Source organism: Gekko japonicus, unplaced genomic scaffold (genome assembly GCF_001447785.1).
Source record: "Gekko japonicus isolate JY-2015 unplaced genomic scaffold, Gekko_japonicus_V1.1 scaffold2460, whole genome shotgun sequence".
Classification (NCBI taxonomy): Eukaryota; Metazoa; Chordata; class Lepidosauria; order Squamata; family Gekkonidae; genus Gekko; species Gekko japonicus.
The window spans coordinates 4,811-59,662 of NW_015175440.1; the positions used below are offsets into that span (position 1 = coordinate 4,811).

Below are 54,852 nucleotides of genomic sequence, written 5' to 3' on the forward strand. Positions count from 1 at the left end.
TTTCTCCTTAAATAAACTCTTTTTGGGGCATGTGCTATCCAGCCATAAACTATCAAACCCGTCCTCTAAACTATCACTACTGGATGAAGAGGGGGTGACGAGGGGATGACGAGGGGATGACGCTCTCCTGAGGGGTGGTGGCAATATGCAGATCCTACTCCTACATCAAAGGTGCCTTTTGGCAAGGTGTGAATCTTCCGTTCCCATGGACACCCTCTTGATTTGCAGATCTGGTTCCTGCTCCAAAGCCATAAACGCTATTGTCTTTAGATCTCCAAACCAGATTAAGGGAGTAGGGTCACTTGCTCTTTCCATTCCAAGAATGCCGGGGTTCGCTGGGGATTTTCCACAGCTCTCCAAGTGGGTGCAATGGCGCGGTGTCTTCTCCATCCCAAAGAGTCATGGGATACATTCCAGGGACGCACATGGTCCGTATGTGCAACGGCAGGCCCAGGCCAGCCTATTTCTAGGCAAGCATGAGATGCAGAACAAAGCAACACACAACATACAGCAATCCCTGAATACATATTGCATAGGTATTCATGCTAGAGACACACATAAGCAGCATCACCACTATACAGAAATACAAACATAAGCTCATATCGTATTGTGAGAATGTAATATAGTGTTTTCTTTATATTCTGTGCCTGTCCATTTCTGCCAAACTTTCACCACCCAATATGGAACCCAATTCAGTTTACACAGGGATTCCCAGTAGGTCTCCAAACCAGGCACTGACTTGATCAGGGTTCCTCAATGTGGTGTTTCCTGAAGTTGGTGGGGTCTTTGTAAGGCAGGGCTTCTTAGCGACTGACTGCATTCAAATGAAAATATTTTCCATGGATGTAAGAGCAGCATCAGCCACCGCTGGAGGATCAGGAGGACTAGTAACCGTCCAAATGTGTAGTTCTAGTCCCCCTTCAGGCTTTCCTTCTTTTTATTTTATTTTTATCTCATTCTCTCTTCCTCCATGCTTTTCATTTCTTTTATTTGCCTCCTGAAAATCTTTTGCAAATGAGGAGGAAGGTTTTGTGTTTGGCTCCTTCTTCTATAGCAGTCATTGTGGGGTGGCACTCACCATCTCCTATCAAAATTCAAAGGTATCCACAGGCTCAAAAAGATTGGGTACTCTTGGACTAGACCAAGACCTGTTTCACTTTTGAAAGGTGATGTACAAGTGCCTTCCCACCATCATAAATTGGCTTTAACTTGTACTGTATTTTACAACATTTTTACTTCAGCTACTAAGGGAAATGCTACAGAAACTGCATGCAGCTTTATCATTTAACGGGAAAAATGACAGTCCATCCTCCATTAATATAGCACCTTTATCAAGAATAGGGTTGCCAGACCCCCCAGTTTGGCCGGGATTACCCACTTTTGGGGGGGTTCAACTCACTGCTGGCCACCCGGCTGGCGGGGAAAAGCCCAGCTTCCAAGCCCCAGCACCCACAGCCACCCATCTCCTCTCTTGAGAGAGAGGAGGGAGACGGTGGCTGCGAGCCATGCGCCCAATCTCCAAGCGGTGTTGCCGCTTGGAGATCAGGCAGGCAGGTGCATCTGGCTGTGTGCGCTTAAAGGGACCCCCTTTAAGTTCCAGCAGCCAGCATGAAAGGGCCCTGTGTGCCCAATCTCCTCTCGGAGATCATGTGCGTGAGGCCCTACAGCTGCATGCACTTAAAGGGACCCCCTTTAAGTGCAGGCAGCCAGCGAGAAAGGGCCCCACACGCCCGATCTCTGCTCGGAGATTGGATGCATGAGGCCCTCAGGCTGCATGCACTGAAAGGGACCCCCTTTAAGTGCAAGCAGCCAGCGGGAAAGGGTCCTACACACACCTCGGCTCACAGCCAGCAGGACCATCCCCACAGGGGCGGGACTTGGAGTCGGGACATCCCCAATGGGATGTCATCATGCTCCCCCAAAGTCCCCCTGCTGGGGACGAAGATGGACCTGGCAACCATAATCAAGAACAACTAAAATGAAGCCCCATCTCCAAACAGGGACATCGCCAGGTGATGTCCCAGATGCAATAATGTCACCTGGAAGTGACATCATCATGTCAGGGATGACAGGGGTGATGGTCTAGTTTTTGGACAAACTCTATGGTTTTGAAGGCAAAATAACCCCATAGAGTTCTGCCCAAAAACTAGAGTGTCAGCCCCAACACTGCTGACATGATGATGTCACTTCTGGGTGACGTCATTGAGGTGTAACACATGATGTTTACATGTAAGTGGTACAATGAGGTTCGAGATAGATTGATTCAACCTCTTATTGAAGACATGCCTGGGCAGACAGACTCGGATAGTTGTAATAAACTGTTATCTGATGAAAATCACTCTATTACTAAGACTGTGGCTAAATTTTGGGTGGCATGCTGTTGTGTTCGAAAAGTACAGCTTAACTTGTAAAATTGCAAATCTTTCCTTTTTAGTGTTTTTTTAGTGAATCTGTTATGTGTATTCTATATTTGTATATTGTATATTTCATAATATTTTATTTTAGTGCCCCTTGCTGAAGTGTTTGGATTGCTCTGGCTGGATGCTGTAATAAAATTTCATTCATTCATTGTGGTGCGTGTGCACCAGAAGTTCCCTGAGAGGAGCCTGGATTCCCCCCACTGGCAGCCAGGTAGGACCTGGAAACCCTAGTGCAAAGCCTAAATTAAAAAAGAGAGATTGGTTTGCCTTCTTATGTCATTATTCTCACTGTATATTCATTCTGAACTTTCCGCAAGTACATCCTAATGCTGTTACGTTCTTGTTTAAACTAGCTTTGACTTTTGCATGTTATACAGTTTCTCAAATGTAATTCCAAACACACTGCTTCTTTCTTATGCATTGTCTCCCTTGCCATCTAATAAGTAGTAGTAGGTCTTTGAAAAATGGACACAGCCAAGCTCTAAATCACACCAACAGTATTAACAGAATCTAGTTCACAATTGATGACATCTTGCAAGGTGGCGGCACACATTAACTACTCCACTGCAATCACCACATCTTTATACAGAGATTTTATCTGAGTAGTTGCTTAATGGAGATATCTTCCATGTCACAGAAGTCTGGCCTCTTGAATAAAGATATAGGCACTATGCAGAATAAGTTAATCAAACTACAGTACTACTGAAATCAATTTTAAAATGCTACACTCTATCTGGAAAGCATTCTAGATAGTTTTTAGTCAATCCATTAATGGTGGCTAGAAAAAGACTAGTTCTCGGTCCCTCATTGGGGTACAATAACAGATTACCTCACAGGGAGTTAAGGATAAAGAAGAAAGGGGATTTGATCCTACCAATTCTTCTGGTGGTGCTATAGGGAGAAGTGGCCCCTTTTGAGCACCAAAAGGCTATGCTGAGTACTGTGGCACTTCTGAGCAGGAAAAGTCATGCAGAATGGGGGCTACAGAAAGGATGGGAAGTGAGCAAGATCAGCCTCCCTCCCTTGAACCCACAGGAAAGCTGGTTGGATCCAACCCTGAGCCAATAAAATGTTTGACTGCTATATACTCAGATGTGACTTAATATCAATGTTAAAATTCCACTGCTCAAAGCTATAAGTTATTTAACCTATTGCTGAAAAGTGTGTTTCACAATAACAGATTAAAATGATAGAATCTAACATAACCAGTCCATTCCTACTAATTAGCACCAAACAATACTGACTAATAATGGAAAGATAGAAGCCTGTAATACAGTACAAATAAAATATTGGGGCACTGGGGGGGGGGGTGTCAAAGTTGTTCTTCTAAGGTGCAGTGAATTTAGTGACGGACCACCACATTTCTCAACCTGGCCCAACTAAATAATCTAAAAGTAGAAACATGCATCTGAGTAAGAGGTGAGGATGAAACTTCAAAGCAAGTGTAGCAAAACTGGGGAAAGAAGGTCATGATTTTGCTATCTCAATTTTCCTGAATTTAATTCAGAGCAACAAAGGGAAAAGGCATTCAGAAGACCTAGAGAAATCACTCAGAGGGTTATGTCTTTGGTCTGTGTTGTTCCATTGAGGTTATCCCCAATCCCCCACCCCTGCTTTGGGCATACCTCCCAACAATTCCCAAACAGGCTAGTAACAGCCCTACTTGCAAAGGGTCACTTTGTAAGCTGTTTCATGTTACTGAGCCAGTTTAGTGTACTGGTTAAGTGTGCGGTCTCTAATCTGGGAGAACCAGGTTTGATTCCCCACTTCTCCACTTGCAATTGCTGGATGACCTTGGGCAAGCCATAGTTCTGTCAGAGCTGTTCTCTCAAGGACAGTTCTGGAAAGAGCTCTCTCAGCCCCACCTACCTCAGAGGGTGTCTGTTGTGGGGAGGGGAAGGGAAAGGGCTTTGTAAGCCGCTCTGAGATTCCAAGTGAAGGGCAGGGTATAAATCCAATCTCTTCTTCTTCTCCTCCTCCTCCTCTTAGTCTAAGAAGAAGAAGAAGAAGAAAAAGAAGAAGTAAAGTATCAAAGAATGTTAGAGTTGGAAGGGACCTTGCAGGTCATCTAGTCCAATCCGCTGCACTCTGCAGGAGCATAGCCGAAAGATGGTCGTCCAGCCTCCACTTTAAAACGTCCACCAGAGCATCCACCACCTCCTGAGGCAGTCTGTTCCACTGCTCAACCACTCTTACAGTTAGGAAGTTTCTCCTGATATTTAGCTGGTAACGACTCCCTTGTAATTTCCACCCATTAGATCTACTCTTGCAATCCGGAGCAAGAGAGAAGAGATCCACTCGATCTTCTACATGACAGCCCTTCAAATACTTGAAGATTGTAATCATGTCCCCTCTAAGCCTTCTCTTTCCCAGGCTAAATATACCCAACTCTTTCAGCCTTTCCTCATAAGACTTGGATTCCAACCCTCTCACCATCCTGGTTGCCCTCTTCTGGACACACTTGAGCTTGTCAACATCCTTCCTAAAATGTGGTGCCCCAAACTGGACACAGTACTCCAGGTAAGGCCTGACCATAGCAGAAGAGAGGGCGGAACTACCACCTCCCGTGATCTGGACACAATGCTTCTGTTAATGCATCCTAAGATGGCATTAGCTTCTTCGCAGTCACATCACACTGTAGGCTCATGTTTAGCTTGTAATCAACCAGAACACCTAGATCCCTTTCACATGTGCTGCTGTCAAGCCAAGTCCCTCCCATTCTATATCTGTGCCTTTGATTTTTTGTACCTAAGTGTAGGACTTTGCACTTATCTCTATTGAAATTCATTTTGTCTCAGCCCACTGTTCCAGCCTATCTAGATCATTTTGAATCCTGACTCTGTCTTCTTCAGAATTAGCAATCTCACCCAGCTTCGTGTCATCTGCAAATTTGATAAGCATCCCCTCTATGTCTTCCTCCAGGTCATTTATAAAACATTGAACAACACCGGGCCTAGGACTGAGCCCTGTGGTACTCCACTCAAGACTTCCCTCCACGTAGACGCAGAGCCATTTACGAGCACTTGTTGGGTACGATTTTTCAACCAACCATGAATCCATCCAACGGTTGTACCATCCAGCCCACACTTAACCAGCTTATCCTCAAGGATATCATGAGAAACTTTGTCAAATGCTTTACTGAAATCTAGATACACTATATCCACAGCATTGCCAGCCAACCATTTTAGTAACTCTGTCAAAAAAGGAGATAAGGTTGGTCTGACATGACTTATTCTTGATAAACCCATGCTGGCTACTACCAATTAACTCATTCCGTTGAAGGTGCTCACTGACAGAGCGTTTAATAATCTGCTCTAGAATTTTTCCAGGTATTGATTTCCTGGGTCCGTCTTTTTTCCATTCTTGAAGATCAGGGCAACATTCTTTTTTCTCCAGTCTTCTGGTGCAACACCAGTGCTCCAGGACATCTCAAAGATTACAGCCAGAGACTCTGAAGTAACATCTGCAATTTCTTTTAGCACCCTGGGATGCAAGCCAGCTGGCCCTGAAGATTTGAAAGTATCTAAGGCAGTTAGATGCTCTCTAACCATTTCCTTACTTACTCTAGACGGGCAGTTCCTCCTTCCTTCATATGCCCTGCATTTTTCAGTTTGTATACAGCTCGTCTTATGGTTAAAGACCGACGCAAAGTGAGAGTTAATTCCGCTTTGTCTTCATCCCTTGTTAAGGTTTGACCATCTTCCCCTAACAATGGGCTTACCCCATCTTCTTTTTGTTCCGAACATAGGCATAGAAACCTTTCTCATTATTTTTAGCATCCCTCGCAAGTCTCAGCTCCATCTGCGCTTTAGCCTTGCTGACACCATCCCTACAGATTCGATCCTGCTTCTTGTACTCACCCTCAGTAATTTGACCCTGTACATTCCCCTTTTTAGTCTCAGCTCTTTAGAGAGTTCCTTGTTCAGCCACCTCGGCTTCATTACCCGTCTCCCACCTTTCTTTCTTACTGGAACAGTTTGTGATTGTGCCTGAAGCACTTCATTTTTTAGCATCACCCATCCTTCCTGTGCAGATTTCCCCCTCAGTATTTCCAGCCACGGGATCCTACCTAATATTTCTCTGAGTTTTTTGAAATCAGCTTTCCTGAAGTCCAGGATACGAGTCCTACTATGTCAAATTCCAACCTGACATGGTCACTATTCCCGAAGGATCCCGCAACGTTCACTTCATCAACCAGTTCTTCCCTGTTAGTCAGGATTAAATCTAGGATAGTAGATCCTCTGGTTTCCACCTCCACCTTCTGAGAGATGAAGTTGTTCGCAAGACTATTCAAGAATCTGCAGGATGCCCCATGTCTAGCATAGTTAGATTTCCAGCAAATATCTCGATAGTTGAAGTCTTTCATAACCACAACATCCTGTTTCTGTGAAAGAACAGGAGGAGATTGGATTTATACCCCACCCTTCACTACCTAAAGGAGTCTCAGAGTGGTTTACAAACTCCTTTCCTTCCCCTCCCCACAACAGACACCCTGTGAGGTAGGTGGGGCTGAGAGAGCTCTGACAGACACTGCTCTTTTCAAAAACACCTCTGACAGAACTATTGCTTGCCCAAGATCATCCAGCAGCTGTTAGTGGAGGAGTGGGGAATCAAACCCGGTTCTCTCATGGTTAGAGTCCACGCACTTAACTACTACACCAAACTGCAGCAAAACATACAGGAAAAAAACCATAATATCCATCTGTCATATGTTTATCCTGCCTTTGATCTGAGAAGCTTAAAGAAGAATACATGGTACATCCTGCTCCATTGTATTCTCACAACTACTCTACGTGATATGTTAGGCTAAGAGAATGTGACTAGTTCAAGGTCACTTGCAGTGCAATCCTAAAACAAGTTAACCCCTTTACATCCTTTAATGTCGATGGGATTAGAATGGTGTAACACTGTTTAGGACTGCACTAGTGATGAACCTTATGGCCGAGCAGGAATTTGAACCCAGTTCTCCCTGTTTTTAGCCAGCCAGTGGATCCCCTGAAATATGCCATGCTATTATCAGCTGCAGAATGTCAAATGGTTGGCTGTAAATCACTCAGTGCCTTAGCATTTATGCACAAAATTGAGCAACAAGAGATTTGATGCATGCATTCCCCACCTGGTGAGGGAGATGAGTTGTGAAAAATAACAATGCTAGCAACTACCACTAGCAAAAGTGTAACAGGTGTTCATAAAAGGGAAAAACAGGGACCCACCCCCCAAGGACAGTGGTTTGGCAGGAACTGTCTATAATAAATATGTACAGTTGAAGCACTATGAAAAAATACCCATGTAGCCCGTGGGAGTTCCATGAGGATACAACATGCCCCAAATGGACTGGCTTGACTTTAAATTTCATGTATATTATTTTTATGCATTTTACTTTATGTACTATGTATACACCTATTGTACGCTGCCCCGAGTCCCACTTGTCAGAAATGGAGAGGGATAGAAATAATAATAGTAGTAGTAGTAGTAGTAGTAGTAGTAATAATAATAATAATAATAATAATAATAATAATAATAATAATAATAATAATAATAGTTGTTGTTGTTGTTGTTGTTGTTATTTTAAAAACCCAACCCACAAAAGCCACTATGGGGTCTGTTTCTTTGCTGTCTCTGTGTTTACCAAGTCTTTCAGTTCTGCTGAGGACAGTGGATTCTCAGAAGGGAGCAATGGAATGAAATGGACTTTCAGTGTTCAAGAAACAAGAGCTCTATTCTTTCTGGGTGATTTAAATGAAACAATTCCATTTCAGAACCAAGCCCCACAGCACTGGTCTGAGGGAGGCACCATTGGTGAGGTGAACGATGAGGGAGCAGTAACAGCAGTCCTGTGGAAAATCTTGTAAACAGATTTCAGTTGTTAATATGAAATAATCATTCTATAGGCTAACCACTCAACAGAGAAGAGTGAGGACCCTAGGCAAGAGTCACATGAGGAAAGGGTTTATGAGAAGAATCTACACTGTTACCTAAGGGGCCTCCATGCTCATATTCTTTAACGATATGAATGGATTTAAAGCACAAAAAAAGTTTATTAAAACCACGTAAAACTTCATGTGAACATTGATAACAGTTCACAGAGTCATTGATAGGAATAATAGTGTCAAGCGTCTCTCAAACATCTAGAAGACAGAATGATGAGTCAGTATAGAAGAAGTGGGAGGATGACTTACTTATGATTTACTACTATGGAATGCTCACTCCTAACGCTTCAGGGTGAGCTACTGGGATATTTTCCAGAGGACTGCCTCTACAACGTTTAGGAACAATTTTGGAATTGCACAAGTCACTCCAAAGGAATTAATTGATTGCCTCAGATCGACTACATCATATTAGAGAAGTGAAATCCAGTTATGGTTATCATTCTTGCAAAGGTGATACTATATTCTTAAACACCAAACAAAAACAAGGTATGTGTTTGCCAGCAATTCAGCACGCGTAGTAATTAAGTATGTAGTCAAACTGAGTAGTTAAGTTTCTTGATAAATCATTTTCAGAGTTCATTTTAAATCCTCATTCCCTCTAACTAAAGTCTTAGTAATCCAGTGCTAACCAGCAGTGCAGTGATACAGGGCCACTCACAAATAAGGAGTTGTTGAATATTTGGAACACTCCCCAGGCATGCACACACACGGAAAATCCAAGCCAAACTCATTCCCACCCCAACTATGTAGGCTCAAAGAAACCCCATAGGAAGGACACTGGCCCCAGAGCAGCCAATTTCAGCCTCTCTCTTGAATAATAGCAATGATAAAGAATTTTCCGAAGGGGGGTTGGTACCTTCCAAGTACTATTCGCAAGTATACTGTAAAGTGATCCCCATGTCTATGTAAGGAGAAATCCAAAGTATAAAGGTTTTTTAATAGAGAAGAAAAAGCCTCCCACAAAGAAAGACTTACTGTTGTGTATGCATGCTGGTCTAATTCTGTGGGCTCAGTGACATTTGGATAATGCAGACCTGCCGTACAACCTAGACCCTAAAGGGGTGAGAAATGTCCATCACATAGATGTCTACCATCAGACATTCATTCTGGACCAAATTCCCCACCTATTACAGGATTATTTGAGCTGTTGGTTGAGGGGATCTGTACGGGGGTGGGGGGGAATCACCCTGAGCCTAAGTGCTTTAATGTTGTACAGAAGGGCTGTGGTTTCAGAAAGTGGGAAAGAAACAAGGTCCCTGCTTCTTAATCCTAAAGGTTCTGGCCAGGCTGGACAGCTACTCCAGCAAAATGCCCACTTAGATTTTTTTTTTTAAGCTAACCAACAGTTGCTAACAGAGAATTTTTAGGAGGAAATACAAGGGATTAAATGATCTTCTGTATGCCAAGTGTGTGCTTTACTAGAGGGTTAGGGCCTCTCCCCTAGATTTCATGGAGGTACATTTTAATCAATTTTCTCACTTTAATTTCACATTTCATTTAATTTATTTATGGCACAACAGCAAAAACTGACTGATAAAAATATCAGATTGACACCACTACACTAAACCAAACCAATAAGCTCTCATCAACTGTATGAACCTTGAACCCAGAAGAGTAATGACCACACCATTTCTCCAGTGTTTACTTAAAAAAAGTCTCTGTCCACACATATGTTCTAATGCAACCACTGTGTGTTATTAAAGTGTACTGTGTGTTATTAAAGTGTTCTTGCTCTCATCCAAGACAGGGACAGCACAACACAGTTACTGTAGTTTTCAGGACCCACTGAAAATTAAGTTTATAGATAGAACCCACTTCAAAAAGTTTGAGAACCATCACTGTAAAACAAACATACTTACTCCAACCCCTCTCAAAGTTTATTAATTTCTTAACTCCTATAGCCTTTTTCCTCTCCAGTCTTCACTTAAAAAAGGAGTATGTGAACCAATTAAAGCAGGGGTGTCGAACTCATTTGTTATGAAGGCCGAATCTGACATAAATGAGACCTTGTTGGGCCAGGCCATGTGTGTCATAAAATGTAATGCCAGGTAGTAGAGATATAAACTTTATAAAGGACACTGACAAACACAATTAAAGATTTTTTAAACTTTAAATAAAACATACTTAAAACACTAGCACTCTTGTGATATTTTGTCTATTTAACAGTGTCTGATAACTGACACATCTTGCTCTGAATTACTGCATTAAATTGTCTGTGCTGTAGCAATCTCGAGTATGCTGCTCAGGTGTGTATCTGTAAGCTGCAAACCTACTTTTGATGTATTACAGAAATCTCATGCTCAGTGTTCTGAGCCTAGGACCCAGAGGAAAACATGAAATGGCTGGGCATTGTGAGTTTTTCTACATAAATTGCTTCATGTGCTGCTCAAGAACATTAAAAGACATCCTGACACAAACTGAAGGCCATGTGTTTATCTACAAAACTGTAGTCTTCCCTACAAAGGAAATATACTGGGTGAACTTGGTCTGAACAAACGCTCTCAGCCTAATCAATCTCACTGGTTTGTTGTTATTCCTCCTCTAAAATAGTTCACATTGCTTTCTTACTGAGAAAGACTGGATCATGAGGGCATGAATACAGTGAAAAGGGGGAGGGAACCCAACTGCAACCAGGAAAGCCCTGGCATAAAGAGCCCAGCAAAACACACATATACTGTAGCAAGGCACACAAAAGCTCATACCTCGAACAAAACTTTGTTGGTCTTAAAGGTGCTTGGTATTTCTCCTGTGCAATTAAGGCAGCCCAGCAAAGTAAGTTCTCCCTTGTTTCCCTCCCTCCCTTCAGAGAGGAGCCTCAGCCAGTGGAAGGAAAGAAGGGCTTCCCTTTGTCTCCTGTAGCCTGGCCAGGAAGCAAGCTCTGGGAGGAAGAGGAACCTCAGCCAGTTCTTTACCAGACTCTCTCAATCACACAGAAGAGGCTTGCCTATCTATCTCTCCTGTGCAACTGAGAGGGATTGGTAAAGCAAGGTGTGATGTGGTGGCAGCAGCAGAACTGGAAAAGAAAGCAGGACACATCCAGGTCCTTGCGGTCCAGATTGGGGCCCTTCAAGGGCCTGATCCGGCCTGTGGGCCGCATGTTTGACACCTCTGAATTAAATAATGTGTAATCATTATGCAATCAACATTAAATATAAATAATTCCACATGTTACCAAAAAGAAAGAAGTATACAAAGGAAGCATGAAATAGCTGACAAACCAATAAACAAAACCTACCAGTTCTTGGCAGAAGAAAAAACATACAACCCACCAAAAAATTTTTAAAAATGTTTCCTTAGTGCTCAGCTGACTCAAACTGCTTTAGATTAATCAACTGAGGTTTAGTTAACTCATGCTTAGCTGAATAATCTAATAACTGAAGCTTACTGCCATAATTTAATTTTATGTGTTTTAGATCTTTACTTAAATGTGTAAACTATATTTTAAGATTTGTATTTTAGTTGTAAACAAGTGAAATTTTGCACAAGTTAAGTTTCCCTTGTCAACTCCAGGTTGGGAAATTCCTGGAGACTTGGGGTAGAACCTGGGGAAGTCAGGGTTTGGGGACAACCCTCAGCAGGATATAATGCCAGAGTTTACTCTCCAAAGCAGATATTTCCCCCAAAAATGAAATGGCAGTTAAAGTGCTCTAATTAGTTATACTTCACCTACCGCATGCTAACAGGTGTTCTGTGAAAATAAGCATATTAGATAGGGCTTATATTATTATTTTATGTGACCTCAATGCATCAGCAACGATGTAATCCTAAAGAGAGTTACTCCAGTCTAAACACATTCATTTCAATGGGTTTAGACTGGATTAAGTCTGCAAAGAATTGCACTTTTAAATCTTCTATCTGTGCTTTTAGTTCTCATTGGCTCACTTTATTCTATTGCTCAATGTAAAACAAACTTATGGGCATACCCCTTCTCTCTTCTACCACTGAGTTAAATGCAACTGTGTATTAGGATTAATTTATTCCTCTGGGTGATAATTATATACCAGCCTACTCTTAAATTTGTCGTTAAGTATTGTACTGATTAAAAGCTTAACAACATGAATGAACTCAACATTGCACAGAACAAACCTTGGAGATGCATCAGAAATAGAAAATTTACATTTTTAATAATGTTGTATCTACAGTTATAACACCAAAGTGACTTATGTACAGTATAATGTAACATTTCTGGCACTCTCTGCTGCTTGGGAGAGAAGAGGTGAATCCCTTTTATATGATAAAGGATCAACTATAAGGTAACTATTGTTGGACAGCATATTTTTTCCCCATGGCTTGTGCAGCCAAACACTACGCATACCAACTCAGATGTCCTACAGAGTTCAATAGATCTTATTCCCAAGAATGTCTGCATAAAATTACAGTCTTAGATAAAAGAGATCCCCATGCAAGGGTTTTTTTTTTGTGGGGGGGTTGCCATCAAGTCACAGCTGATTTATAGTAACCCCATAGAATTTTCAAGGCAAGATACATTCAGAGATGGTTTGCCACTGCCTGCCTCAGTATCATGACCTTAATATTCCTTGGCGCTCTCCCTTACAAATACTGACCAGGGCTGATCCTGTTAAACTTCCAAGATCTGACAAAGCCTGGGCTATCCAGGTCAGGGTCCTATGCAAGTTGCAGTGAGGGAAAAAAACTGCACGTTAGACAGTGCTCAATGGATCATGTTCACAGAAACTAATTTTTCTTAATCAGTTTACAGAACTCAGAGCATCTACAGCAGAGGTGTCAAACTCATTTGTTATAAAGGCCGGATCTGACATAAATTTCACTTTGTTGGGCCATAAAACATAATGCCAGGTACCAGAGATATAAACTGTATAAAGGACAGCAGCTGGTAAGCTCCGAGTCGGTGTACCCTCACTGCAAGGTCCCATGGTTTGAGAGGGGGGTGCAGAGGAAAACCCACATAGGTGGACTGGAGAGGCAGCAATGCAGTGCTGGGCAGATGCTCCCACGATGCTTGACTGCTCAAGACGAGGTTGTTCTGCTGTGCTGAAGCAACTCACTCACTCCACCCAGCACTTCCTCCCTTACATCAGTTGCTTGTGGGCCACACAAAAGTCCTGGATGGGCTGGATCCGGCCCCCGGGCCTTATGTTTGACACCCCTGATCTACAGCACTGACCAAGAAATTCTTACTAAATAATGCTGCAACAAAAGCAAGTTACACAGGCAGATACATAATCCCTACATTTTTTTCTTACAGATGTGTCCTTAGGTTTGCCATTCTGCAGATTTGAGCAGGGGATCCCTGGTTTTGGGGGCTTCCGTCCATCCATGAGGCACTGACATCACACAAAGTGACATCATCGCATCGGGGATGTTGTATGGCAGCGCTCTGGCTTTGGGGCAAAACTCTATGGTTTGATGCCGATTTTACCATAGAGTTTTGCCCAAAAATGAGAGCATCACTGCACAATGTCCCCAACACAATGACATCACTTCCACATGATGTCAGCATGTTGTGTTGCTCTGCCCCATTCCCAGAAAGTTCCCTCCCACCCCCGCTGACACAGACATTGGACCTGGCAACCCTATATGTCTTGCAAATACAAACAAGTTCTTGCAGCCCTGTGATGCAATCTAGAGAAAGTCCCACAGAAGTCACGTTGATTTAAGAGGTTAAAGCTACAATCTTATACCCTTGAGGAAAAACTTGCTTTTGAGTAAGCCACAGTGGCGCTCCCTGAATCTGCCTTGCCCCTCCACCCTGAGTCCACCCTCACCTTGATCCTCACCTGGGGGAGCTGGGACCTGCCCAAGCCATGCCTGGAGTCCTTGCCCAGCCATGCCTGCAGGTGTGCATACCACGGCAAGAGCTGAGGAGAATGGCCCACCCCAGTGCCTCACTATGTCTGCGTCAGCAGTAAGCTCCTCTCCCACCACCCTCACAGCCTCATGTGACCTGGGGGTGCCTGGCACAGGAGCAGAGAGGTGCCGAGGCAAGCCATTCTCCTTCGGTCTTGCCATGCCAAGCCCAGCAGCCCCGAAGGCCTCAGAACCAGGTCAGTCCAGGAGTTCTCGGCCAGGCCTGGCTGCCTGCTCGACCTTCTGTCCTTTCATCGCTGCTGCTTCCTCCTCCTGCCTGCTGGTGGTGAGGGTGAGAGTGCCCCAGGAGGGAAGATGGGCTTCGTTTTGCGAGCGGGAGGGGGATCTGCTTGGCACTTTGGGTTACCTTCTCACCCCTTATTTTATTTATTTTTATTTTAATATTTTTATGACGTCAGAAGTGACCCCCAATATATATATATATTCATTCTGGCTACAGGCCTGATAAAATGCTTATATTCTTTAAAAAAAAATGCTGCAATCCTACCAGTCTTGGAAGAACACGTGAGGGGGAGGGGCTGGTTTAGGATTAAGGTTGCTTGCTCCCATACAGGCCTAGCTATCAACAAAGATGTTTTAAGAGAGGGGCTGTGGCTCCATGATACAGCATCTGGTCCGCATGAAGAAGGACCCAGGTTCATTTCCCTGCATCTCTAGTTAAAAGGATCAGGTAGCAGGTGATGTGAAAGATCTCTCCTGAGACACTACACTAGAGAGCTGTTGCTGGTCAGAGAAAATGAGAACGTCCTTGATAGAACAAGGCTCTGAGTCAGTAGAAGGCAGCTTCATGTGTTCACACTTGCCTAACAGTAAGCATGACTGCACTGTATGGGACTTGTGGGCAAAGGTTGCTATGGCATGCCTAATTTTCTCTGATTCACGCCTGCTTAAACCTGCTTGCATTTCTGGAAGCCTGTGTCAACAGCTGTGTTTTAAAGTTAGGAACGGTCCACTTGTCCAGCTGTGTTTAAGAGGAAACCTATTAAACTTTAATTTTCACAGCCTTTGAAGCTAGAGGAACCAAAAAGAGACAGTCAAAGAAAAACATGCAGAACAAGAATGGATAGCATGAGGTATTTCATGGAAACAAAACCTCTGCCTCCTAGAATCCAGCAACCATTGGTCCAGACTTTGTTAGTAAAAACAACTCCCGCCCTCAAGTCAAAATAGAACAAAATCTACCACCACCATAAAAATTATAGATGACCTAAATTTAAATAAAACCTCATGAAGGCCAATGAAGTCTAAAAGGGTGTTTCCTAAATGTATTAAAAAGGACTCCTTCTCAGTCTCCAAGCATCAGCCTTCTCCATCTTGGGCAGAATGTCTAACAGATGAAATCCATTTATTTTTGAAATAATGGCCAAAAATTGGAAGAGATTTAATATCAATGCTCCTTCCTATTCCCTGGGGCATCACACATTACAACAAATGTGTATACAAAGAACATTTTATATGTGCATCTGCAACTGCAGTGCCCCCATATGGGAAGTGTACACTGTGACAAGACTTTTCTACCAACTGAGGGGATGCCACACAACTTCTTATGGTTTGGGGGCACCAAGTTTGTTTTAAACTATAAACCTTCCCCTCAGTAACAAGATGTTCTTAGGGCAGCAAGTGTAAAGACTTTGGGTTTGCTGCTGCAAAGTAAGTTTTGTGGCAAACAAGTAGAACATGGAGATCACTGTGGCAAGAGTTGTAAGGAAGTAACAGAATACTTATCTACATACTGGTTTCAAAGAACAGATCAGTGGCACATGTGCCCAGGCAGTCAAAGGAGAAACCTGGATGTGGCACATAAGTTCAAGTTAGTTATGTGTTCAGGGTGTAGTTTTAATTCACTTCGGAGCTTAAAGGTACAAACAGGCTTTCACTGTCTGGCCACTCAGCAGGACCCTTTTGCCCACAAGGGATTCCACTCACACCATACCAGCCTGCCCTTTGACAAGAAACAAGACTAAATGGTACAAGGTCTGCTCATCACCAAAGACAGGCCTAACAATCTATTCTGTCCCAGAGGTAGAATGATACCACTCTGCCATCCTACCAAGAAGAACTACTCTTCTGTTTGCTCTTTTACTGAGACAGACCCAAAACTATCACTGCACTCTCCTTGAGGCAGATCTGAACTCCATCCAGTTGCGCTTCCCTCCCACATTCCGTTCTCCCCTCTGAAAGGTGAGTGGATGCTGGAGCATCACTCCCATAGGCTCAGCTGAGTAGCTGTTTTTCCTCAGGGCAGGACAGCCTCCTGTCCATCACAGTACTTCAACCTTATGCATGAAAGCAGTTCATAATGTTGTGATTAGCTAGAGCATCTTGTCGCTTGTGCAAATGATGGAAATCATACACTTGCTGACATTTAGCAGTGGCTAGTGCTGGACTAGGATCTGGGAAACCAAGGTTTGAGTCCCCACTCTGCCATGAAACATTGCTGGGTGACCTTGGACCAGTCACTCTGTCTCAGCCCAGCCTACTTCACAGAGTTGCTATAACGATAATGGAGCAGCAGAGAACAGTGTACACTGCCCTGGGCTCCCTGGAAGTAAGGCAGGTCAAAAATATACTACAATACATGAAGTAGCCCTCAGTAAACCACCATAGTGTACTAAAGGGTGCAGCAGTTTCACTCATCTAAGCCAAAGCACCACCTTGCAAATGGGTGAGACCAGCTGCTGCCTATACCTGACCATTCTCTGTTGAGGCCCCTACCTTGTGAAATGGCCAGCCTAAAGAGGTCTGGAAGGCTCCAACATTTCTACTACTTCTCCAGGACTTTTTGGGGGGCCATCAAGTCACAGCTGACTTATGGCGACCCCATAGGGTTTTCACAGCCAGAGATGTTCAGCAGGGTTTGCTATTGCCTGCCTTGGATGGGCTTCCATCCAAGTACCTACCAGAGCTGACCCTGCTTAGCATCTGAGAACTGACGAGATAGGGCTAACCTGGGCTATCCAGATCAGGGCACCAGAACATATACCATGGAGAGCATTTCTGTAAAGGGAATAGGGCTGTATTGTAACGTCTATGACATTTAAATTAGTTAACTGTATATTCTGTGCTGCCTGGAATACATTGTTAGCAATGCAATCCAGTTTTATTGCACTGTTTATATTATACTTTTCCAGTATTTTTAGTTATTATGCTGTCCTTATTGCTTTTTTAAAATTCTGTAATTTACCTTGAGACTCAGTGGAAAAGGTGGACTATAAATGAAGCAAATAAGTGGGACAGAGATGAACCTGTTTTGTGTACAGGGTTCTGCTGGGAAGGCTCAGAGGCATACCAGTCACCCTAGTCTTACTCACTTCTCAAACCTTGTTCTTGTGGATGAGCTTTGCTCACACTGAGTGCCTGGCTGATCACTATAGGCCCCAGTCACACAGAGAATTTGCTGTGCGAAAGGCACGAATGTTGGGTGGATTTTTGGAGCACGATCACACCACAACATCTGGGAAGTGTAGCGCACCCATGGCCAACCCATTGCGTCCCGCCAAAGATGCAGAGTTAAAAAGTACCAAAGAAAGTGCACTAGTATCCGGAAAATGCATGGCACAGGCGGGCATCTGATTGCGGGAGTGCTAGTATCCCGTGGCATCCGGCACCCGTCCACGTCCCATTGCAAACCAGATGTTTTTCGTAAGCACATGCACACAAACACGAAACTGAAAGCAGTGCTACTCCGCAGAACTGCGCATGCACACAAACGTGAAACGCTTCTGTGATCACACCACACTGCTTCTTTGCCACGCTGCAGCATCGCCGTGTGATCGCCAGCTAACAGCCGAAGAACGGCGACTTGGGGGACCGTCCGATCGGGCTACCACACTTTATTTTGTTCCGGGGCGAAATGCCACGCCTCCCCCCCGCATTATCTGGCCCGTGTGACCGGGGCCATACAGAGACGGCAAAAGAATCATATCAGGTCAGCAATGCTCCCTCTAAGCTGTGGAGTCTTGTGAGCAAAAATTCTACTTTGTGAGCTACAGGCATTAAAGTGGTGAGCGAGCAATTTGGCTATGGCGTAAATTACTTTGCTCTGGAGCTATCTTTCCTGAGCTAAGACAAAAATGTGGGAGCCGTAGGCTAAAAAACTGTGAGCTAGCTCACACTAACTCAGCTTAGAGGGAACACTGGTTCTGAGCCCAGAGATTCTCAGTCATCTTCAGCAACAGGTGGCTTAGCTGACTGCTGCAAGGCTTCTTGGGCATTCCTCAGCTCACCCACTCTCTTCTCATAAACTGTCTTGTAGAGGGAGGAGGAGGGGAGGCTGTGAGATAATGTCTCATAGCAGAGATTGGTGGGGAATTCTTCCCCCATTTCCACAAGCAGAATCACCCCAACAAATTGTTTTAGGTAATGGGACTTGAGTCAAAGACAATATGTTGTCTTCTGTGCACACTGCTTGACTCTTCTCAGCCTACAGAGAACTTCAATAATTGAAGACACAAAAGGAAAGTAAAACTTAGAACTCATGTTTTACTGCTTGTCCACAAGATGTGCTGGTGGTATGCTTATTGTGTATGCAAAAGTAAAAGATGGATACAAACATATTACAGAAAGAAGCTAACTGCATGCCAAGGAGCCAGCAAAAATTCTTGGCACATATAGAAAAATATTTATCCTGTCAGATTTCACTTTATTCTGTACACACACACACACCTGCATGTAGCCTTAGTAATTCTGGCACTTGGGGAGAGCATTAATATCCATGTCAAATGAGTACTCTTTAAAACTACCAGTGCATAGGCTGTAACTAACAATACTGTGTATAGGTTACATGTAGGGAGCTTTTAATATCTTGATATTTTATACAGGTGGCCAAAATGCTGAACATACACCAGAGCATCCCCATTATAACTACCACAAGGCTCTAAGAGAAACAAGATGCGGTGGTGGTGGCTCCACGTATAGACAATGCATTTGTAAACATATGAACCATATGAATTGGCTCAATTAAAATAGAGAATCTCCTCATGGCACCACATATTTAGATGTATGAAGACTTGGTCTCACCACAATCTCTAAGTGCATTTCTTAGGCTCATCAGTTTCTGTAGATCTCCTATCTTTCAAATGAAGAATGTTCAGAAACAACTAATCCATACTCCCTGATCAGGAAAGCTGTCAGCCACACCGAAGCCTGTTCTCTCAAGAGTCAGTCAAGATACATGAAAGGCTCATATTAGAGAATTTTAGAGAAATTAATTTGTATTTAAACACTTTCCAACAAGCCTGTGCAGCACATAAACTAGCAGATTTGGATCTTCAGAATAAGTACAGTGAAGACCAGAATAAGTGTGTGCTTTTTTAGCCCAATCCTGACAAAACTTTACAGGCATTCCAAGAGCAATCAAAGCTTCAGGCTGCAGCTTTATTTACAGGTATTATAAGACAGCGCTACCTGGTCCAACCATCAAATCAGTGCTTCACTACAGAACATATAGGTTACTTACTGCACAAAAGACCTGTTTACTTATTTCCTCTTAGATTTTAGAAATATCATAGTCCCTGGAACTGCGAAGAGAGAGGTGCCTCCTTCCATCTATTTTGTTACACAGAAATAAAGGTACACTCAAATGAGATTCCCCACCACAACTTACCAACATGATCAGTCACTGAATCAGTTACTATTGCTTACTCTGCCATGATTTATCACAGCCACCTTCTTCCACCTTCAGAATTCTAGAGGAAAAGGCTGAAAAATCTTGCCCTTTGTCTTATTCAAAGAATAAGACATGTGGGCCACCTGACTGCAGTCAAAGATGCTGTGAAAATAATGCCACTGTACATGGCAACTTACTTGCCCCCACCCTTTTGTTATGGTACCATTTGTAGCAAGGCCAGGAATAAGGACTGCACCTGACATAGGCCTACAGCAGCCAGAGGTCAATCAGGCAGTAAAATAAAGCTCTCTCTACAGCTCACCAGCAAGATGGTGCTGCCCCAGCATTTCCAAAGGAAAAAGGAAGCATTCATCACTAGAAGAGACTCTTTCCTCCCTTACTGCTTGGTGCATCCCTTCCATGTAAGGTGACAGTCTACTCTATAAAGCTCCTATGACCAGACTGTACATTGGTAATGATGCCTGAAGGAATGGCATGGTGCCAAGTCACCACATGTGCCTTAAAAATAAAACACCACCAAACCAGTTGCAGACCAGTTTTTTAGTTGGTAATGTAAGCGAATGCTGGTGTTGAACTACCCAGTGCAATCATTAACACAGATGGAAAACTGTAGTTTATTCCAGTGTTTCCAAGTAAATTAGCAGAAGCATCCTGACTGCTGATGAAAAGTACCTTGTTGCTGTTCTAGTGAAACTGGTGCTTTAAAAATACACAGCAAACACTGAATTGACCATATTTTTGACTGGTCACATATTCACTGCTAGGCAAAACAGAGTTACAGAAGGTGACTGATGATTCTTTTTCATTCATAGTAATAAATAATGCAATGGCAGCATTTATTCTGGCCCACTTATGTATGACATATGTAAGTGCCATCAGGTGTCAACCAATTTCTGGTGACTCCAGCAAGGAGCTTTCAAGGCAAGTGAGATGCAGAGATGATTTACCAGTGCCTTCCTCTGCAGAGTCTTCCTTGGGGGTCTCCCATCCAAGTACCGACCTTGCTTAGCTTTGGAGATATGCTATACAGTGCTGCCTTCCCTCCCACAATTCACCTACAGCTTTAATATAAATAATTCCACAGAACAAGCAAGAGAAGTGGACTACTATTTATTTGGCATCGCTGTGCTAGGTTATGTACAAACACAGAAGTAGCATGGTCTCTGCCACTGAGGACTCAGGTAGTCAAGGTTCAGAAAAAGCCTTATAGAAGTTGATCTCAAGGAGGAACCTGAAATAAAAGGAAATAGCTTGGTGAAGCTCTCTGCTGTATGTAAAGAAACATGCTATATGTAAAGAAACATGGCAATAGGAAGGAATGGGAAAAGACAAAGGTCCGGGAGAGTAGATGAGGATGTACAGAAGGAACTAAAGGTGCTAAGAACAGAATCAGAGATTTAAGGCCAGCTGCCACACAGAAGGTACTTTGCTTATTCTTCCTATAAGCAGCTACTTCCATATGGCCAAAGTAGTAGGTAGCTCCATTGCTCCACAGCAAAATCCAACAGTAAAAGCCAATCAACACCATCCATGAATGCCAGCGAAAAACAACACAACACACAATGTGCAAGCTTTTGAGTTTCTCTGAATTCTTCACCAGTCTGGATATATAAAAGAAAAAAGAGGGAGAGGAGCTCTCAGGATTCCACAGCATGCTGCCTAGAGCGCTTTGCTGATTTCAGTGGGCACAGGTGCAACAAATATCAGGTATCACCCTTTCACCCTTAGCCCCCGCTGGAAACAAGCAACAAAAAAGCCACCCAACTGAAAGTAAAATAAAGGATCTCTGAGCCAACTGAAACCAAGCACCTAAAAACATGTAAGACTGTCAACATCAACAGACAGGAGAGGCGAGATCAGAGCACCAGGAGAGGAGAAAAGGATTTAGGTTGTTCTCCAAACAGGATCTACAATGCAATTACATGCTGGGTAGTTTCCAAACCATCATATGGAGCACAGAAGAGATTTGGCTTCTGAGCAGTTTGGCAACCCTTCCTTCAAGATAGTGGTATACCATAAAATACTGGTATAGCTTAAACTTTGCACAATTCCTGATTTCAACTGGCAAAATGATAACCAGCCTCATGTGCAGACATCTAAGGATTCCCTTTGGGTACACACATATAATTTGGTAAGTGGTTGTAGCTGATTACAGATAGCCACTTCAAAGCCATGATTCATACATGCAGCACATTGAGGTGGTAGATTTTACCACAGTAGAACTCTGAGGTGGTACAGTTATGATACAGCACTTCAGACCATAGGTGGAAGATTACATTTATAAATACTGTCCTATGTAAACAACCCCCAGAAAGTAGAAAACTAATGCAAGGAGCAAACTCAGCTCCAACATTTTTCTCTGTTGAGTTATGTGCAGGACAGTTTCATATGCATGAGCGTTCAAAAATAACACAGCATGACTGCAGTGTCTCTTCTACCAGTTCAGGACTTTTCCACCCTATTTTGCTGCATGCCTCACTCTGTTTTATTCAACACCCTGCCATGAGGCAAGGAAAATTTAGATCTCTGAATTTCCAATCAAGTGTAGATGTTCTCCTTACAAGATAGTCAGCTTACAGAATGGTTAAATACACATGCTACAGCAAGTTGCCATGGCAAACAATAGTTCATATTCACCTGCTAACTATCAAAAGCCATTAACAAGTAAGCACTGTGTTACAGCCAAGAACCGAATATCTTTGTGCAACTATTTACTTAAAATATCTATACCCTAGTTTTTTGCTCCAAAGGAAACCAATATGGCTTCTAACAGTACAAAATGGACAAATATTTATACAGCCACACATAAGAGCTTTTTTTTCCTGAATAAGCATTTATAAAGTAACTGGACAACCAGCTGGCACGCTCTGTGAGTTCTGGAACTTTGTCAGCAGGCTAATAAATCAGCCATGTTTATGTCATACAAAACATACTAAGAACTTCCATACTTTCAGTCAGATGAGCTTGGCTGGTTCCTCAGGAGGATCTACTCCATCCATTCACTCCCAAGACATTGCATCTTGTCTCTTCTCTGCTGCAGCCTTTATTCTTTTATCTCCACAATTCCAACACCAGTCTTGTTCACATGTTACAATGAATGTATGAATGTATGCGCAGAGAGAAAGAGCCAATTTAGCATAGTGGTTAGAGTGTCTGACTAAGAGACCCAAGTTCAAACAGAAGCTTGTTGGGCACCCTTGGGCAGTCACACACACTCCGCCTAACCTACCTCACAGGGTTGCTGTGAGGATAAAATGGAGAAGAGGAAAATGATGTAAATTTTGGGTCCCTACTGGGGAGAAAGGCGGGGTATGAATGAAGTAAAAAAATAAAATATGCCTGTTTGTAAGAAAGGGCCAAAGCACATTCACTGTACAAATGACAATAGGGACCGTTACCTAGATAAAGGTCATGTTTAACAGTCATATAATCAGCTGTATGTACATCAAATGTAACATGAGAACTACTCAATGTGTGTATAAAAACAACACATTGTACATAGAATACTGTTTTGTGCATTCACTGTAACTCGTGAACAGGGCTACTAGTGTGCCCTTATCATTAAAATTTTAAATTCTGCTTTTGTACCTAAGTGAATAAAACCTGGAAAGCAGCCTGATAAAGTCGAGCAACATCACTCCACCCAGCATAAAATCAAAGCAATCTTGTGTAAAATCTAGTTTATGGTACAAAGAGCAAAATTCCTGTTATAATGCAAAGTAATGTCACCAATAACAGCAGCACCAAACAGGACCTCAAGCCAGTAACAAACACACACAATTTCTCTGCTGGGTCAAAACTTCGGCAAGGAAACTCACCCCAGCAGTATTTTCTCTTCCAAGGCCACTATGTTTTGTTCTTCCCTCCTCCCCGTAGCTCCCACCTCTGATCACCTGCTACAGATGTTCTGCAGACAACCTGCAATCCATTCCTAATTTTTCCCCAGGATCAGGCCCCCCCCCCCAACTTAACAGCAAGGAAAAGTAGGTTCTGACTGTTCAAGAGGACTGCAACTTATACGATCAACAGAGATAAAAAGGGCCATACAAATTGGGGGGGGGGGGTGTTTACCTTTTAAATGCTTCAGCAGGGTTCCTCTCACATTCTCCAGGCTGCATGAGGCTTTGAACAGCAGGGTCTCTCAGTTTGTCATCATAACCGGGAATCAGCCCGCTGCGCTCGATCTGGGCCACTAACCCTCGGATAAACCCTCCAACGCAGAGTGTGTCCGAATCCTGAGCCCGGCAGAAGTGGAAGGCCAGGGCATGATGATGTAAACCTCTTTGTAGACTGGCAGGTGAGCTTGGCCACAGTAACTCAGTCCAGAGGGCTGTCTTTCCACTTCCAGGCCCTCCTACCAACAACACGCCCCAGGCGGCACCCTTTCCAGGGACAACACAAGCATTGGTACCAGAATTGAGCACAACGGATGGTTTGCTGGCAGCGCTATTGCTGCAGTTTGTCTTCTCCTGGAGGCAATGCTGGAGCTTGTGAAAAACCCACTCTCGACAATAAAACTGTTTTCCCTGCAGCAAACTGGTCTGAGCCATCGTACGGACTTTCTTCTTTGGGACAAGTCAGAAACTGCAAGGAATTTTAAAGCTTCATTTTAAGTGAGATCCTTAAATCCAAGCCAATGCACGTGCTGCATGGAACTCTGTCACAGGACAATGCTCTCCATGAACTCTTCATCCCCACACATAAGACGTCAGTAGCATCACTCAAAGACAAGGGCCACCTTTCCCTCCAAAGGCTTGATAGCACATAACATATCAAAGTCCATCCAATTCAAAAGTAAAGCTACGTCTGACACCAAGGCTCAGTAATACTTTCTATATGGTATAGTAAAAGTTTGCACAATGCCATGACTACATCTGCAGTTCACAGAACTGGAGATAACACAATGGGGAGGGGCGGGGAAGCTGAGATTCTAACATGTGATATTCCCATACATTTTTGTGCTTCACTAGATTCCAGTCATTCCAAAATGTATTTATATGGTTCACACAGAAAAGCTGCCCACATCAAGATGAGACTTGTGACCATGTAATACAAAGGGCTTCTTTTTCCTGATGCGAATGCAGTTTACGTTACAGAGATATGAACCCGCTTCACTTATTGAGAACCGAGTTTGCTGAAGTCCACACAAGCTTCTATGGTTTGAGCAAGTACTTCAGCATCAGTGTTTAGGGGTCACATGAGATGGAACACTGGGGCGCTTTTTACACAGGAGATATTCTTCACGTGCTTTCCTTGAGACCCCTTTTTCCAGTCAACCTCTCCACGTATCTCAGCAGCAGGTATCAGGCCACCCACTCTTGCTCCCAAGCCTGAAATTAAATATCACCACAAAGAAGAGAGAGAAAGAACTTGTTACTGACATGCTCAAGGGAATCCTATTATCCAGCAATTAAAACCACTTGTTGGAAGGTACTCAGACACAATGAAATCAAGCAGTGATACCCCTGAAACCATCCCATTATTCTTTTGCTGTTCTGCTACAAGGCATCAGAGAGCTTAATGATGGCCCTCCCGGGCCCCCTCCCCCAAAGCTTTACGGGAGCAAAGTGGGGAACCCATTTGATCCACATCTAAGGAGGGGATCCGAAGTGACCTTGAAGCCTCGGCGGCTCTTTCCTCACCTCTCACAAAACACACATATCCTCCCCCAACACCCCTCCGATGCCCTCTTGCTTTCCCCGAGGCTGAAACCTCCCTGCACCTCCTGTCCATTATATATGCCAGGGCTTCCCTACAGCTCTCGGCAGGCAGTTCTTTGTTCAGGGATCGTCGGCACTGGGCGATTCGGGAGCCTCCGGAGCCACGTTTTAACTTACCGTCCTCCGCCTCTTTCCACCCCTCCCTGCGTCCTTCCCCCCTCGCATTGTTGCCGCCGCAGCGTGCTGTTTCTGTCATCTGCTCGACTCCTCCCGGTTGGATCCCGGCAGCGGAGCCCTCCTTTCATTCGTCCGGGGCTTTTGTCTCCCGGCCGCCCTCGAGCAGGCTTCGCGTCACGTCGCAGCTGATCAACTGGCCGGAGCCCCTCTCACTCCCCCACCCCCAGCCTCGGCGAGCCCTTTCGGGTTCTGCAAGAGACGACGGAGGGAAGAAGCCGCAGACTCACGGAGGCAAGGGAGAGCTCGGCCCGTCTGCCTCCCAGCGCCGCCGCTCCGAGGAAACACACGCCCTAGCCGCCTCCCACCCACCCCCCCGCGCCAGCACCACAGAGATCACACATCGGGGACACGCACTCCGCGGCCGGCAGCACAAAGATCCGGGCAGCAGAAAGGGCGGCGCGGCTCCGCTTCGGCTCACTCCCCCCCGCCCCCCGCCCCCCGCGGCGCACTTGGTTTTCAGGGCCTGGGAGGGGACAGGGGGAGTCTCGGTCCGCCTCCCCCCTCCCATCACTTCGCCAACTCCAATCGCGCGCCGCCGCCGCCTCCCCTTCCTCGGCAGGCTTCGGATTTCAAACATCCACACTGCACAGCCTGGAATCCCCGCCTCGGGTCCCCGCGCGATCCCCCTGCCCTGTCCCCCTCTTCACCTCTGCCACGGGGGAGGGCGGCGCACAAGCCACGCCAGCGCCTCGCACGAGACAGGGCAGCGGCACTTGCTCTCCGGGCAGCCCGGGCGCCCCGGTCCACGCCAGCCAGCCAGCCACGCGCAGGCGAGACAAAGCCGGGGCGCACTCCGTGCACGCACTCACCAAGCCGCGCAAGTGAGCAGAGGGGAAGATGCGGGACGCTACCCAGAAAAGCCACTGGCGGGCGGGCAGGCACCCGAGGGGCAGGGGCAGGAAGCTGCAATCCTCCTGGGCACAGTGGCTACTTGGAAGGAAGCCTCGTCGCCTGAAGTGCAGTTTAGAGCCGACGAAACACGCACAGGACCGGGCTAGCCCCAAGTCGACCACGCTGCCCAGGCAATCAGAGAAATCTGCACCAAGAACCCGCCCCGCGGCTCCCGACTGGGACGGCACCACCACAAGGGCGGAGGCGGCGGCTTGCATTGCGAGCGTCGCCTCCGCCCAGCCTTCCCGCTCCAGCTGGGCTAGCAAAAAAAGCCTCTCCTTCCCGGCCGCTACTCCTCACAGTTACCTCCCCTGTTTCCTCTTCTTTGGAGAAAGAGGCGGCGACGGCGGTTCTCTTGTCCCCTCCCGCAGTCGCTGGAGCCGCTCCCCCAAAGCGGGCGAGCGGGCGGGCGGAGAGACAGGCGTGCCCGCCGCTTTCCCCTCGTCTTGTTCCTGGCCCTTCCCCGCAGGGCCAGCCTTCCGCTGTCTCCCCTACCCCGGCGCTGCAGAGCCAGGACCGTCGCCAGCAGCCGCCAGAGCCCCCTTCGCCGCCGGTTCCTCTCTTAACCTGTCTGATGAGTCTCCCTTCAGCTTCTCCCTGACGCTTGCCCTGAAGCCCCGCCCCCATTCAAGCCCCGCCCCTCCATCCTCAGTGGAAAGATGTTGGGGGTATCTGTATGCGCGGTGGGCGTGGCCTGGCTGTATAGGCTCTGCTTTGCACCACCTGGAAGGAAAGGGCATTCTGCCCGGAGGAGCACCGGCCGAGCGGATGATGCTCTTGGTTCCTCTAGTTCTCGAGCACTTCCTCGCTTGCTCGTTTTTTCTAATCAGCGCCGTCTTTCCTCCCCAACGCTCCGATGTTTAGGACTTTGTCCTGAATAGGGAGGCCGATCCTAGACATGTTTACTCAGAAGTACATCCCACTCGTGTGCACCGCCCCACCCCCAAATGCACCTAGGATCGTGGCTGTGTCTCCCTTCCTACTTTTCCCGAACTGCAGAACGAGAACCAAAACGCTTTTTAAAAACCGTAAGACTCTAAAATCTCCCTATGCGGAAAGACTTGCACCCCTTGTCCATAATACCACCCTGGTGAAAGACAACCAAACAAAAATGATGAGTTTTGCCGGTCCCCGCTGCTTTCTTCTTGTCTCGGGCAACTTTAAAATTATATATTATATTATAAACTAGGAATCCAGGACTGGAAATTTGGTGCATATCCACATTTATCCACCACTTTTGACCCAAATCCAGCTGATTAAATCCGGGTAAGGGCTACCAGACCCATATTTCAAAGCTACATTGTGGAAATATGCTGTGTATCATTGTATGCCCCACAGAATCAAAAAAGAACTCAAAAGCTCTCTCAACAGAGATCTCTCCTGGGGGGGGGGGGAGAATGCTATTTTTCAATAATAAAAAAGGAAATCTATTCAGTCAAGGGAAATTTCCTCTGTATTCTTTACATCTGGGAACTCTACACGGAAAATGGAGAAAATCCAAATTCAGCCCCTGCACTGGCGAAGTTTGACGGGGACGATACGTGAACGTTTTTGTGCCCTCCTTGTCCCCGTGGGCGTGCAGTCAAAAATCTCACAGAGACTCCTATTTAGCAACCCTACCCGTTGTCCTCGGCTCCAAAGCTGAGAAAGACCCGACTCTCTGTTCCGGGTTCTTTAGCGTTCTAGCTTTCCAGGATGAGGTCGCCATCAGGAATTCTTTCCCATCCAACTTTAGCGCCGAGAAGCAGCGATACACAGTGAGGCTCCGAATTCACACTCTTTTACTGGCAGAGTGTCAAATTCTACAATCTTGTCAGAAACTGAATATGTTCTGACACTGTTTCTGAGCATGCTCAAAAATTTTGGAGCATGCTCAGTTGTAACACTGAAGCACTAATGAAGCCATCCTATTCTTTTCTGAAACCTGGCACAGGGGTGAAAACCATGAGTGAGCTGTGTCATAGAGAAACATTTTTTTAAGTATGTTGTGAAAGAACAGATGAAAATGAAGAAAGGGGGCTGATGAGGAGATTGCCGGCTTCCAGGTAGAGCTTGGAGATCTCCCAGAATGAAAACTGATCTCCAAACCAAAGAGATCATTCCCCCTGGAGACAATTGCTACGGAAGTTGGACTGTATGGCATTATATCCAAATTCTGTCCTCCCCAGGCTCCACCCCCCAAATTTCCAGCTATTTCCTAATTGGGAATTGGCAACCCTACCCGACATCCATCAAGGGGGTTTAGAAAGTGGGTAGGACCAGGTGGGATTTTCTGAGTTTCTGTTGTTTATATTATAATGCTGACAGTAGCTTTATGTAAAGTTGTTATTGTTCAGTCGCACAGTTGAGTCCGACTATTCGCGACCCCATGGACCAGATCATGCCAGGCCTTCCGGTCTTCCGCCGTCCTCTGAAGTTTGCTCAACTTCATGTTTGTTGCATCTATGACACTGTCTAAACATCTCATCCTTTGCCATCCCCGTCTTATTTGACCTTCAATCTTTCCCAGCATCATGGTCTTCTCCAGTGAGTGCTCCCTTCTCATTTGGTGGCCAAAGTATTTGAGCTTCAGTTTCATTATCTGGCCTTCCAGGGAACAGTCAGGGTTGATTTCTTTTAGGATTGACTGATTTGTTCTTCTTGCAGTCCAAGGGACTCTCAAGAGTCTTCTCCAGCACCATAGTTCAAAAGAATCTATTCTTCGGCACTCGGCCTTCCTTATAGTCCAACTCTCACAGCCATACATGACTACTGGGAATACCATTGCTTTGACCATGCGGACTTTTGTTGGCAGGGTGATGTCTCTACTTTTTATCATGCTGTTTAGGTTCGCCATCGCTTTCCTCCCAAGGAGCAGGCGTCTTTTAATTTCATGGCTGCTGTCACAGTCTGTGGTGATCTGGGATCCCAGGAACGTGAAGTCTGTCACTACTTCCACGACTTCTCCTTCTGTTTTCCAAGGAGTGATGGGACCAGATGCCATGATCTTAGTTTTTTTTATGTTGAGCTTCAAGCCCACTTTTGCGCTCTCCTCTTTTACCCTGAGCAAGAGGCTCTTTAGGTCCTCTTCACTTTCTGCCATTAGAGTGGTATCGTCTGCATATCTGAGGTTGTTGATCTTTTCCCCAGCAGTCTTAATTCCCGCTTGTGATTCATCCAGGCCAGCATTTCACATGATGCTGCATATATATTAAATAAGCATGATGCTGCATATATATTAAATAAGCAAGGTGACAATATACATCCTTGTCATACTCCTTTTCCTATGCTAAACCAATCAGTCGTTCCATATCCGGTTCTAACTGTCGCTTCTTGCAAGAGACATGTGAGGTGGTCTGGTACTCCCATCTCTTTAAGGACCTGCCATAGTTTGTTGTGATCCACACAGTTATGTAAAGTACATAAATACAAATAATATTATCTGGAGTCTAGAGCTATAATGGTAGATCTCCAAGTCTAACCTGGAGGTTGGTAAACTTAGTGCCAGGAAAGGTGTTGGCAGATGTCATGACACCCAGATGTGCCATACTGGGGACCCCTGGGTGAGACTGTTGCACTTGGATCTGGGGCCCCTAAGTTGCTTCCTGAGTGATCTATGGCCAGTCACAGCCTAACCTACCTCACAGAATTGTTGTGAGAATAAAATAATCAAGGGGATAGTGATGCTGGGGGTCATTTGGGATGCCTATTTGTGGAGAAAAGCAGGCTCTAAATAGGTAAATAAATTAACTAGATTTATGTGCTGTCCATGGCGGTGCTAGGACTCTCCCAGTTTGTAATGGCTCCCACTCACTGGGCCGGACACATGCTCAATCTAATCTTTGCGGCTGAGATAACAGTGGACCGGATTACTGCCTCAGTACCATGGTCAGATGGACCACCATGCCCTGAAGGCCCATCTGAATGTTCCACCCCGGCCCTGTTTAGGCGGCGAGCGTATTTTAGCTTGCTCGCGGAGCCAAATAGACCCAGTATGGCTTCAGTTGGCTCTGCGAGATCCGATGCCCCCCCCGGCGGCTCACTGGATGAGCTTGTGGAGGACTGGCATAGTCGGCTCTCCACTGCCATTGACAAGATTGCTCCCCAGCGGCTTCTGCACTCTTGCTCTAAACTTGCTCCCTGGTTTACCCAGGAGTTTTGGCTTATGAAGCGAGAGCTGAGACAGCTAGAGAGACAGTGGTGCCATGCTTGAGACAAAGTTACAAGAGCATCTTTTGGATGTTTATGGGATCCTATGAGATGGCATTCAAAGCCACTAAGAGAGAGTTCTATGCAGCCATGATTGCGTCTGCGAGCTCACGCCTAGCCCAATTGTTTAGAATGATTCGGTCTTTAACAACTCTGCCACAGGGCAGACCAAACGCTAGGGAATTGGATATTGGCTGTGAGGCATTTGCGAGCTATTTCGCAGATAAAGTCTTGGCACTTCGCCACAACCTCCCCACCACAGTTGAAACAGTGAGCGAACTCGAGGCCCCTTGCACATCTTTGGGTACAGCTTTGGATCACTTCAACCCGCTCAGCTGGAGGAAGTTGACAGATTGCTCACAACTGTGCACCCAACCACGTGCAGCCTTGACTCGTGCCCTTCCTGGCTTATTAAAGCTGGCCATGAAGTGTTCTGAGGAGCCCTAAGGGAGATTATTAATAAATCCCTCCTTGAGGAGCAGTTCCTGGGGGCATTCAAGGAAGCGATGGTCTGCCCGCTCTTGAAAAAAACCATCTCTGGATCTGGCCGAATTGGCCAACTAACTGATAGTTGGCCAATTCGGCCGGATCCAGAGATGGTTTCGCCCTTTTTGGGCAAATTAATTGAGAGGGCGGTGGCATTACAGTTGCAGGGATTTATGGATGACACTTCCGTACAGAGGCATCTGGATCGGGGCGGTTCAGCAGTACTGTTGTTGTTGGACCTGTCGGCCACGTTCAACACAGTCAACTATCAGTTACTGACCCACCGCCTTGCCGATGCGGGGATTCAGGGGCTTGCCTTGCAATGGCTTCCTTCCTTTCTCCAAGGTCGGGGACAAAGGGTGGCACTTGGGGAACAGCAGACCAGGAGACGCCCACTTGAGTGTGGAGTGCCTCAAGGGGCAGTGCTTTCCCTGATGTTATTTAACATCTACATGCGTCCCCTTGCCCAGATTGCCTGGAGGTATGGGCTGGCCTGTCACCAGTATGCTGATGACACCCAGCTCTATCTGATGTGGGGCGGCCAGTCGAACACCAGACCAGACGATCTGGACCAGGCATTGCAGGCCGTGGCTGGTTGGCTTCGACTGAGCCAGCCGAAGCTAAATCCAGCGAAGATGGAGGTCCTGTGCCTGAGTCGGGGCAGGGATCCCACTCCCGACCTTTGGTGGGGCACCATTAGTGCCAGCACCGGTGGTTAGGAGTTTGGGAATGCTCCTGGAAACCTCCTTAACAATGGAGGCCCAGGTGGCAGCCACTGCCAAGTCAACCTTTTACCATCTCCGGCTGATTCGCCAGTGGTTCCCTTCCTCGACCGCGATGACCTGGCTACAGTGATCAATGCGAGGGTCACCTCTGTACATGGGACTGCCCTTGTTGCAAATCTGGAAGCTGCAGCTAGTGCAGAATGCTACGGCTAGGCTTTTGATGGGTCTTCCTAGATGGGAGCACCTCCGGCTTACTCTGAGGGCACTGCACTGGCTGCCAATAGCTTACCGAGTTCGCTTCAAGGTGCTGGTACTTACCTTTAAAGCCCTATATGGCCAGGGTCTGACATATCTGAGGGACCGCCTTTCCCCATATATACCCCAGAGAGCACTACAGTTGGGGTCACAACATTGACTGACCATCCCAGGCCCTAAGGATGCCAGGCTCACAGTCGCCAGGGCCAGGGCTTTTTCAGTGGTGGCTCCTTACTGGTAAAATGAGCTCCCGGAAGAGATCAGAGCCCTGCGGGATCTTTTACAGTTCTGCAGGGCCTGCAAGATGGAGCTCTTCCACCAGGCTTTCAACTAGGAGCCGCCCATAACTACCACCAACATCTGTGGTGGTGGGCTGGCCGGGTTTGGCGATCAGTTATACCATTGTGTGAGTTTATTGAAGTTTATTGAGCTGGAAATTATGTGCGTTCCATTACATAATATGCCATCTTATCAACGCAGAAGCACTTTGATTATGTGACTTTTAAAAATGTTTTAACTGTTTTTATGTGTTTTATGTGGACTTATGGTACTTGTACCAGATGAATTGTAAGCCACCCTGAGCCTGTTTGCGGGGAGGGCAGGATAAAAATGCAAATAAATAAATAAACAAATAATAAATAAATCTGTGGAAGTAAGAATGCTGCCAGACTTTCAAGATGATGTGTTCAAGATGGCAATATGTGGCTGTGGATTCTTTTTTAGATTTGGTGAAGCAGCAGAAAATAATGTTTAGAGTTATTATTTATGAAGATTTCAGGAGTCAGCCATTAAGACTATACACCAGAATAAGGTGGAGTCCTAAAGAATGCTGCTGTTGTGCTCCACAAAGCTACTGAAACTTGAAAAGCAAGAAGCTAGTTTGGTTAGTAAGTATGCTGCAAAGTACTTCAGTCATACTGTCTGTCTTTTCAACATGCTGAAATACAAACATTAATGCATGTTAATAGAATTTAAAAAAACTAGAATAATCAATTCAAAGCATGTGAAAAAGATGCCAGCCAAGATTTGGCATCTTCTTAACCCTCAAGCTTTAACAGGAATTGGTACTGAATATTACAATGAAAAGACAGCTTCTAGCCAGTGTGGAACAAGAATCTTTCCCCTAGTTGCAGAAGATCAATACTATGCCTGCCCCAGAGATCCAAATGAAATGTAACAAAAGGATAGATTCATTCACCTGTGTTTGTCATGTGGTCATTAAATGATCCCACAATAGCTTGGCTTTGTGAAATGGGCATCACAGATCAATAGCAGGTGAATGGTTGCCATCATTTACAGGCATGATTTTCACACAATGACTGTTTCAATTGGTGCTGTGATGTATACATATTACAGCTTATTAGTACTAAATATTAGAGAACTGGTCCAGATGATTAAAATGTACAATTCTGGCAGATTATCCCTGAAGTACATCAACAACAGAGACTGGGCGATGTTTAGCTGATTAAATTCATTGATTGCTGTTGTGAGGAAGGAAGTACCATACAGTACAAACATGCGGTAGGATTAACAGCTGGGTTTGCTAAAAGATACCCCCCTTAAAAAAAAAACAACAACCCTGGAGTAGTTTTCCTAATATGTAACAAAAATGTCTCAAATGCACCAAAATAATATGTAGCCACATTTAAACACATAGAGTATCATTTATTGATCCACTTGCTATTTGCTGCAACTTAAACACATTTAGCATGGTATAGTTGTTAGACTAGAATCTGGGAGACTTAGGTTCAAATCCCCACTCTGCCATGGAAGCTTACTGAATGACTCTTGGGTCAGCCACTTACTTTCAGCCTAACCTACATCACAGGGTTGTTTTGAGGATAGAGTGGAGGAGAGGAGAACAATGTAAACCACGTTGGGTCACCATTGGGAAGAAAAGCAGGGCATCTCTCCTTATATATAATTGAATAGTGGGTGCCAAAGTTCTAATTCTAAAATGCACTCCCTTAGTGTATGGCTGATGGCACTGCTCCTCAGCATATATCGCCACCAATCAGAAGGCAAAGCCCGGGTCCCGCCCACACCACAACTGCTGCGACAACCTGGTCTTTTGCATATGGAAGCTGATTGGACTTCAGGCCATTCCCCCCCCCAAACCCCCCCCCCCCCCCGCAAGGCAGTTGGGATTTTCAGTTGCATAACATACCTCATAGGGGAGAGGAGAATGGGTAACAATGGTTACCACTCTCCAGGTGAGGGCTACAGATAACTCAAACATACAAATGCTCTTCAGGTAGCAGAGATCAGTCCCTCTGGAGAAAACAGTGGACTCTGTCATTAAACCCTGCTGAGGTCGCCACAGGAAACTGACACTGTTTGCCCAAAGCCAGAGCACTCTCCCAGAGCCTCTTTCAAGATCCCGTTGTATTTATTTCCGCAACGGGCATTATTTCTAGTAGCATATAAATATATAACTGATACTTAGATTTGTGGTATTGGTGGTATTGGTGGTTTATACTTCGGCAGAGTGCACAGAAGCTTCACAAATATGTTAGTTTCCACCTAAGGACCTGAAAAATAGTGCATACATTAACTGAAACAGATGCCATAGAAGTCCTGTTCTGTTCCATTGCTTGCTGTCATGTTTTATCAAAAAGTTGTTTCTTCAACAAAGTACCTTTCACTGTCCTTAATATTAAGGTATTATCCTGCATTAAGACGGCTAGCTGTACAACAAGGCAAAGTGAAATGGTTCCTCAGGCCAGCAGCTTGGAGGGGAGGGCGCAACTTAATTGCCAGTAGCTCACAAAGTAGAATTTTTGCTCACATGATTCCACAGCTTAGAGGGAGCATTGGTTATAAGTCAGGGAAATGGTGCAGGGGGAAGGTTGAAGTCCCTTCCATGTCATGGTCCCAATCTGAATACATTTCCTGTAGTGCCTGGGAACTTAGATCCCAGCAACAGCCATGTGATTTATTATTACAGTATGAGAGTTGGGTTGGGGGACCCCATACCCATCTCATGGGGGGGGGGGGAATCATGTGTAGTTTGATCCCTAGGACTGCAAATGAATTTACTTGGGCATGTGATGACAGGCAACTCCTCCTCCTGAAGAAAACCAGAGAGAGAGAGAGAGAGAGAGGGAGGGAGGGAGGGAGAGAGATGAAGGATCAGTGGCTGTTACTTTGCTTTTCAAATCTGATGCCTTATTTCTTCCGACCCAGGCTTGACCAATTACAGAAGAGATCATAGGATTATATTGTTAGTCTGCTCTTTTCTTAGTATTGCTCTCTGTGGATAGTTGTGTGCCTTCAGACTAAATTGTGCAGTCCAGATGCTTACTCGTATGTTCTATAAGATATAAATATTCTATCCAAAATAGCTCGTCTCTTCTGATCCCCAAAGTCTATAGCTTTAGGGCACTATCTCATGTTGTGCCCATTGTTTTCCCACAATTAAACATCAGAAATGTGCCTTTTCCAAGCTCAGCACATGGACAAACTTCCTTAGTATGCCCTAATAGATGCCAGCTTTTTCTCCAGATTCTTAGTTCCTCATTCAAGACTGTATTTTTCACAAGTGGTTTTTCTGACAATGAGAATGTGCAATAGTCCATTCTTTTGTTCATGTTGCTCTCTGGCTTGTCTCCCTTCTGCTCAGTTCCCTTCTCCTAATGAACAACATTATAGCCAGCGTTTATGCCATTTTTTGTGACAAGAGTACAATTGCTGCCTCATGTAATCATAGTTGCCAATGCGGAGGTAAGTCAAACTTAATAATAAAAGCTAATGCTCAGGGAAACAAGTGTCACAGCTTAGGATGATAAAAATGTTGAGAAACCACAAGAATTCACACTGTTAAATAACAGTATAAAATAATATAGATTGGAAAGTCAGTTGCCAGCAAACTCATAGGGGAAAAGGTGATTTAGCAATAAATATATCCAGTGTAATTAACTGTCTGCTAGAAATAGTCAAATACTTAATTATGAGGGGGATATGCATTTATGAATAATAAAATTGACCATATTAAGGGCTAGTCTCTTCTCAAAATGTGGGAGTGTATCCATGAGTCACTCGTACATCTCTCCCCATAGGTCCCTGTATGCCAACTGTGGTCTTATGATTGTCACATGTAACCGTTCCCCCACTTATGGTGGCCTGCTTGGTATCTACTAGAGCCTGTTCTTTGTTTATAACAGCTGTTACCTTGTGAATGAGCTCTCTGAGGAGATGTGCGGGTGCCATCTCTAGAAGGGTTTAGGAGATGCTATACGGTTGTTTTATTTGCAAGGGCTTTTAATAGAGTGTAAGTTGTGGGCATTTTCTTGGGGTGGAGGATGAGGTTTTAGTATTTTCCATGTTTTTTGTTTTTTTAATTGTCACCCTTGATGCACATAAAAAGAAATGATATAGTTTAAATAAATAGATATGTACACAGCCCTCTTTTTAGCTAAAAGGTATGGATCATAGTGATATTTCTGGAATCTGAAAGTTCATGAGTTCCTTTTGGAAGCACTTTTCCATGTTTGAAAATGGTTTACCTATGACTCAGCAACAGAGGCCAGATTAATTTTTACTGTTAGTGGCACAGAAGCTACTTCCATGTTCCTGTACTGCTCTGGTAAGTGTTTAAACACTTATGGATAGGATCACCTGGCCAGAAAGGAAGGGGTGACTTAGGAAAGGCAGAGCCAGCCCGAGGCATTTTGGTGCCCCAAGCAGCTCCTCCACAACTTCTAAGATCCCTTGCAATATCACAAATGATGTTGGATGTAACCTACTATACTGGGATTCATACCCCATCATACTCTGTGATATTGCAAAGAATCCTGTAACACACCTTGAGCCACAGAAGTGACATAACACCATTGCTGACAGTGTTTTCCCCCACTATTGTCAACGTCAACTGGCTGCAGTTTTCCGGACTCTCAGGTAGGGGTCTTTCACATCACCTACAACTTGATTCTTTTAGATGCCAGGAACAGAACAGAGGAACTTGTGCATGCAAAGCAGATGCTCTACTGCTGAAGCACAGTCCCTCCCTGTCTCTGGTGATGGCAATGAATTTAGGGTGTTACAGAAATATATAGGTATAGACATTTAAATGTCTCGCTGTCACCCAGTTACCCAGTGTAATTCAGAATAGGCCTAGAGTTATGTCCTTTTAGAGAAGTAAATTACTTTTCAGTGGATTACTTTGATCTGTCCACACAAGTACTGCCATATTATGGGTTACAATTATTCATGATCAAATAGACTAAAAGGGGGAACAAAAGCAGACATTGTGTTTGTATTTATCTTCCATAATGTTCAAAAAAGAATGAAAGACCATAGGCAATAAGCGGTTTTCGGGTGCTTTTAAATAATGAGTTTTAAAAGGAAATCTGATCTTCAGGATATCTAATGAGCAGCAAACATAGATTCATAGAGTGTGTGATGAACTCTTCAAATGGGATCTTAGCCATTACTAGTAAATTAGTAGAGCCCTGAATTAATATTGCCTTCACTGGAAAGTGGCCAAGTTTTAAAGTGACCCATCTATGAAAACTACACATTTTCCTCATTGCCTTCTACTTGTTTTTCTTGAAGTAATTACATATTAGAACATTCCACCTCATGAGATAATTTGCATACTGCTGTTAACACGTGCCTAAGTACAGACATGAAATAGAAGCCATTAAAATGATTAATGTTGCAGCTCCAAACAGTATCATTTGGTTGAGATAACTAAATAAGTTTTCCATTCTGAAACTGCTGTATACCAGACCACTGGCCTATCTAGCTGTGACTGTCTGCTCTGACTGACAGTGGTTCTCCAGGGTCTCCAACAGAGAAAGGCCTTTCTTAACACCTGCAGCCTGAGATTATTTAAGCAAAAATGCCAAGGCCTGAACTGAGCCCTTCTGCATGCAAAAAATATACTCCAGTCCTGAACTACAGCCTCTTATTGGCCCTTTGTGCACTAACAGCTCACTGTAGCTTACTCTGGAGAATCAGAGCAGTTGAGCCTGTAAGGTTAACTTCATATTTTGAGTCCCTGCCCTCTGCACTATTATTATTTCTCCTCCTCTCCTCCTCTCCTCCCCACTCTCCCACCCCCCTTGGCTAGCTGACAGAGGGCTACTTCAGGCATGCATGACCCATACAAGGATGCCAGCTCAGTGGTTGGCTGGCTGGTCTGTCAGGAGGGGAGGCATCCCAAGGGTATTAATTGAAAAACAAATGTGCCTTCAAGCTTCTTCCACTGTTTTCAGTGGGCAATCCTATCATTCCTTTTCATACATTCCTCTTCAAGTTGGATGCAGGGTCCACTGTGCAAAGGATAGGGGAGTGTGTCAAAACCGCCCCTCACATAAGCTAGAAGCATCAAACTTGCAGAGGGCCTCCCCAGGCTGTCTCTCTACCTGCCCAAGTTGTGTGCAGATTGGCTTTGGGGAAGGGGGAAAAGATGCCCCCTAGGGTTCAATGTGTAAAGGATGGATGAGTGTGTCAAATCCCCCCCCCCAAGCTAGAAGTGTCAAAATAGAAGCAGAAATAGGGATGGGGGAATGGGTGGGCTGCGTCAAGTAGTCTGTTTATTATTCTCTCTGAATTGGAAGCAGAAGAGCAAAAAGGAGGGGGGGAGAGACCACTTTCAGATAACCTGGGGCAATGCCATGATGACTGCCAAGTCACCTCCAAATGGCCATAAAACAATGCAGAATCTGGAAAGAGCCATGATGCAGGAGAAAAGTGAGAGTGGGATGCAATGGAGGGGGGAGATTCTGTAGCAGTGGACAAACTGCAGTGGACAAACTGCAGGGAAATAGACAGATGCAGAATCAGCCATTGTGTAGCAGAAGGTGATACTGGGAATGAAAAGGTGATACTGGGAAAGAAAAGGAGAACTGCATTCAAATAATGGGCACTGGATGGAACTGGTGATGGAAACACTGGTGATGGAAATAGTCAGTTTAAACCGAAAGGTTTTCCTAGAAGATAATGTGTGTGTGTGGGGGGAGCATTACATATAAAGTGCAGGTGTTACAGGCACAGAAGGCAGTCTATGGGGAAAACCTCCTAGTTCAGCCCTAGTGCAAGATGCGCATCAGCCCCAGGTTCATCAGTTGGCATTAAACAAATCCCAGTCAGTTCAAGATCTGAATCACAGTCATAATTAAAACGTACAAAGTTTATGTGAGACTGAATAAGACTGAGAACGAAAGCTTACATCTTGCAAACCTTCTGTAATCTTTCCCCCCACAACTCATGTCTTTCACTAACTTGCGTGAGATGAACCTCTTTGGTTATTTAGTCCTGCCCAGTCTATGCACTTCCAAATCACGGCTCGGCAAAAATCATACCAGAAGCTGCCCTGAGTTCCTGTTTCAAAAGTTAACTAGATGTTGCCAACCCCTGTCAATCAAATAAAACTGGCAAAAAGGGCACTCACCCCTCTCCGAGGGCCTTCTTGTATAGGCAGTAGAAGCCCTATGCCTCATCCTATCGATTGGGCAGTCAATTGGGCATGGTAAAAAAAAGCCTGCATTTTAAACTAACTTTATGTAAACTTGTATCAGTTTGCTACTTTACAGTCTAGACAGATAAAAACAAATTATCATGATATCCATAAAGAGTTCTGGAAAAGTTCTAAAGTTGAAACAGACATTGACCCAGAAAAAGCTACTATGGCCCCGGTCAGACGTGCTGGAAAACACGGGGGAGAAGTGCGGCTATTTGCGCCGTCACATTCTGATGCGCTATTATGCAATCAGACGTGACGGCGGCTTCCCCGCAGCAAAGAAGACAACGGGGGAGGAAGCCGTGTGCCAACGCGATCACACCGGGAGGCTTCCATAGGTGGCCTGTGGCAAAGCATTTGCCACTACATGCAGTGAGGTGTTTTTTTACTGTGCGGTTTCGGTGGCTTGCCACAGGTTCGCCACGGGAGTGCTACATCTCCCAGATGTTCCTGTGTGATAGCACCTGGATACTCCGCAGGACTCCCGTGCCTTCAGCAGGGCAAATGCTCTGTGTGAATAGGGCCTATGCTTCCTTTTTGTATATACCGGTACCTCTTAATTCATTGTTGTTTTCTATGCAAGGGATTTAAAGATTTTCGAATGATAATTAGCACTAAAAATATTTCAGAGTGTCTTCTTCCACCTACACATTGCCAGAAAGTTATGTTGCATTGACACAAATATGCCCAGCCAAAATATATTTGTAAACCTCAGTGTTGCTCATCAGCAATAAAACTGTATTCATTGTCAAACAGCTCCAGATGGAGGGAGATATGATGTGATGATGACGTGCCCTCTGCACAATATGCCAGGCAAATGGCTCCATCATTGCCTTGATAACTGCCTTCGATAAAAGTTTTTGTTTGTTTGTTTTCTAAAAAACTATCCCTGATTTCCAAAGCCCTAAAGGAGATGAGCTTAATGATATCTCAAGGACAAGCTTCTCTCTGATCGTGAAGCCCCATGACAATTTCTGTCTTTAGGAACAATGGAAATGTCAACAAAGTTGAGACTCAAGAGTGGAGATGAAGACTTTCTGGCAGCTGCTTCACAGCTGTGGATGATTCTGCCACAAGTAATTAGATCAGGAATGGAAAGCAGAAAAAAAATAAAATAAATTAAAAATCCCTGAATTGTTTGGTAGGCCCTAAAGGTACACCCCACCCCTTGACACACATATCCTCCAAAAAGAGGGACCCAGCCAAACAGAGGCACTTTTATCCTCACTGACTGCAATGGAAAAGCTTTAAGCACATACTTTTGCAGCTGCAGAAAGAAGCTGGACTACAGAAACACATTCAAATTTATTTGCAGCATCTAGCATGTCAATATGGTAGCCATGCAGTGTTCAACTAGTAACCCATTTTAAAAGCCTCTCTCCTAGTCGGTCCAGCTTTATAATGTATGTCTGTGGAAACACCATTCTTTACACTAGCATGTATAAAAGCATCTTCATTGGCTGGAGAGACCATTAAGTTTTCTCCTTCTCCTTCAGCAGTTGCTTGAGACAATTCTCCAGGTGTTCTATAGGACTTTCCAGCATTTAGCATCTCGCACACTCCTTCTTTAATCTGAAGCCTTATCACATTTGTGAATACCAAGGCCTTGAAAACAAGGGTACTTCTCAAAATCGAGGACATCTCCCTTATAAATAATAGCCGAATGGTGGTGGCACTTCTCTAGACAATTCCACACGCTCCAAAATCAGTTCGCTCTCTGATCTGTCATTCAGAGGGTCTCCCTATCCACTGGTTGCTTTGCCTGAGTCCTGCCTCCAACATTCTAAACAGTTTGCTCTTCCTCTCCCCTCCACAGCCTGTCAGAACACAGAAGTTATTTGCATATGCAGCCTTATTGGCCTTTGCCTCGGAACACAGAGGTCGTTTGCATATGCGACTTGATTGGCTTTTGCCTCTAACATTCTAAACAGTTTGCTGTTCTGAGGTAAAATGTGTCCAATCTCCATGTGAGGGCTGGAGATCACTCAGAAATACAACTGCTTTCCAGATGGCAGAGATCTGTTCCCCTGGAGAAAATGGTGGGCTCTGTATCCTTATATGCTGCTGAGGTAACCCTCATGACAGCCAATGTGACGTAGAAGTCAGGGCTTCAGAGCACGAGAGAGGCTGCAGGTGTGTGGGGGGTGGAAAGCTGAAGAGTGAGGGGGAAATAAAGGTAGGTTGATGATTGGCTGGGAAGAAGATAGGGTTGCCAACTCCAGGTGGGAAATTCCTGGAGATGTGAGCGATGGAGCCTGGAGAGGGTGAGGTTTCAGGAGGTGTGGGACCTTGGACAGGTACAAAGCCATAGACTCCACCCTCCAAACCAACTATTCCCTTCTGGGGAACCATTGTTGCCAATCTCCAGGTGAGGGCTGGAGATCACTCAAAATTACAACTGTTCTTTAGGTAGCAGAGATCAGTTCCTCTGTAGAAAATGGTGGACTCAGTGTCATTATACCCTGCTGAGGTCGCCACAGCAAATTGACACTGAGTGTCCAAGCCCGGGGCACCCACCCAGAGCCTCTTTCTAGAGGCCGTTGTATTTATTTCCACAACGGCCCTTTTTCCTAGTCATACAAATAGAACAGAGAATCAGAACTCGATTACAGGATGACAGGATTCTGATCTAGCCATATTAGGTAATTATAACTGATGATTATATCAAAACAAATATTGTCAACATGATTTTTATCAGAAAGAGAAAGTTTAGATATAAAGAGTTTTGCCAGTGCTGGATGTGTGTATTTGATTAAATGTCACCCAAAGTCTCTTCCCTTTCCAAAACTATGGTTAATCATGCAGTTCTGTCACAGACTCTTTTAACTTTCCACTACCACAGCCATGCTATGCACAACTGAACTAGCTAGACATATGATATACACTGTTTCCCTTCACTGATGAATATATCATGTAATAATAAAAACTGGAGTTCTAAAACTTGGTTTTAAACTGCATCCAAACAAAAGCTGTTATAAATTCTGTGAAGCAACAACAACAACAACAACAACAACAATAATATGCACCTGGAGGGCATACACTGCAAATCATGCTGAGCAGTATTGTTGGAGATTAGAAGCTTCTCTTAAGGAATCTAAAAACCCTCAGATTAAAAAAAAATCTGTGAAAGCCTAATTCAGATATATATTTTTAAATAGTTTATTTACACATTTTCCCAAACAAAATTACAAAAAAAAAAATTCTTAATACAGAGTATGCTTTGGAGATTCTTTATACATTTCTTTCCATCCATCTATCTAATTTCTGCCATCTTTTTTTAAACAGATTTTCATCTTTTGCCAACGGTATCATATTTAATTTGTCCATTTCTTTAATTTCCATAATTTTTGTAATTAACTCTTCTCTATCTGGTATTTTTTCTGATTTCCAACATTTCCCTAAGAGAATTCTGGAACTAGTAAGAATATACAATATCACACACAAATTGTTATATGTAATCCCTTCTGGTAAGATGTTGAGGAGATATACTTCTGGGTCTAGCTTTAGATCTATTTATACTATTTCTACTATTAGTTTCTGTATCGCTTTCCAAAATTTAGACAGCTTCTCACACCTCCACCAAATATGGAAATAAGAACCAATATTTTTCTTGCATCTCCAGCAGTTTCCCGACGCGTTTTTGTAACATTTTGCTACTTTATCTGGTGACCAATGCCACCTATAGAGCATTTTAAAAATATTTTCTTTGTAAGATGTAGCCTTTAATAGTTTTGTTGATTTCCACATTTTAGCCCACTTCTCCTTATTTATATTATAACCCAGATCTTTCATCCACAACCTCATACATGGTTTTATTGCTTCCTCCTTCGTATCTTCCTCTAAAAGGAAGTTATACAGTTTTTGTATCAGTTTATCTGCTGAAGAAAGCCAGATTTTGTCTAATTCCGACGTTGTTTTTACAAAATTCCTTATTTTATCCTTGGCGAATCTTGATTTTAACTGAATTTTCCCCCAGTTTGTTAGCTTAATGTTTAAAGCTTGTAGGGCTTCAAAAGATCTCAATTCGTTTTCTTTTGTTAATAATATTTCATAACTAACATACTTATTTTCAGTCATTAAATTAGGCATTATAAACGCCTCTAGCGGTGAGACCCATCTCGGAATCTTATCATAAAACTTTTCTTTTAATTTTCTCCAGATTTTTATTAATGCATCTCTTATTATATGGTTATGAAAATGTTGTTGTGTCCGTTCTTTGTCATACCATACATAGGCATGCCAGCACATGTATAAGTCATGACCTTCTAGTTTTAACATTCTTCTGTTTTTTAGTAATAACCAGTCTCTTATCCAGCCCATAGCGACTGCATTATAATAAAGTTGTCAATCCGGTATACCAAGCCCTTCTCTCTCTTTTTTTTTTGTCTCAGAGTAGTTTAAGTTTAATATGTGCTCTCTTTGCCTGCCAAATGAATTTTCTTACTAATCGGTCTAGCTCTTCACCCCAATTCAGCTATATTTACTACTGAAGTCCATGTATTGGTGGATATCAAGAATGAGGCTGCACTCATACGCACAATTAAAATGCCAGGTGGATTTAAAGAGTTCGATCAGATAACAACATCTGGGAAGCACCCTGCAGCCATCAGCAACCCATTCTGCTCTGCCGCAGAAGTGGAGTTAAAAGACACTGGGGGAAATCCGGTAGTTAACGGGTTGTGATGGGCCACGGATGGACTTTCCTGTGTCTGATCACTCCAGCGTGCTCTCATGGCGTCGGGATGGTCTGATTAGGCCATCGCGACTTGGTGCTGTTGTCCCCCCCCCTTGCGGTATGCACATCATCACAAACTCCATAGGGAGCCCTTGGTACAGAGGTGCGATTGATCGATCCCTCGTTTAAGCACATGGGAAAAAACAGCACAAAAAAAGACTCAGTTGTGTCTGATCACACACTGACAGACTGCACCCGCAGCTTCAAAGGGAGGTGTGATCATGCAACTGCAGGTCAAATTCCTCTGGAGGAAATAGCCTCGCTTCCCCCCCCCCCATTTTTTCTGGTACGTGTGAGATCAGAGGTGGCTGATAAGAGGTCTAAATTCACAGGTGCTTTATCTCACTCTCATGTATACATGTGTAGCTATGGGTAGATCCACTCCTTGCAGGTCAAAAAAATCCACAAGGGGGCTGCCAGGATTAGGGTACAGTTTTTACAGTTTTAGGGCTCTTTGCAGGTATTCTGTCTCGTGTGGAATTTGTCAGGGTCCATTCAGTCTGGTAGGGAGCCTTGGTAGTGTCATTTGTTGTTGCCCAGGCAGCATTAAATGACAGCCCACATTTCACAAGCTAGTCTTCTGAGATCTCTGTTGGCATACAGGGACTTGGGAATGTGTGTGTGGAGACACTGCATGTTCCCCCTATGAGGAGACCTGAGTCAGGAACAGAAGGGTGAGGCTCCAAAGAGGTGGGAGCAGGACAGGAAGGAGAGTAGGGAGCAAAATGGAGTAGAACTGGCAACTGTTAGAGGAGGGATAAGCCAGAGGAAGGAAGGAGGAATGAGAAGCAATCTAAGGTAACAGAGAGAGGAGAAATTGGGTCCTGGAAGGAGCAGGAGGAGTGGGAGCTGCAGTAAATGGGGAGAAGTGATGGCAAGAGTGGAAGAAGTGGAGACAGCAGGGGCAGGGGCACTAGAGGATGGAAATGGAGTATTTCTTACCCTATATATCCTTGTAGACCCCCGTGAGTTTTTGGGGTGCATCTGTGAGTATATATAAATTGTTAAGCCAAATCTACAAGGAAGTGAAAGCTGAAAAAATGGTACCTACAAAATCCAATACATGCTGACTGCTAGAAAAGTCCGATTGTAGGATATTTTAATACCTCACAATCACTACAAAACTTTTGCTTCATAATAGTGCCCAGCTCTTGGAAAGGAAAATAAGCCAAACTCCTTATGTCAGAAAGGATGTGTTTTAACAATCCTTGTCTTTGTGGAGAAGGTGATTTCCAGGGGCAGCAGAAATGTACTGAAGCATGTAGAATGCATGGCATTTTTTATCCAATGTTCATTACAGGGTTAACATATATTTAGCTGTCGCCAGGAGCTGGACTGTTCTCCCGAAAGAATTTTGAAGAATCAGAGTAGGAAGCACTGAATACAACACCTGCTTCTTTACGGCATGCTTAACTAATTACAGTGCAACAGAGACCCAGATTGTTCAGGGGCATATAGCATATTGAACAGAATGTTGACAGACACACATTCTACCATAAGGCTCTTTTCAGACCCTCTGATCTGAAGAAGACATGTATGAGAACCCAATGCATTCGTTAGTTTTTAGGTTCCTCCCCAGAATGGATTTTCAAATAAATAGTTGTAAATTATCCCATTAGAATTATGCATTCTGCATCTATGCATTTTTACTTGAAAGTAACCCCCATGGGTTGCCCAGGCTAGCCCAATCTTGTCAGAGCTTAGAAGCTAAGCAGGGTCAACACTGGTTAGTATTTGGATGAGAGATCACCTGGGAATACCAGGATCACTGTGCAGAGGCAGGAAATGGCAAACCACCTCGGAATGGCTCTGGCCTTGAAAACCTATGCCATGTTGCCATACGTTGGCTGTGCTTTGATGGCAAAAACAAAACAAAATACCCCCCCCCCGAGTTCATTGGTACTTACTCTCAAATAAATCGGTATAGAATTACAACTCTAGTAATCTACCAAAACGTTGGCTGCTAATCCATCTAGATATACAGTTCAACATTTCCTAACATTGTTTTTGGCTTGCCTATCAAGCCACTGCTATTGTTTAACTGTGTTAAACTGAACACTTAAGCTGCTTAAAGGCACTTGTTTCATAAGCAATGGCAAAAGAGACTCCAAGTCTTTCCAATGTCAAATGGAGAGGTATCTGTCTACTTTAAAGTGATGTTTTTGTTTGGGTTCCTGAAGCACACAATCTTTCATTGTTGTTGTCTTTGTCATTGCAAAAAAGTACTTCTGGCTCCAGAAAAGAAGAGTGAACTTGGGGGAAAGCATTGTGTGCCACCCAAGATTTATTTTACTGGGTCTGCAAGAACTGGAAGCAACTCCACTAAAATGTTGTGCTGTGAAATATCCATTCTTTCAATAGACCTCACACAGCACTGTCCCCACTGAAATAAACTGTGGTTGTGCAAGAAGCAGCAGTTGGATTGGTGCCAATCTCAAGAGGATGCCAGTATAAGCTCTAAGCATTTCAATATAATTTGTATAACTGGAGTCAAGAGCATGTTGTTAATGTGTCGTTTGGGGTGGTCCAAATATTATTTTGGGGTGCAGCCTGGACCCAGTGTCTGCCTGTGTGTTTGTCCTGGGGGCACCACACTTTGGAGCAACTGGCACCGGAACCGTGCTTTGGACCAGCACACAGAATGTGTCCCCTCGAAGGGGTGGGTCCACTGAAGATGGGGGTGTATGAATTGTGGGGGTCCAAACCTTATTTTGGGTGCAGGGGGCACTTCCTTATTCAAATGTCCTTTGAAATACAGGCCTCGGGAAAGCCCTGCGAACAGAAGCTCGTGGCATCAGAACCGGTGTTTGGGGTGGTCCAAATATTTGTGGGGGGTGCAGTCTGGCCCCAGTGTCTGCTTGTGTGATTGTCCTAGGGGCACTGCACTTTGGAGCAGCTGACACCAGAACCGTGCTTTGGACCAGGATACAGCATATGTCCCCTAGAAGGGAAGAGTCCTGTAATGTGGAGGTATATGATATGTGGTGGTTCAGACCTTATTTTGGGGTTCAGAGCTTTCCAACTCACTCACCTTAGTGTTTCTGAATGACTACACGAATAAGTAACGAATAAGGAATGAATAAGGAAGTGCGAATAAGGAACCAACTTCAGCCTCCTCATATTTTATCTCTCCTCAGTCACCATTTCAAAACATTGTCCAGTGCCAAGATGAACCTCTACCAATCAATTGGCATCTAGCCATGGATTATTTCTGTATGTGAAGACAAATATTTAGGTATGTAGCTGTCTGCTCACATGCTCAGTTGGCTTAGTTCTCATAACATAAGAACATAAGAGACGCCAATATTGGATTAAGCCAAAGGCCCATCCAGTCCAACACTCTGTGTCACACAGTGGCCAGAAATACCAGTGCCATCAGGAGGTCCACCAGTGGGGCCAGGACATTAGAAGCCCTCCCGCTGTTGCCCCCCCCCAAGCACCAAGAAGACAGAGCATCACTTCTCCAGAGCCCCTATCTATACCTTGTGGCTAATAGCCACTGATGGACTTCTGCTCCATATGCTTATCTAATTCCCTTTTGAAGCCGTCCATGCTTGTAGCCGCCACCACCTCCTGTGGCAGTGAATTCCATGTGTTAATCACTCTTTGGGTGAAGAAGTACTTCCTTTTATCTGTTCTAACCCAACTGCTCAGCAATTTTGTTGAGTTCCCACAAGTTCTTGTATTGTGAGAAAGGGAGAAAAGTACCGCTTTCTCTACCTGCTCTGTCCCATGCATAATCTTATAAACCTTCATCATGTCTCCCCTCAGTCGTCGTTTCTCCAAGCTAAAAAGCCCTAAGCGCTTTAACCTTTCCTCATAGGGAAAGTCTTATCAGATTTCCATTTCTGAATACACACAGTGATGCATAATAATGTTTCTCAGGCTTTTTTGCACAGGAGCAAACTTTTAAGCTTCTTCAAAAGTGAGCTTGTACTTCTGTGGCTGCAAATCGGTCGATGTGTAAGCCTGAAAGTTATCTGAAGGTTAGTTGAGACTGAAATAACCATTTTTCAAAATTAGAAGGCCAATGCCCTTTAAAAACACCAGAATTAATGTACACCCTTTATACCAGATGACATTACAGTAGTGCTTTTAGTGTCTGAGAATGCTGCAGTGAGCAAAGTCAATGTAGCCCTATCCATCCTTCAGTGATTCTTTTGTGCTTTCTTTTAGCTGCTTTAGCTGCGTCATTGCTTCTGTGAAACCTTTCCCTTTTTTGTGTGCTGTCTGTATTGAATTCTCTAATACCACATTCCTAAGATACTTACTTTTAAGTAAGGGCCATAAAAATCAGTTGGACTTTTCCTCACATAAATGTGCTAGGATCAAGGTGTGAGATCTCCCACATACTACAGCGGTGTTACATCCACTTAATGTGGGAGAATTTTGCAGTCAATGCCTTCCACATATAAACTCAGATCCAAAGAGACATTTAATAGCTTGGGTGAGCCTAGTTGGTCTGTTCTGTCTCTTTTGTCCCCTTTCAATAACAAACTCTTATGCCAAACAAAGTTTGAGTCCAGTGGCTCCTTTAAGACCAACAAATTTTTATTCTGGATTTAAGCTTTATATGTTGGTCTTAAAGGAGCCACTGGAGTCAAACTGTTCTGCTGTTCCAGTCCAACATGGCTACCCACCTGAAACTCTTATGCCATATCACAAAGTGCTTTTGGAAAGCCCTTCAGATTCCAAATCAGCTTGACCTCCAGCTGGTTGAGAAACAGCTCTTTTGGCTGCACAGAGCTAGTTGTGTCACTGGTTGGATTTTTAGTTCTTTCACTGTTTTGTCCCTCATTCTCCACTCTCAGGGTGATAAAGTAAGGTGCAACATGTTAAAATGGAAAGTGATATCACCAGAATTTTAGGCACCTTAAAATAATGGCACTAAATAACCTCCATATTTTTGCATTCAGCTCTTTAAACAAGGGTGATATTTTAAAACTCTCCAAGATCTTTTTCCAGAAAGGGCCAGCCATGTTAATCTAGTACCACCTCTTCATTCTAGCATAAAATGCCACAGAGAAGAGCACTCTAGCCTATGAAAGTTTATGGAAGAGTAAGAACTTATTGGCCTTTAAAGCGCCACTTCAAGACATCTTATTTGTATTCCAGAGCTGCTGCCTTCTTGTCCTCTCTAAATCACCACACGCAGCATGAAGAAGTGAACAGTGACTCAGGAAAGCTCCTACCTTGTCACATATTCTGTTGGTCTTTAAGGTGCTACGAGCCCGGCACCGCTCCCGGCGAACACTTTCGAGGCACCCCCATGGAGATCCCGGCTGGCTGGGCTGCTCAATGTCCTCCTGCATCCCGCAGAGCTGGGCGCTTGGGGGAGGACCCAGACCGACGAAGGCATGGACTGACAGCCGGTGGACAAGGGTGCTGGTGATGGGGGAGAGGGGGAGCCAGGTGAGGGCAGAAAGAGGGGGGTGGGCACTGGGGGGGGGGGTTCACTTTTCCTTCTCCCCCCCGACAGGCTCCTGCATGGAAGCAGTGAAGAAGCGCCAGCCAGAAGAGAAGGTGGGGTGGTGGTGAACCCCCCCTCCACCGGGCTTTTGGTGAGGGGAGGGAGGGGAGGGTTTCCTGGCAGACATGGACGACCTTGCGGCTGCTTCCCACAGCGCCTTCAGCTCCCCTTGGGCAAGCAGGGCACGATTTACTACCCTGTTTGGGGCGGGGCAGCAGGCCAGTGGGGTGCCCCCTCTTAAGGGGCCGCGCCGGGCTGCTCCTTCTGAAATGAGGCAGATAGCAACCCAGGAGAGGGCATTCTCAGTAATAGCATCAAAACTCTGGAACTCTCTCACCAGGGAGTCTTATCTCTTCCCTTCTGTTGCCATCTTCCACTATCCAGTGAAGACATTTTGTTCTGTTTGGCATTCTTTCAGGCTGTGGTCACACAAGTAATTCATGCCAATGTAATTACTTTACCTCTGTGGATTTAAAAAGCACAATCAGAGAACTGCCTTCTGTGCCCCAGTCATTGGCACCCGGGTCTGACACATCCTGGAAGCAGAGTTTGCTGACACTGGGGAAAGTCCAGTCTTTACATAGGCCAGTGCTTCCATTCCACTTTCCCCAACATCTGAACCCCCCTGTTGCGAATAGATTTCAGATGGGAAGTGTGAACGGTCACTTCCATCTCAGTCATGGGTTTTTGTTTTTACCTGATAGGGATGTGCATATAAGTGCATATGAACATAAGTGACCCCCATTGCCAGCAAGAGCCATGCTCCGTAGTTGAAGTGCTGGTAATGTGGATGTTTCAGCATGGGACCGGCGAGTGGAGGAGCTGCTTCAGGGTGTGCTGTCTGGTTACCCTTTCCTGCAACAAATTAAACTGCCTCAAATAGAGGTGCAAATACAGCACACCAAGCCTCCAATGATCCCTCCTTTCTACCCATTGTTTTAATTGGCATTTTACTGTCTTGTTAGTTTTCATGGTTTTTATTATTATATTTTTAATTTGTTAGCCACCTTGGTGGGTTTTATGAGGGCATTAAGATGGGGTATACATTTTGTAGAATGAAAAAATAAAGTTAATCTGCAGAATGCCCTTTTTCCAGAGGCTTGCCTGGCACCGACCCTACTAACTTTTACGAATTGTCCAAAACAGTCATTTTAATGAAAGAGGTTTATTTATTTTATTTCTTTATTTAAAATTTCAATTTATAGCCCGCCCTCCCCGTGACGCGGGCTCAGGGCGGCTCACAGATAGGCATAAGCCAACGCATAAAAACAAGTTAAACCATATAAAACCATTACTACAGTATTACAACATGTTAAGTGCTCTAGATGTTTCAGAATAATCTTCCATCAAGATGGCATCTCAAAGAAGGTACATCCAATCAATGCTGTCAGTTCCACGTGACACTGCCTTTCTCTCTTCACAGGGCCAGTTAGTAATGATGGTAAAATAATGATGGTACGATAATGATGGTACGATAATGATGGTACGATAATGATGGTACGATAGTGGCGGCTCCTACTCAAAGGCCTGGTGGAAGAGCTCCATCTTGCAGGCCCTGTGGAACTGCACAAGGTCCTGCAGGGCCTGGATCTCCTCCGGGAGCTTGTTCCACCAGGAAGGAACCACCACCGAAAAAGCTCTGGCCCTGGTAGCCGCCAGCCTGGCCTCCTTGGGGCCTGGAATTGTCAGGAGATGTTGCGTCCCCGACCGTAGTGCTTGCAAGGGAACATATGGGGAAAGGCGGTCCCTTAGGTATGTTGGACCCCGGCCATATAGGGCTTTAAAGGTAAGAACCAGCACTGGTACGATAATGATGGTATGATAATGATGGTACGATAATGATGGTACGATAATGATGGTACGATAGTGGCGGCTCCTACTCAATTCCTCCTTGGGGCCTGGAATTGTCAGGAGATGTTGCGTCCCCGACCGTAGTGCTTGCAAGGGAACATATGGGGAAAGGCGGTCCCTTAGGTATGTTGGACCCCGGCCATATAGGGCTTTAAAGGTAAGAACCAGCACTTTGAAGCGAATCTGGTATGCTATTGGCAGCCAGTGCAGTGCTTTCAGCACAGGCCGGATGTGGTCCCGACTAGGGAGACCCATCAACAGCCTGGCTGCAGCATTCTGTACTAGCTGCAGCTTCCAGATTTGCGACAGAGGCAGCCCCATGTAAAGAGCGTTACAGTAGTCTAACCTCGAGGTGACCGTCGCATGGATCACTGTGGCCAAGTCATCGCGGTTGAGGAAGGGAAGCAACTGCCGAGCCAGCCGAAGATGGTAGAAAGCTGACTTAGCAGTGGCTGCCACCTGGACCTCCATAGTTAATGAAGAGTCCAGGAACACGTCCAAACTCCTAACCTCCGGCGCTGGCACCAAAGGCACCCCATTGAAGGTCAGGAGAGGGAGCCCCAACCCCAGACCACCCTGACGCAGGCCCAGGACCTCCATCTTCACTAGGTTTAGCTTCAGCCGACTCAGTCGGAGCCAACCAGCCACAGCCTGCAACGCCTGGTGCAGATCTTCTGGACTGGAGCCCAACCGGCTGCCCAACATCAGATAGAGCTGGGTGTCATCTACACCCTGGGCGGAAGCCAGACTGGAAGGGATCTAGGACGGAAGCATCATCCAGAAAGCCCTGCAGCTGTAACGCCACCGCCCTCTCAATAACTTTGCCCAAATAGAGCAAATTGGACACCGGTCGATAGTTGGCCAATTCGGCCAGGTCCAAAGAAGGGTTTTTCAAGAGAGGGTGGACCATCGCTTCCTTGAGTGCTCCCAGGAACCGTCCCTCCGAGAGGGACTTGTTGATAATTTCCCTGAGGGCACCTCGCAGCCCCTCGTGACCCACTCTAATGAGCCAGGAGGGGCACGGATCAAGGCTGCATGTGGTTGGGTGCACCGATGCAAGCAATCTGTCAACTTCATCCAGGCTGAGCAGGCCGAAGCACTCTAAACCCGGAACCGAAGACGTGCAAGGGGCCTCTTCACTCACTGTTTCAACTGTGGCGGGGAGGTCGTGGTGGAGCACGAAGACTTTATCTGCAAAATAGCTTGCAAATGCCTCACAGCCAATATCCAATTCCCTAGCATTTCGCCTGCCTTGTGGCAGAGCCGTTAAAGAGCATTTCGCCTGCCCTGTGGCAGAGCCGTTAAAGACCGAATTGTTCTAAATAATTGGGCTGGTTCAGTTTTTGAAACTCATTTTACAGTCTGGTTTCCTTGAGATGTGTTTTATGAGACTTTTTCAAACAGGTGTTATATATTTTAAGCTGTTCTTACACTGTTGCTGCATGTTTAATCCTACATTTTAATAGTTTCTCAATTGTTATGACATTTATGGTGATGTTTTTATTATGTTTTACTTTGTAAGCTGCCTCAAACAAGTGATGTGTAAAGGCAGCATAGACTTCACCAGTGTTCCCTCAGAGCTGAGTTAGTGTGAGCTAGTTCACAGTTTTTTAGCCTCTGGCTCACACATTTTTGAATTAGCTCAGGAAGAATGTCTCCAGAGCAAACTAATTTATGCAATAGCCAAATTGCTCACTCACAACTTTAATGCCAGTAGCTCACAAAGTAGAATTTTTGCACACAAGATCCTACAGTTTAGAGGAAGCATTGGACATCACCCAAAATAAACAAATAAATGACTGAGCAGCAATTTAATCTGGATTTCACTAACTGGATTTCAGTAGCTGGATTTCACGAAGACTTCTACTATAAGTGAAGATTTATCATGGCAAAGAATTGTCTGTATTTGCCTGGTTGATCACGGAAGAAACTGAGTCATTACTGATCTTGGTAACAGAGAACTCACCAGAAATCTCTGCCCTCAAGACCTTAAGTCATAATTATGTCCCATTGATTTCACAGGATCACAGCATTGATGCTTTGAATGCAGAAATGTTTGAGTTCAATTGTGGGTTATAGGGATCACAGCTGGCAAAGCAAAGACTTCTGCCTGAAAAGTTTAGAAAGTCACTGCCAGTCAGAGCAGACGAGACTGAACTAGATGGGCCAGTGATCTGGCTCCAAATGAGATAGCTTTTATGTCAAGAAATGGCAATCAATACCATGTTGTTCATTATTAGTTCATCCTTAAGGCTGCAGTATTCTCAAAGCTCTCTATTGACACAAATATTTATTTATTATCAGGGCCGCCTCACCCACTAGGTGGACGAGGCATTCACCTAGAGCGCAGGCCGGCCCTTAGGGTGCCAAACTGGACCCGCCCCCCCTCTGCACCCACCCTGACCTCCCACTGCCACTGGGACAGCCACCGGTGGCTGCCAGCAGTGCGAGGAAGGCAGGGGAGAAGCGGCGGAGGAACCAAGGAGGAGGAGGAAGACTCATGAGCAGGGCTTCTCTGGTTGGAAGGACCCCAGAGCCACATGGGGGTGGCTGTCGGACATGCGGGACTTCCCGGGGGGCGAGCACCGTCCACACTGGCGCGGAGGCGATGGCCTCATTTAGGCAGTGCAAGGAGGAGGAGGGGCCATGTGGCTTAGGCAATGCCCACCCACCCCATGTGTGGGAGGGTGGGCTGGGCGCTCCGGTCCCCCCCAGTTGACCATGCAGAGCTCCAGGCCCGCTGCTCAGGGCAGTCCCACTGCCTTCCTTTGCCACTTCCCGGTAGTGAACCGCAGCCACCGCCATGCCCACAATGCCTCCCCAGGTGCGTCTGCGCCCCTTGGGGCCAGAGGCGACCTGAAAAGCTGCACGTGTGTGGCAGAGCGGGAGCCCTGAGCCCCTTGGCCAGCCAACTGGCCCTGGCATGACGCCCCAGTAGAAGGCCAGCCTACCCTCAGGCCCAAGCGATGAGGAAGAGGAGGAGCACTACCGGCGGGCCTTGCCGTGAAGCTAGGCGAGGGCTGCTGCGACGGGGGAAGGCCGGGAGGAAAGCGGGGGGGG

General features: G+C 45.0%; 1 protein-coding gene across 4 annotated transcripts; it reads right to left on the bottom strand.

The window, feature by feature from the left end:
- Window positions 1–20,933: 20,933 nt before the first annotated feature.
- On the bottom strand, window positions 20,934–28,293 carry LOC107122721 (ankyrin repeat domain-containing protein 50-like). Of its 4 annotated transcripts, none has more exons than XM_015425860.1 (3): window positions 28,238–28,293; window positions 23,901–25,159; window positions 20,934–21,060 (listed from the first exon to the last, which is right to left on the bottom strand). In XM_015425860.1, the coding sequence occupies exons 2-3, from the start codon at window positions 24,377–24,379 to the stop codon at window positions 21,015–21,017; spliced, it is 525 nt and encodes a 174-aa protein (XP_015281346.1). In that variant the 5' UTR covers window positions 24,380–25,159; window positions 28,238–28,293; the 3' UTR covers window positions 20,934–21,014. The 4 variants fall into 4 exon arrangements, with proteins under 4 accessions (XP_015281346.1, XP_015281345.1, XP_015281343.1 ...); XM_015425859.1 differs by lacking the exon at window positions 28,238–28,293 and adding an exon at window positions 26,924–27,171; XM_015425857.1 differs by lacking the exon at window positions 28,238–28,293 and adding an exon at window positions 26,081–26,152.
- Between the last annotated feature and the right edge of the window lie 26,559 nt (window positions 28,294–54,852).

What these genes read in the sequence shown, in the direction of transcription:
- LOC107122721 (XM_015425860.1), bottom strand. Translation starts at nt 24,379, where the DNA reads ATGGCTCAGACCAGTTTGCTGCAGGGAAAACAGTTTTATTGTCGAGAG. An exon ending in CCTGCTGAAGCATTTAAAAG is followed by an intron (nt 21,061 to 23,900) that starts GTAAACACCCCC and finishes CTTTTATTTCAG; the next exon opens with GTTCCTCCTTGAGATCAACT.